The sequence below is a fragment of the Rattus rattus genome, chromosome 9 (genome assembly GCF_011064425.1).
Source record: "Rattus rattus isolate New Zealand chromosome 9, Rrattus_CSIRO_v1, whole genome shotgun sequence".
Taxonomy (NCBI): Eukaryota; Metazoa; Chordata; class Mammalia; order Rodentia; family Muridae; genus Rattus; species Rattus rattus.
Window position 1 is genome coordinate 90,243,723 of NC_046162.1, and position 70,391 is coordinate 90,314,113.

The window sequence follows — 70,391 nt, forward strand, 5'->3', positions numbered from 1 at the left end:
AATCTCTTAAAAAACCACCTCACTCTGCTGAAGAGACGAGAGAACGTCCATTACATCTCTTCATTATCATTGAAAGGAGAAAAAACAACGAATCATTGAACAGGAACCCCGGGCATCTGTTTCTCTCTAACATTTCAATCATATGAGATTTCTTTCAGTTCTTCTTTCCTAACTTGGGTTGGGGATTTAGCTCAGTGGTAGAGCGCTTGCCTAGCAAACGCAAGGCCCTGGGTTCGGTCCCCAGCTCCGAAACAAAGAAAAGGAAAAAAAAAAAAAAAAGTGAAAAACTTCTTTCCTAACTTGAGGTCTTTGAGATTTTCCTTTCCTCAGCTTGAATTATTTCCTTTGCCCCTTCCCTTTGACTAACCTCTCCGTAGTTTGAGAATGTCAACGTTACTGTCACTTTCTTGAGAGGAAGGAGCCTGCACTTCATTGCCTGCTGCCCCCTGCAGGCTACAACTTGCATTAGCAGGTTCCGCCTGTCCTGTAAGCCGGTCTGGGCCCAGCGCTTGGGAAGTAATCGAGGACACGTAATTTACGTTGAGTTTCAACAATCAATGCAGCTTCCTCATAGTTTTTTAAAGGTTAAACATAATTTTTAGACATGTGTGCACATGGGTGTGCCCACCGAGGCCTGAAAGGATGGACTCCCCACCGGAAGCTGGAATCACAGGTGCTTAGCGAGCTGACTGATGTGAGGACCGGAAATTCAAATCCTCTATGAGAGTTGCAGTGCTCTTAAGTCGGAGCCACGTTTCCAGGCTCCGACTTCCGTGTTTCAAATATAATAAGTCAGGCAAATGCTTAAGCGACTTTTCTTGTGTTCCCGAGTTAATGGCAGAACTAATTGGACCCAAGTGGCTCCTTGTTTGGCTTTCGTCTTTGCAAAGCACTGTGACAATGAAGACAGCACCATTTTTACATTACCTGAGGTTTTTATTTCTCCTTAAATGTGTACAGAAATGGATTTGTCTGAGGAAGTTCTCCTTTTTTTAAAAAAAAAAGATTTATTTTTGGATTTATATGAGTACACTGCAGCTGTCTTCAGACACACCAAAAGAGGGCATCGGATCCCTTTACAGATGGTTGTGAGCCACCATGTGGGTTGCTGGGAATTGAACTCAGGACCTCTGGAAGAGCAGTCAATGCTCTTAAGTCGGGCAGTGGTGTCACACGCCTTTAATCCCAGCACTCAGGAGGCTGAGACAGGCCAATCTCTGTGAGTTTGAGGCCAGCCTGGTCTACAGAGCGATTTCCAGCACACCCAGTGCTACACAGAGAAACCTTGTCTCGGAGAAAAAAAAGAAAAAAGAATATTTTTTAAAAAAATTTGTTTCTCGTATGATCTGATCTGCATGTGCATGCAGTGCCTATGGAGTCCAGAAGAGGGCGATAGAGCCTATGAAACTGGTGTTATCCTTCCGGAGTAGCCTTGTGGGTGCTGGGAACCAGAGTCCTCTATGAGAGAACAAGAACCTTTAAACGCTGAGCTGTTGCTCCAGCCCTTTTGGAAATCTTTTTTTTTTTTTCTTTTTCTTTTTTTCGAAGCTGGGGACCGAACCCAGGGCCTTGTGCTTGCGAGGCAAGCGCTCTACCACTGAACTAAATCCCCAACCCCAGCATTTTATTTAATTTTCTGTACCTGTTCTGGTTTGATAAGTACTTTTAACCCTAGTACCTCCTTCGGTCACCACTATTCCCTGCAAAACTAACTACACAGCCTACCACTGAAGGCTACCAACCCCTCCCATGAACTTTGAGACAGTGTCTCACCAGTTGCTGCCCTCAGACTCTTTGGCTCAAGTGGTCCTTTCTGAACCACCTGAGTGCTTGGGTCTCTTAACTGCTGAGCCATCTCTCCAGCCCAATATTGGATTCTTAAAGAAAAACCATTGACTCTGAAGAGTGAAGTCTGGGTGTTTTATCAATGTTTTAATATGAAAACTCAAATCTATATAAAATGTTCACAAGTAGGAAAATAAATGTCCAATTTACATTTCATCCAGATTCATCGGTGGTATGCTCTCTGTATATAGCTATAGAAATGTACACACACACACACACACACACACACGTATTCCATTCGTGTACATATATACATATACTGATTTTTTTTTCAGTTGAACCATTTAAAAATTGACCATGGACATCGCCACATTTTACTTCGGTCTGTGTCCCGAAGAACTGGAACATTCTGTACAAACATCATGATTGTTACAGTCTTACAACACTGCTATCTAATATACATCCAGAGCCTAGTTCCTCCAACAGCAATTATGTCTTTTACAGTGGCTTTTTTTTTTTTTTTTTTTTTTGGTTTTTTTTTTTCAGAGCTGGGGACCGAACCCAAGGCCATGCGCTTCCTTGCCAAGGGCTCTCCCACTGACCTAAATCCCCCACCCCCCTTTTTTTTTTTTTTTTTTTTTCTTCTTTTTTTTTTTCAGAGCTGGGGACCAACCCAGGGCCACTGAGCTAAATCCCCAACCCCAGTGGCTTCTTTTTTAAAATTATTTTATGTATTGGTGTGAGGGTGTCTGATCCCCTGGAACTGGAGTTACAGACAATTGTAAGCTGCCATGTGGGTGCTGGGAATTGAACCTGGTCCTCTGCAAGAGTAGCCAGGGCTCTTAACTATTGAGCCATCAATCCAGCTCCAAGGTCTGCCTCTGTCTCTCTGTCTCCCTCTCTCTCATTTTTTTTTAAATTATGTAGTGTTCTGCCTGCAAGCCAGAAGAGGGCGCCATATCCCATTACAGATGGTTGTGAGCCACCATGTGGTTGCTGGGAATTGAACTCAGGACCTCTGGACAAGCAGCCAATGCTTTCAACCACTGAGCCATCTCTCCAGCCCTTCTCCCAATTTTTTTTTTTTTTTTTTTGAAACAGAATCTCCATGTAACCCTGGCTATCTTGGAACTCACTTGGTACACCAGGCTGGCCTTGAACTCACAAAGATTAGCCTGCCTCTACTTCCCAAGTACTAGGTTTAAAGGCATGTACCATCAATGCCACCTAACACTAAGGTTTCTCTTTTTAAGTCCAGGTTCCAGTCAAGAATCCCAAACTTCATTTGTTGCCATGACTTGGTACAGGTTTTTTTTTCTTCTTCTTCTTCTTTTTTGAATGAGGGTTACATGTAGCCCAGGTTAGCTTTTCACTCTCTATGTATAATAGCAGAGCCTCTGATCTTCCTGCCTCTACTTCCCTAATGCTAAAATTATAGGTACCACCCTGGCTTTGGTCTGTCTGTCTGTGCCACCCCCTCCCCTCAGTTTATTTAAACAAATTCTTTATGTGGCTCTGGTTGTCCTGGAACTCACTATGTAGACCAGGCTGGCCTTGACCTCAAAGAGATCTTCCTGCCTCTGCCTGCTGAGTGCATGGGTCTAAAGGCATGTATCACCATGCTTGGCCAATTTCATCTTTTATAATCGTGTCATTTGAATAGCCCCAAGCTAGTTGCATAGCAACATGTAAGTAATAAATAAATGTCTGACTATTTCTTCATAGTTAAGTTTAGACTAAACTTTAACGTTTTTCCGTTTGTACAATCTGGATGCTGCGGGCACTTTTATTGCAGTGTCCACCCCTATCTGTAGTTTTGGTTTGTTGTTTGCTTACTTGCTTTTGTTTCTGTTTTTTGTTTTTAGTTTTTCTAGACAGTGTTTTTCAGTGCAACCAGCCTTGGCTGTGACTGTCTTGGATCTGTCAGTCTCTGCCTCCTGACTGCTGTTTCTTCTGTTTCGTTTTTTGTTTGTTTGTTTGTTTGTTTGTTTGTTGTTTGAGACAAGGTCTTGCTATGCAATTCAGGCTGGACTTGAACTCCCTGGGTGGTTCACGTTGGCACCGGGCTCATGGCATTCCTGCCTCTCGACTTGCAGGCATCACCATGGCTGGCTTTCGGTGCAGTTATGAGGACATCTAAGCTTGGAGAGCTGAATTCTTCTCAGTCCCAACTCCTCAAGACTGGGAAATGTTCTGGAAGGAGCCCAGGGAGTCGTAGGATAAACCACACCGTCTGAGTCTTCGCAGAGTTCACAGGCAAGGGCAGCTGCTGGCCTCAGGACTTCCTTCTGGACGACCAGGGCTGAGGTGAACACTTCTCCAGGACTTCAGGTGCTCAGTGGCCAGCCAGATCCTCCGAGATGGGTCACCTCAGGCCTCAGCCACTCTTTGCTGATGTGGCTGCAAGGGAAAGAAGAGGGCTGGGGAAGGCGGCCATGCTGGTGCTGCCCTGCTTGGGGACATGGAAGGGACAAGTGTGGTGTGACAGAGGGAGCCAGGACAACACTGGAAGCAAAAAGAAACTTTAAATGCGAATAAAACAGAAAAAAAAAAACCAATCAAAAAACAGACAACAACAACGACAACAAAAGCAGACTAATGAGATAGACAGGAGACAGAGGAAGCAGGGGCAGAGACTCGGGGATTCAGGCCCACAGAGAGCAGCTGCTCAATTGCCTTCTGGGAAAAGGACGGCAAAGACAGTTGTGGGCTGGGTTTGTTTGTTCGTTTGTTTAGTTTGGGTTTTGGAAACAGAGTCTCAGTATGTAGCTTCAGCTGTTCTGGAACTCACTAAGTAGACCAGGCTGGCCTTGAACTCACAGAGTTCTCCCTGCCTCTGCCCCCAACACTGAGATTAAAGGCATAGGCTAGCTACCATGCCAGGTTGAGACAGTTGTATTCATACTGGTGAGAGGCACCAGAGTTTCCCCCAAGGGCTGTTGGGGTCACCTGTCGGGTTTATACTCTCTCAAATACACGGCTTTTCCTTTATGCCCTGGAAACTCTGCCCTGGGTCAGAGGCTTCCGCCCTAACTCAGCACATCTCTGCTTTTCACAGGGTTGTCAACAGATGGGAACAGTCTCCTTGTGACCCATCTGGGGTGAAGAGGAGGGACAGGGGAGGGAGACAAGAGAACACTAAAAATAGCCTTCCTTCTGGGTGGGCAGGAATCCAGAATCCCAGTGTGTTCCCAGCAGGGTGTCCTCTGCTGAGGATCCCAGGCCAGTGTCTTCTTATGAGAAAAGGGACAAGGGCATGTTGGGGAACGGGTGGGGGTGGGGGGGTCTGACCAGGGGGTATAGCCAACCTCTACAGTTCTGCTAGGGCCAGACTCCTGGAGCTCATGAGGATGGCCGCATAGAGGAACTGGTGCAGAAGGGGCTTTCTGACAAAAATGTGCAATGTGTGCTTTTTTTCTGGCAGGAAGTGAGGGAGGACTCAAACAGCTGAGTCAGGCCCCTCCGGGACCACAGTGAAGAAGCCCTTTTCTGCCCTCACCCAAAAGAATCCCCACCCACCCACCCCCACTTCTCACTGAGGAGGTGGAGGGGCGACAAGGGACTGGACAGGACACCCCGCAGACTCTCCAGCCATTCCCGCTGCTCCTTTTCAGTGGGGCAGGTGAAGATGAATTTCCGCTCCGGAGTGATGACCGTGAGTCCGACCTTCCAGCGGTTCCCTCGGATGCCCTTGGGCAGGTCTTCCCATACTTCGTATCCCTGCTCATTGCTTCCCAGAAAAACCTGGCCCTGCTCAAAAGCGTCCTGCGAAGGGAAGCACGCCGTCGTCAGAGGCTGTCTTGGGGCAAAAGAGCCCTGGCAGCCTGGCCGGTTCCAAGGTCAAGCTTGGTAAAGAGATGTGTATGTTATTGCCAGATTGGGCTTTGATTTGAACTGTTAGAACCTCAGTTATATCACACACGAATCTACTGAAAATACTAACACGTAGAGTATACACCAGGCACAGGAACTCAAAGGCAGTTCGCTGCTTTGTTTTGGCTCCTGAGGATTGTGCTTAGAGTCTCAAACACAGTAGGCAAGCAAGCATTCAGCAGAGCCTAGAGTGCCCCCCCCCTCTAATTTTCACATAAGCTCTCACTAAATTACCCATGTTGGCCTTGAACTTATTCTGAAGTTCAGGGAGTCTTTGAATTTGCAATCCAACTGCTTCAGCCTCCCCAGTGGCTGGGATTACAGGCTGGTGGCCCTGGGCCCAGTTCAAGCACTTTGTTACATATTAGCAACCTTTATACTCATCATGGCCACTTCTGAGCAAGGCATTCACGCTGAGCCAATATTTTGCAGAAGGGAAATGCAGCTAAGTGCATACCCAGGCCAAGGCACGGCTCCACAAAGGCAGGACTGAGCCTAGATAGAGCCCGGGGTCCCACCAAACTGGATGAGTCCTGACCACTCCACTCGGACCTCCTGCTTACAAGGGAGTGGTCACACCCTACTTTAAGCACAGTTAGCAGCACTGGGGATTCTGAGTAAGAGTTGAGTGAGAAGCAGAAGGTTCAGGCTTTCCTGTCCTGGGTTCCACTGCCCTGGGATTCTGGGTGCTGGTCTTTCTGTATATTCTGAGATCAGCACTAGCCTGCCTGACGGGGCCCATGCTAAGGAGGAATCGAGGAAGGCTCTTACCAGGGGGTTCTTATAATACAGCAGCCTCCGCTCCTGAGGATCCAAGGCAAACCACCTTTTCTTGAAGGGTTCTCTATGCTGTAAAAGAAGGGAACTCTTAACAGATGTGACAAAGCCCAGAATAGGGGTCAGGGCCAGTTCAGAGAGAGGCCATCACACTGGTTCTCCAACCTGGCTTCTGCAATCAGACATACTAGAGCTTCTCCCTGGTGCCAGTGCCTGGGAAGGCATACCCTCCCCAGAAAATGGCCCTGTAACGGCTGGACTAAGACTGAAGTTCACAGGTCTGAGCACCGGGTCAGACTCTGGGTTGTTTGTTTATTTGCTTGTTTGTTTTGAGACCGGTCTCGCTTGTGTAGTCCTGGCTAGGCTGACAGGGATCCCCCTGCCTCTACTTCTGGCGCGCTGGAGTTGAAGGGTTATACTACCAGGAACCAGGACAGACTCACGAGACCTTAGTCCAACCCCTCTCTGCCCCCGACCTCCTCCTTCCCTCCCTCCCTCCCTCCCTCCCTCCCTCCCTCCCTGTTCTTTGCTCTACACCTCTACGTGCTGCCTAGGAGAGAAAGGGTTACTTCCCTCTTTCTTGGGCTGTGGACAAATAAGTCTCAGAAAAAGGAAGCCATGGAAGTCAGAAGTGGCTCCTGCTTGCAAAGTTGAAAGTGCTGCCCTTGGCTCGGGGGTGGCTGGGGGGCTGAGGCAAAACCAGGGACTGTGCCTGTCATCTGAGGGAAGGAGACCATCACCACCACTTGACCAATTTCTAACTTCTGAGGCTTTTTTGGGGGTGGGGGGTTGGGAATTTCTCTGTGTAGCCCTGACTGTCCTGGAAACTTGCTCTGTACACTAAGGCTGGCCTAACACTCACAGAGATCCACCTGCCTCTGCCTCCTGAGTGCTGGGATTAAAAGTGTGTGCCACCAGCATCCGGCTCCTGAGGCTTTTATTTTCATAGTGTCCTCCAACACCTTTCGGGCTCCTCTTACCACACTTCCTGAAACACATTATATAGTTGTGTTTTGGCATTGAACCCCTGACCTTATACCTGCTAGGCAAGCCCCCTCTGCCTTGAGCTTTATCTCCACACCCTGAATTTCCAGTTTGAGATGGGGCGAGGGACTGACTACATTGTGCAGACTGACTTTGACTTTGTCGGGCTAGCTTCAAACTTGCGATCCTTCTGCCTCAGCCTCCTGAGAGTCTGGGTCTGTACAACCCTTGTCTGGTTTACAGGAAAGCCCAGACTCCTTCTCTGAGGGGCAGCCCTTGTCCTCCTTATATCAGTGAGGAGGCACAGGACAGGGAAGCCAGGCTGAGTGTGAGGAGGAAGGGTTCAAGGCCATGTTTTTTTCGGACTAGCCCAAGTCTCTCTGACGCTGTCCTGGTGGACTGCTAGCACAGCAGATTCTGAACCATTTAAGAAGCCGTCTCTCTAGGGGATTCCTTTTCCTGAGGTTAGAGTCTAACGGTGATCAGAGGGAGGATCTGGTGAAGCTGACAGGATGGGACAAGAGAGGAAGAAACCCTCAGAGCAAGGCTGGGTCACACATCAGCTAACTCCTAGTCTCTACTCAGTCCATCAACAGAGAAACTCACAAACATTGATATTCTTCCCTTCCCTCCCGCCCTCTGGCCCCACCCCCACACTCCTTTAGCTGTGGTTGGAATAGAACCATATTAAGTAATACAGAAAACACTAGAATGTACCTTTGGACCAGTCTTCTCCATGAAGCCTTGTTTGAGGTAGTTCCTGGTGATGAGAGGCACGAGCTGGAGAGAGAGAGAGACGAGGCCGATCCCATTTACACACAGAGCTTAAGCTTTCAGACTGAACTTGGCCCCAAGACAAAGAGAAGTTTGGAAAGCAGAAGGGTGTATGGCTTATGGCTAATATTTGGAGTATGAACTGGATATAATACAAATATTTCAGCAAAGCCAGTCAATGAGCCCCAATATGATTTTCCTGCATGGCCCAGTTATAGTTTAAGTACTTCATTTGTCTCAGATAACAGAGCAGGCAAGACTCTTAAGAGACCCACTTGTCACGGGCACGGTGGTGCTCGCCTTTAACCACAGTGCTCAGGAGGCAGAGGCAGGCAGAGCTTTGAATTTGAAGCCAGACTGATCTACAGAGTGAGTTCCAGGACAGCTAGGGCTACGCAGAGAAACCTTATCTCAAAAAAAAAAAAAGAAAAGAAAAAAGAAAAAAAGAAGAAAAAGGAGAAGGAAGGAGGAAGAAGGAAGGAGAAGGGAGAAGAGGAGGAAGAGGAAGAAAAGGAGAAAAGAAAAAAGAAACTAAGCCATAGAGACATGGGAGAAGACTTTGCTGATGTCATGTGGTTGATATGACAGCATGAGGAGGTGGGATTCACACTCAGGGCAGATAGGCAGCAGGCCAGCTTCCCGTGTACCATGTCACTCCCCACCACGGTCACAGGTTCTGACACCAGCGGTGAAGAGAAGATAGCAGGGCAGACACACTGAGAAAACCCTGGCCTCGGTGTTAGGAGACTCCCAGAATCTCAGCACCTCTTCTGGCTCGGCCAGATGTTACCGTGGTAAGCTTCCTGTCTCTGGGAGTCCACTCCCTACTCTGTCTCCAACACTATACTCAGAGAAGCTTCCAGGGATTGGAGGTGACTCCCTATGCCTTCTTTTTTTTTTTTTTTCCTATTCTTTTTTTCGGAGCTGGGGATCTAACCCAGGGCCTTGCGCTTGCTAGGCAAGTGCTCTACCACTGAGTCAAATCCCCAACCCCTATGCCTTCTTTTTTAATTTTTTGCAACCTACTTTTTAAAAAAAATTTTAAGGATTTATTTTATGAACACATTGTCTTCAGACACACCAGAAGAGGGCATCAGATCTCATTACAGATGGTTGTGAGCCACCATGTGGTTGCTGGGAATTGAACTCAGGACCTCTGGAAGAGCAGCCAGTGCCCTTAACCACTGAGCCATCTCTCCAGTCCCTCCCTATACTTTCTTAAGCCTGGGTGCCACACCTAGATATAGGAAGGTCAAGAAGGAGAGATAGGCAGGGTTGGTAAAATATGGTTGATGAAGGAGACAAGGGAACACTGAGGACATTGGGCAAAGACCAACTTATTCCACACAGGTTACCAAACAGGAAGCCAGGCCAGATTAAATAAGGCCGAGCAACCGCTCTGTGCCCCCCCTCGCCTGGGTCAGCAGTCAGCACTCTGGACTCTTCCCTGAGCCAGCAGTAACCAGCTCTGGGTGCTGACTAAGCACCATGACCTCAGCTTTGAGCCTGACCCCTGGCCTTGCTGGAAATGTGCCTAGGGAACTTCTAAATGGGTACTGGGCCTGACTTCGTCAGTCCCATCGCAGATACTCAGCTCCCTGTAAACCCCAGGATATGAGGACATTTAGGCTCTCAATGAGGGTCTAACAGATGAGAATAAGAAACTCCAGGATCAGGCTGAGAAACCAGTCCCGTGGGTAAAATGCTTGCCATGCAAGTGTGAGGACCTGACTTTGAACCCCAAAAGAACTGAGCTTCGTCATGAGGACAGAAACCTCAGCACTAGGGAAACGCAGACCAGAGGATGCTTGAGACTCGATGGCCAGACAGCTCAGCCTAATGGGGGAGCACAGGCCAATTAGGAGAGATTGTCAGGGGTGGGGAAAAAAAAAAGAGAGAGAGATTGTCTCCAGAACATAAAGGTAGATGACATCTGAAGGATGACACATGAGGCTGGCTTCCACATACTTAGCCACATGTGTACCTGATTCTGCACATATGTGTACACACATACACATGTGCCCACACCTTTAATTGCAGCACTTGGTAGGCAGAGGCTGGCAGATCTAGGTGAGTTCCAGACCAGCCTGGCCTGCATAGTGAGTTCTAGGCCAGCCTGGGCTAACAATGAGACTGTGTCACAAACAACACCACCAAAAATCAAATCGAATCAAAACAAAACAAACCCAAATCCTCAATCACAGGGCCTCATAGCTTAGAGGGGTCCCTGAAGGAGACCTGGACCAACCACCATCTTGCTAATACGGAAGCATGCTCAGAAAGGTACCTGTAAGGGTCACACAGTTTGTCAGTGACAGAGCAACCATGAGAGCCTAGGGCTCCTGGCTTAAAATACCATCTTCTGCCCTATGTCATTCCTGTCCCCAGACAAGGTTGCAGGAAGTAGATGTCTGTCCCAGATGTCAAAAGGAAGTCCTCAGCTTACTGTTACCTTTACCACCGCAGGCAGATCACCCCTGTCAAGGGAATCCCAACATCTCCCAAAGACGGAGCATCACACATCACAGAACACAGTCACAAGGCTGTGGAAGGGTGTATTAGTCACTTAATGGGAGTAACCCCCAAACCCAACTGCCAGTTCTAAGTAATTACTTTATAGGAAGAGTAGAGATTGAATGGGTTAGAAGGAGTTTGCATGTGGCAGGTAGGCTCATTTGCATATTTTAGTGGGGGAGATCAGAAAGACGTTCAGAGTCTGAGGCCCTTGACAGCAGAAATGTTACCCTCCAGTCTTCCTAGGCTTGACTACAATAAACCTTGTCCAGCCCTGAGTGTCTTAGGGGTCAAGAGACAAGAACAGAAAAAGGGAGGGTATGGGCCACGCAGAAACCAAGACCACATTTAGCTCACCTCAGACTCTGGGAGATCAGGAAAGGCCAATTTTAGGTATTGCAGGCGGGCTGCACGGAGAGCGTTGAACCAATCCACTATCTCCTGCCAGGGAAAATTCAAAGCACACAGTGGTGAGATGGGCAGATGTGCGAGGACCCTGGCAGGCCAGAGGTAGTGGGGTCCGGCACACACGCACACACACACACACACACACACACACACACACACACACACACACACACATGCGTTCAGGAAATACACACTTCACACAATCCCATCTGAGAACATCTGGAGAGGGTGATATCAGAGCCCAGAGGACTGCCCTGAGCTAGTCGCAAGTCACAGACAGGAAGAGCTCCCAGCCACGGAAAAAGACCAGTGTGAGCTGCACAAAAAAAGCTTAGTACACTTCTTAAAGGTTGTGAGACACCCCTGGATTCCTATTGGAGACTGGCGTGGAGTGGTCCGGAGACCATCCCTTAACACGGAGACTCTCGGGCGCTGTGATGCTGTGGGGTGCTGGGACACACTTCTTTGGGTGGGGGTGGGGGCTGCATATGGAGACATTCCTCCAACAGAGATGCTGAGGGCCTGGAATGCAAGGCCAGCCACAAGTGGATGTCACAGTGAGAGAGCACATCCTTCATAATCATAGCCAACATCTCACCCGGAGAACCACATTCCCAAAGCTTCCTCAGCTCCTCCCCAATCAGACATCCTTTCTCCTTCCTTCTCCTCCCTCCCCCGGCTTTCCTGTTTCTATGTGTATGTGTGCATGCCTGCATGCATGTGTGTGCCTTTTTCTATGTGTATGTGTGCACGCCTGCATGCATGTGTGTGCCTTTTTCTATGTGTAGTGTGCACGCCTGCATGCATGTGTGTGCCTTTTTCTATGTGTATGTGTGCATGCCTGCATGCATGTGTGTGCCCCCAAGTGTGCCTGCAGAGGACAGGAGACAGCCTTGGGGATCCCTGTGTGAGCTACCATGTGAGTTTAGGGAACTGAACCAGGTCCTCTGCAAGAACAGCAAGTGCTCTTAACTGCTGAGCCGTCTCTCCAGCCTCCTCCTCTGCCTTGTTTTACAATGAGAAAGCCTTCGCCAACTGAGCTGTCTCTCTGGAGAGAGCCCTTTTTACTTTTTTGTTTGTTTGCTTTTTGTTTTTTTTGGTTTTTTGTGGTATAGTGTCATGTAGTCCAGGCTAGCCTCCTCAAACAGCTAAGTAGCAGAGATAAGCCTTGCACTCTTTTTTGTTTGTTTTCAAGACAGGGTTTCTCAGGCTGGAGAGATGGCTCAGTGGCTAAGAGCACTGACTGCTCTTCCAGAGGTCCTGAGTTCAATTCCCAGCAACCACATGGTGGCTCACAACCATCTGTAATGGGATCTGATGTCCTCTTCTAGTGTGTCTGAAAAATAAAATTAAATAATTAAATAAATACATAAATAAATAAATGTTTAAAAGACAGGGTTTCTCTGTGTAGCCTTGGCTATCTGTGGACCAGGATGGCCTCAAACTCACAGAGATCCACCTGCCTCTGCCTCCCAAGTGCTGGGACTAAAGGCATGCATCACCACTGCCGATACCACTGATGTCACCACTGCCTGGTTAGCCTTAAACACTTGATCCTCCTGCTTCTTCCTCCCATGTGTGGGGATTGCACATTTGCACTTATTTTTGATACAGGAGCTTGCCCTGTAGCCCACACTTGAACCTTGTTATCCTCCTGCCTCTACCTCCCAAGAACTGGACTTAGAGGTGTGTATTACCACATTCGTCTTACTTTTTGCTTTCTCCTTTCTCTCTCTGTCTCTCTCTCTCTCTCTCTCTCTCTCTCTCTCTCTCTCTCTCTCTGTCTCTCACACACACACACACACACACACACACACACACACACACCCCTCCAATCACTACCCACACTCCCTTCTGCCTTACCCACCCTTTGACCTTTGACTGCCCATTCATTGCATAGACTAGTTTAGATGTTGTAATAGATTCCCGGGGAGTTGTTCCTGCCCAAGTTTCTCTGAGAACTGATTCTCAATCTCACACCTTACAGTCCCCACCCTGCCTCGGCTACAGGAGCTGGACCAATAAAGAGTCAGGACTGGACTTAACAGATATGCTCCCTCCCAGGAATTTGGAATGGAGAGGCAGAAAGACTTGCTGGGAGAGCTGTGGTGCAGGGCGCCAAGGCATTGCAGTGATTGAGGAAGTCATGTGAGTACAGGCTCAACAGAGAGCAACAAGTTCCCTTCTACCCCCAAAGCCAGACAGAGCCAGACACTCAGGCCTAGTCGTACTTCTGTTCTTGGCAGGGTATGTTGACCTACAATCTCAGTGGGAGGAAGGCTAAGGCAGGGGGATTGCTCCAAGTTCAAGACCAGTTGAGCTACATAGCAAAATACAACTCCTCCCTATAAAAGAAAGAAAATTTTAAAACGAAGAACAAAAGTTCTTGGGCCTTAGGCATTAGGGAAATGGGGCCACCTCAGATAAAAAGGTAGCCAGCATGTACTTGGGTTATATTTATAGTCACAGATAAGGAAAAGAAAAAGCTTTACAGTCCCGAGCGAACAGTAGCTGCAGCCCAGAACGCTCCCACTGCATCTCGGCTCTGTGGGGGCCAGGCATGTGGTGGTACACACCTTTATTCAGCACTCGGGGCTGTTCAAGGCAAGCCTGGTCTACACAAGTTCCAGGCTAGCCAGAGCTACCTAGTAAGAACCCTTCAAAATAACAACAACGACAACAACGAAACCCCCAAGCAAACAAAACTGCTTAACATGCAAACAAAAGGTATGAGAGAGGTGGGCACTGGGGAGCAGTCCAGAGTCGCCTCCCCAGTTTGAGGGACCCTTGGGAAGTCCACTCATCCAGCTCCAGGTACCTGCTGCCCAAGGCCCTCTCACCAGCAGAATCACACTCACACAGAACATAAAATGAAGAGATCGAATTTTTAAAAAAGGGTTTTAGCAGAGTGATAGTGGCACACACCACTGATCCCAGCACCCCAGAGGCAAAAGCAGATGGATCTCTGAGTTCAGGGCCAGCCTGGTCTACAGATCGAGTTCCAGGACAGCTGGGGCTGCACAGAGAAAACCTGTTTCGATCCCTCCCACTAAAAAGCTGTTAACTGGGTGCTGTGCTGAGGAGATATCCACTGTGTGACCCGAGTAAGGAACCTGATCCGTCCCTGTCCCTTGAATGTGGGAAGAAAATGTTTTCAGGGGTGTCAAGCGTTCAGACATGAAGGATAACCGTTACCTTGAGCATGCCTGGCAAAGTTAAACGACCCCAAAGCGTCAGCCATTGCTTCCCCGTGGATGCTTATCATCTCTGTCCTGTTCCATCGCTGACCATGTGAGGACCTGAGCTAGTTCACCCTCACGTACTGCTCTAGTTCACCTTGACTGCTCTGCTCCTACCGGCTGATTCCCAGCCTTGCTATGTATCCTAATTCAGCTGCAAACCTGTGATCCTCCTGCCTCAGCCTGCCAAGTGCTGGGACTATAAAATCATAACGTTTCGCAAACATCTTTGTGTGTCCTAATCACTCAAGACTCTTACAGTTTCTAACTGAGCAGGTCTGGGGTGGCCTGAGACTAGTATTTTATTTATTTATTTATTTATTCATTCATTCATTCATTCATTCATTTATCTATTTATTTATTTGGGGGTGGACAGATAGATGGCTCAGCAGTTAAGAGCACTGGCTCTTCTTCCAGAGGACCCAGCTTTAACTCCCAGCACCCACATTTATCTGTAAGTCCAATTCCAGGGGACTCTGATACCCTATCCTGGCCTTAGTGAGCACCAGGCACGAATGTGACACACAGACACACAATGCAGGCAACACACCCCTACACATAAAATAACATGTTTTCTTAAAAGATATTTGTTTCTACATAATGTGAGTGCTTTGCCTGCGTGTATGTCTATGCACCAACTAAGTGTCCTGCACACACAGAAACCAGAAGAGGGCACTGGATGCCCTGGAACTGAAGTTTTAAACTATTGTGAACCACTGTGTCAGTGCTGGGAACTGAACCCAGGCCCTCTGCAAGGGCAACAGGGGCTGCACTGAGCCATTCCTCCAGCCTCACAAGGTCTTAGGTCAAATGGATGCTCTTGGTCCAGTGCCAGGTGTGGAAGGAAAGGTCCTGGTCCAGTCCACCTACGCTTCTTCCTAAATCAGAAGCTCCGCCCTACCCACACCTGCTATTTCTTCGTTTGTTGTTGTCTCACTCTGGAATCCGGGCTGTCCTAGAACTCAATCTGTAGACCAGGCTGGCTCAAACTCACAGAGACCCACATGCTTCTACCTCCCAAATTCTGGGGCCTGCTGTGTGCCACCATAGCCAGTGGATTTGCTGTGTTTGGCTAAGGGACCCTCTGCTAACTTTTCTCTTACTGATGAGTGTCCACTGCCCAGATATATTTCCAGTACTTGCTAGGTTCACTTATATCCCACTCTGCCTTCCTCAGATCTCTGATTCAGAGTACAAAGTGGAAATAGATAAGGCACTTGGCAGCCGAAGCAGCGCAGCGGCGGTGGCAGAGGTAGCAGCAGCAGCAACAGCGGCGGCGGCTGGACGAAGCAGCGCGGAGGCGGCAGTGACAGAGGCAGCAGCAACAGCAGCAACAGCAGCAGCAGCAGCGGCAGCAGCAGCCGCAGCAGTAGCAGCAGCGGTAGCAGCAGCAGTGGCGGCAGCAGCAGCAGCGGCAGCAGCAACAGCAGCGGCGGCGGCAGCAGCAGCGGCAGCAGCAACAGCAGCAGCAGCGGCCGCAGCAGCAGCAGCGGAGGCAGCGGCAGGCCTCCAGAGGCAGCTGAGTGCCTGCTGAAATGTGTAGCCAGGGTGGTGAACTGAGCCCATGAACTGAGCGCCATTCTGGAGGCTACAGAAGTGATTTGAGCCTTCTCACCTTTCCACTGTCATGATATACAAACAGATTTCTGGTTTGGCCCTCCTTCCTGTAGGTAATCTGCAGCCCGTGGGGATGTCCAATCTTCTCTGTCTGGAAGGTGGCATTTAAGTCCTTGATGTTGATGATAGCCTTTGGGGTTTTACCCTAGAAGAGAGAAAGGATCCTCAAGATACCGAGGGCAACGGGTGCCTTCCTGCCAAGGCCTTCAATACAAGCCCCTACTACATAACCCTGGGCTCCTCTAACAGACAACGGTACAGTTGCTCTATGGATTGCCTGTGCTGGCCATCCCCACCTGCCAGATTGGCCCCTCTGAGCTGGAAGGGGTCTAGGAAACCTTCACTTTGGACTTTTCACACGTCTTAGCCAAAGCACCTTTCCTGGGGCAAACCAACCCAACCACTCCCTGTGAAATAACCAACCAGACAGCAGCTCCCTGGGCTCTGACCCGTGGTGGAGCACTAATTAAGGCCAAGGAATCCTGATGAGAGACAGGATGATTCCAAGCCCCTGGACCAGCAGGAGCGGCACTGAACTTTTTTTAAACACAAATTTAAATCCCAAGCCTGGGGCTGGGGATTTAGCTCAGTGGCAGAGCGCTTACCTAGGAAGCGCAAGGCCCTGGGTTCGGTCCCCAGCTCCGAAAAAAAGAACCAAAAAAAAAAAAAAAAAAAAATCCCAAGCCTGGGACCCTGAGCTTGCTAAACAAGTGCTTTACCACTAAGGGAGACCTTCCACTCCCTTTTGTTATTTATTTACTTATTTATTTATTTGTTTATTTATTTATTTTTTTATAACCTGTCACTAAGCTATACCCAAGTCCTCCTATTATTCTTGTGTAATGCTTTTGTTTGTTTGTTTGTTTTTTGCTAGAAACATGTTTTTAAATTTTACCTATATTGTTACAGTTACCCATCTTGGAAGGTTGGTATATTTATATTATGTGTATGTCTGTGTCCCTGAATATATCTGTGTGTACCGTGTGTGCGGGTGCTTTCAGAAGACAGAAGGGGGCATGAGATCCCCTGGAGTTACAGGAGGTTGTGAACCACCTGATGTGGGTGCTGGAAGCCAAACTTGGGTCCCCTGAGAGAACAGCGAGTGCTCTTAGCTATTTCATCCCTTTTAATTGTTGAGCAGTAGTTAATTCTCAGTTATATTATCATTTCCTTCGTTAATTGTAGGTGGAAATTAAGTTCTATGGGTTTTCCTTTCTTTCTTTCTTTCTTTTCTTAAAGAATTGAGCTAAAATGAAGTTTGTTTTTTCTTTTTGTCTTGTTTTGTTTGGGTTTGGTTTTTTTTTTTTTTGTTGGTTTTTTTTGGTTTTTTGGTTTGTTTTTTTTTTTTTCTTTTTTTTTTTTCTGAGCTGGGGGCCGAACCCAAGGCCTTGCGCTTGCTAGGCAAGTGCTCTACCACTGAGCTAAATCCCCACCCCCCTGGAACTTGATCTGTAGACTAGGCTGGCCTCAAACCCACAGAGATCTGACTGCTTTTGCCTCCCAAGTGCTGGATTAAAGGCGTGCGCCATGATGCGTGGCTGCCCAGGTTAGTCTTCAACTCTTGGGCTGAAATCCCTCCTGCCTCAACCTCCAGAGAAATTGTGACTCCATCTAACTTAATTCTTTGCACAATCCAAAATTTTTACATAAAAATGAGTTACTTTCATAATAAAAAAATCCATTTGGGAAAAGTATTTTTAAAAGAAAAAAGAAAGAAAGGAAAAGACCTACATGGAGTCTATTCCTGCAATCTCAACAGCAGGAAAATGAGGCAGGAGAATTGTGAGTTCACAGCCAGCTGGGGCTACACAGCAGGATCCCATCTCAAAACAAATCCAAGCAAAAGTGGATGCAGGCCACTGTCACCCCCACTGCCCTTAGAAGATGGAAAGATCTCCCATGCTCATGGATTGGCAGGATTAATATAGTAAAAATGGCCATTTTACCAAAAGCGATCTACAGATTCAATGCAATCCCCATCAAAATGCCAATCCAATTCTTCAAAGAGTTAGACAGAATAATTAGCAAATTCATCTGGAATAACAAAAAACCCAGGATAGCTAAAACTATCCTCAACAATAAAAAAAAGGACTTCAGGGGAATCACTATCCCTGAACTCAAGCAGTATTACAGAGCAATAGTGATAAAAACTGCATGGTATTGGTACAGAGACAGACAGATAGACCAATGGAACAGAATTGAAGACCCAGAAATGAACCCACACACCTATGGGCACTTGATTTTTTTGACAAAGGAGCCAAAAACCCATCAATGGAAAAAAGATAGCATTTTCAGCAAATGGTGCTGGTTCAACTGGAGGTCAACATGTAGAAGAATGCAGATCAATCCATGCTTACCACCCTGTACAAAGCTTAAGTCCAAGTGGATCAAGGACCTCCACATCAAACCAGATACACTCAAACTAATAGAAAAAAAACTAGGGCAGCATCTCGAACACATGGGCACTGGAAAAAATTTCCTGAACAAAACACCAATGGCTTATGCTCTAAGATCAAGAATCGACAAATGGGATCTCATAAAACTGCAAAGCTTCTGTAAGGCAAAGGACACTGTGGTTAGGACAAAACGGCAACCAACAGATTGGGAAAAGATCTTTACCAATCCTACAACAGAGAGAGGCCTTATATCCAAAATATACAAAGAACTCAAGAAGTTAGACCGCAGGGAGACAAATAACCCTATTAAAAATGGGGTTCAGGGGCTGGGGATTTAGCTCAGCGGTAGAGCGCTTACCTAGGAAGCGCAAGGCCCTGGGTTCCGTCCCCAGCTCCGAAAAAAAAGAACCAAAAAAAAAAAAAATGGGGTTCAGAGTTAAACAAAGAATTCACAGCTGAGGAATGCCGAATGGCTGAGAAACACCTAAAGAAATGTTCAACATCTTTAGTCATAAGGGAAATGCAAATCAAAACAACCCTGAGATTTCACCTCACACCAGTGAGAATGGCTAAGATCAAAAACTCAGGTGACAGCAAATGCTGGCGAGGATGTGGAGAAAAAGGAACACTCCTCCATTGTTGGTGGGATTGCAGACTGGTACAACCATTCTGGAAATTAGTCTGGAGGTTCCTCAGAAAATTGGACATTGAACTGCCTGAGGATCCAGCTATACCTCTCTTGGGCATATACCCAAAAGATGCCCCAACATATAAAAAAGACACGTGTTCCACTATGTTCATAGCAGCCTTATTTATAATAGCCAGAAGCTGGAAAGAACCCAGATGCCCTCCAACAGAGGAATGGATACAGAAAATGTGGTACATCTACACAATGGAATATTGCTCAGCTATCAAAAACAATGACTTTATGAAATTCGTAGGCAAATGGTTGGAACTGGAAAATATCATCCTGAGTGAGCTAACCCAATCACAGAAAGACATACATGGTATGCACTCATTGATAAGTGGCTATTACCAAATGCTTGAATTACCCTAGATGCCTAGAACACATGAAACTCAAGACAGATAATCAAAATGTGAATGCTTCACTCCTTCTTTAAAAGGGGAACAAGAATACCCTTGGCAGGGAATAGAGAGGCAAAGATTAAAACAGAGACAGAAGGAACACCCATTCAGAGCCTGCCCCACATGTGGCCCATACATATACAGCCACCCAATTAGACAAGATGGATGAAGCAAAGAAGTGCAGGCAGACAGGAGCCGGATGTAGATCTCTCCTGAGAGACACAGCCAGAATACAGCAAATACAGAGGCGAATGCCAGCAGCAAACCACTGAACTGAGAACAGGACCCCCATTGAAGGAATCAGAGAAAGAACTGGAAGAGCTTGAAGGGGCTCGAGACCCCATATAAACAACAATGCCAAGCAACCAGAGCTTCCAGGGACTAAGCCACTACCTAAAGACTATACATGGACTGACCCTGGACTCTGACCTCATAGGTAGCATTGAATATTCTAGTAAGAGCACCAGTGGAAGGGGAAGTCCTGGGTCCTGCTAAGACTGAACCCCCAGTGAACTAGATTGTTGGGGGGAGGGTGGCAATGGGGGAGGATGGGGAGGGGAACACCCATAAGGAAGGGGAGGGGGGAGGGGGATGTTTGCCCGGAAAACGGGAAAGGGAATAACACTCAAAATGTAAATAAGAAATATTCAAGTTAATACTAAAAAAAAATAAAAAACAAAAAACAAAAACAAAAAAAAAAAACACAACATACTGGCTTGGCCTGGAACTAAAGATCAAATAACCTTTCTCCAGCCAAGGAGGAAAGCCCTGTCTAACCACAGGAGAGCTTTTCTCTTCCTGAGTAAAACAGAAACATTGAATGCGCAAGTTGGGAGTGTTTAAAGTGGCAGGTCCCACTTTTCTCCCCTACACTTTCCCTCAGTCCGGGACATTCCAGTTTGCCCCTCTAGAACTGTCTACTCCTCTGGGAGAGCACCAGGGACCAATCTCTCGAGACCGAGCTGCAGAGCTCAGAGCTTACCCCTCTGGTCTGCAGCTCTGATCCCTCACGTTCAACTTCGTTAACAATTTTTGGGGTGTTTTTTGTTTTTTTCTGTTCTCTAATACTGGACGGCCCCAGGGTCCGATGTGGTAACTGGCCTCCAAAGATATCCCCACCACTTCCTTCTTCCCCAGTAGTCCCCAGATGCTCTACCCAGAAGGAGGTAGAGTTACATCTCTTCCCTTTAAGTAAGTCCAGATACAGGATTTGCCTTGACCCTGTAGAATGCAGTTCCTGGCCTGGCCTTCTGAAGGCTTGGCAGTTTTGTTCTCTGATTTGTTTGTTCGGTTTTGTTTTGATTTGTTTTTAGGTTTATCTTATTTTATGTGTAGAAGTACCTTTCCTCCATGTAAGTGTGTGTATCGTGTACATGCCTGATGCATGCAGAGTTCGAAGGGGAGTGTTGAATCCCTTGAAACTTGACTTAGAGGTGGTTTTGAGCCATGATGTGGGTGCTGAGAACCACACCAGAGTCCTCTGCAAGAGCAACAAGTGCTCTTAACTGCTGAGCCACCTCTCCAGCCCTTGTTTAGACAGGGTCTTGCTGAACTCTCTGTGTAGATCAGGCTGGCCTGGAACTCATAGAGACCCACCAGCTTCTGTCTGGGGGGCCCAGAGATCAAGGAGGGTGGCACCACACCAGGAGACAATCCTTTTGCATTGAAGAGAACAGTCTCTGTGCCTTAACGAGGCTTGAGCTAGGGAAGAGCCCAATGACAGAGTGATATCATTGAGCCTGCACAGACCCTGGGCTCAATCCCTAGCATCATAAGAAGAGAATCACAGGGGGCTGGAGAGATAGCTCTGCTCTTCCAGAGGTCCTGAGTTTAATTCCCAGCACCCACATGGTGGCTCACAACCGTCTGTAATGGGATCTGATGTCTTCTTCTGGTGTGTCTGAAGACAGCTATAGTGTATTCACGTACATAAAATAAATCTAAAGGAGGAGGAGGAGGAGGAGGAGGAGGAGGAGGAGGAGGAGGAAGAGGAGGAGGGTGGGGGAGAGAAAAAGAAGGAGAACAAGAACAAGAACAAGAACAAGAAGATAGAAGAGGCAGACTCCTAACTGACTGACCACAGGGTTCTCCAGGGCACTGGGCAAGGGAAATGGAGTTTGTTTGTTTGTTTGTTTATTCTTGAGATAGGGTCTCATCATATAACCCTGGTGTCCTGGAACTCACTATGTAGACTAGGCTGGCTTCAAACTCACAGAGATCAACCTGTCTCTGCCTCTCAAGTGCTGGGATTAGTGTCACAAGCCATTTGCCTGACCTTGTTTAAATGAGTAAACTGAATATGTAAATGTACCTCAATAAAACTGCTCTTAGCCAGGCATGGTGGCACACTCCTATTATCCGAGCACTCAGGAGGCCCTCTATGAATTCAAGGCTATCCTGATTTCAGTAACAAGTTCTGGGCTAGCAAGGGCTACATAGTGAGACTCTGCCTCAATAAGAAAAAAACAAAAAAACAAAAAAACAAAAAAACAAAAGTAGAGACTAACAGTAATGAAACGAACCAAACCAAGCTGATGCTGAGTAACCAAAGTATGACTGCATGTGGACTGGATTGTCTGTAGCCAAGGGGAAGTAGAACATTTTCCTCACCAGGGCTGAAGGGAGGGCTCCTGAGGAACACAGGCGACCTGACCTCTTACCTCTTCCTTGGTGTAGTACTTCAGCAGGCCTTCCCTCGACAGAAGGACAAACCTTCTCCTCAGGAACTGGGAGTTGTCCCTTCCTCGCTTCCACAGGAAGCCTTCTCGATCACCTTAACCACCAAGGGCAAGAAAAGAGCCATGAAGTCAGCACACATAAGCTAACCTGAGGCTCAGGGGCTGAAGGTAGGAGGGGCTCCACCCTCCCCTGGGATAGCCAGTCTAATCTGGGGCCAACTTTATATGATTTCAGTCTCCATCCACCATGTAAAACCCTTCTTCCCCGCTCTTCCATGAGGTCCTGCTGCTTTCTTAGAAGAAGGCAGGTGTGGTGGGGCCTGTAGTCCCAGGATTCAGGCTGAGGAAAGGGAGCTGTTACGAGTCTGTGATGGTTTGTCTATGCTTGACCCAAGGAATGGCACTATTAGGAGGTGTGGCCCTGTTGAGTAGGTGGGTCACTGTGAGCGTGGGCTTTAAGACTCTCACCCTAGCTGCCTGGAAGTCAGTCTTCCACTAGCAGCCTTCAGATGAAGGTGTAGAACCCTCAGCTCTGCCTGCACCATGCCTGCCTGGATGCTGCCATGCTCCCACCTTGATGATAATGGACTGATCTCTGGAGCTGTAAGCCAGTCCCAATTAAATGTTGTTTTTTATAAGACTTGTACTGGTCATGGTGTCTGTTCACAGCAGTAAAACCTTAACTAAGAGTTCAATGCCAGTCTTGGCTACATAGCAAGATCTTGTCACAGAAAAACATGTTGGGGAAATGGCTCAGCTGTTAAGAGCACTTGTTTTTGCAAAGGATCCAGGTTCAGTTCTCAGCACACAGATGGTAGCTTACAACCATCCATAATCAGAGACTTTCTTCTGCCCTCTGACGGCACCAGTATTACATGTGGTGCACATGCATACATTCACAATCATACACAGAAAAATAAAGATTTTTTAGTTTAATAAAACAAAGAGGGCTGGAGAGATGGCTCAGCAGTTAAGAGCACTGGCTGCTCTTCCAGAGGTCCTGAGTTCAATTCTCAGCAACCACATGGTGGCTCACAACCATCTGTAATGGGATCCGATGCCCTCTTCTGGTGTGTCTGAAGACAGCTACAGTTCACTTATATAAATAACAAATAAATCTTTAAAAAAAATATAATAAAACAAAGAAAGACAAAGAAGAGAGGGTAGTGGAGGGGAGAAGAGAGTGGGAAAAAAGAAAGAAAGAAAAAAAAAGGTTTAGGAAGACCAAGTATCCAAAAAAAAGAAGACCAAGTATTGAAAAACAGGACTAATTCTGAACAAGGTCCTGGGCTGAGATGTGGCTCAGCTGGTAGAGTCTCTCATAGCATGTAAGAAGCGTGGGATTTAACCCCAGCACTGCATAAGGCCAGTAGTGGTGGCTATAATCCTAACATTCTGGAAGTAGCAGGAGGATCAGGAGTTCAGGTCATCCTTGGCTATACAGTGAATTCAAGGCCACCCTGAGATAGATGAGACCTTGCCTCAAAAGAATGAAGGGACTGTGTGGTGGCATACACCTTTGATCCCAGCACTCAGGAGGCAGAGACAGATGGGTCTTTATGAGTTCAGGGCCAGCCTGGGAAACATTGAGAGTTTCAAGTAAGCCAGGAATATATAGTGAGACTATGTATGTATGCATGCATGTATGTATGTATGTATGTGCATGCACGTGTGTGTGTATATAAATTATATACTCCTAGCCAATGTTGACATTGACATCAGCCAATTATAAGAGTATAAGAGTGATCCTCAAGACATCTATGAGTTGAAGAATCGTTTGTACTCCTAGAAATCCTGGAAGCTGAGGTCCTTGAAGACCTTTGTCCCCTGGGCACTGTCAGCTTGAGAATTCAAGTCAGTGGGGTGGAAACCACCCTAGATCTAGGGTTGCTGTTGTGGTGCCCTGCGTGAGTGTGGAAAAAGAAGCTGAAATCGAGCTCATGTGCCTACCAAGCCTACCTAACCTCCCACTCTTGTTATCTAAGGCTCAAGAGAACATAGACCTCACAACATTAAGATGGTAACTTTTGGGGTGCAGAGAAAAGGCTAAATGGCTGAGAACATTGGCTGCTCTCTCAGAAGATCCAGGTTCAAATCTCTGCTGTACCCACATGGCTCACAACTGTCACAACTCCAGTCCCAGGGGATCTAAGACCATGTCCTGGCCTCTAGGTGCACTGCATACATGTGGTGCATATACATGCATACATACATAATACATACATACATACATACATGCATACATACATACATACATACAAAATGGTAACTTTACCTGGGGGCGAGACAGCTTTCTCAGCCATAAACTCCTGTCTTTCATACTTAGCTCGAATCCATTGCTCCTTTAAGACCCTAAAAAGAGAACTTTTGGTCAGTCATGCCTTTGGTGTCTTCCCACAGTGACTTCCCAGACCCTGCAGCAGAGGATGGGGACAACCCAGGAGCTGCCATCTCACGACACCCAGAGGCTCTCCTCCCTAGGTTAGTTAACACTGGTGCTGGATGATTCTCTGTAGTAGGGGTGGAGCATCCGGTGCTCTACGGAATACGCAGCAGTACCTCTGGCTTCTACCTCCTCAGAGGCTTCTGCTCTCCAGATGACACACCAGGGAAATGTGTCTTCTAGTGGGCTGAGAAGCACTAGACTGTCCCTCAATGATGAAGAAAGATATCAGCTCCCTGGACACTTAGCCCCCGTCGACAACTGCCTGCTCGTGTGTGAACTTGAGTATTAAATGTCCTGAACCTGCTGATGAACTCTGGCTCACCACGCTGCATAGAGCAGACTGACTCAACTGTTTCACATCTTTTGAAATAAGGTCTACTGTCTCCCAGGCCAACCCTGAGGTGTCCAAAGTAGCTGAGATTGACTTTGAACTCATGATCTTCCTGTTTCAACCCCATACCCCCACCACTAAGTGCTGGGATTACAGATATATGCCACCATATCTGGTGTTATGTAGCACTGGGGATCAAACCCAGGACCCAGTCAAGCAAGCTCTCTAGCAACTGTGTTTCATCGCCAGTGAACATCTCTAAATCTAGGAATGGGACAGTAATAAGCCTGCCTTCCCTAGTGCTGAGGTGGGCAGATCTATGTAAAGAATCCAGCACTAGAGCCAACACAAGGTCGGGTTGTTTGTTTGTTTGACAGTCTTACTATTGTAGGCTGGCCATGAACTCACAGAAAACTGCTTGCTTCTGCCTCCCAGACAGTTAGGAAAAGGTGTGCTTCCCAACACCAGGCTCACCGTGGGTTCTTACTACTAACCTCAACCAAATGCTATTCTTGGCTGCTATGAAACCGCGCAGCTGGGAACAAACCTATTCCTACTGTTTGCTCCATCTTATCTTTTCCAGGAACGAGTTCCAAAGGTTAGCTGACTGAATGGACTGGGCACAGGAGTGACCTAGAGCTGCACATCTGGCCCAAACAGGTCACCTGGAGCTCTGGGTTGCTCTGGGCTGCATGGGACAAAGGGACCAAAAGTTAGAGACTGACGGGAAGCCCTCTCTGAGCCATGCTGGATGGTACAGAATGCACCTGCAAGTGGATTTGCTGCCGACTGCAGGTAGGAGTCAGCCTGAGAGAAAGATGACTGAACAAGAGCCATGAGAGTAGAAGATCCTGGGGTTGGGGATTTAGTTCAGTGGTAGAGTGCTTGCCTAGCAAGCACAAGGCCCTGGGTTCGGTCCCCAGCTCTGGAAAAAAAAAAAAAAAAAAAAAAAAAAAAAAAAAAAAAAAAAAGAGAGAGTAGAAGATCCTGTCATGCTTGAGCCCCTGGTGTGGCCTTTCCAGCCCCCTTCTCCTTCTCCTTGGTCATGTTTGAGCTCCTGGTATTAGGATCCTCCTCCCTCTTATTTCCTCTTTTATATAAAAAAGTACCTTTATTTATTTATTTTGTGTGCATACACATACATGCGTAACTGCTCACTCTACAGTAGTACATGAGTGGAAGTCAGAGAACAGCATGAGATCCATTTCCCTCCTTCCTTCATGCAGATCTCAGGAATGGAACTCGGGGTCTCAGGCTTAATGGCAGGTGCCTTCGCCCACCGGGCCATCTTGCAGGCCTTTGCTGGCATTGTTTTCAAGCAGGATCTCGCCATACAGCAGTCCAGACTTATCTCAATCACAAACTCCTCTGGCTTAGCCTCCCTGGCCCCCTTAATGCCAGGATTACAGGTGTGCACCATCACAGCTGGTATGGGATTGTCCTTCTTGAGGGTGACTTCACATCTGTCCTTCCGGGCATCTGATCTTCAGAGCCCACACAATCTTTGTTATCTGAGCTAGCTGAAGCTGGAATTCTGTGGCTTACAGTCAAGAGTTCTTTCATGGTTCGAGGTGAAGCTCAGAGGTAGAGGGCTGACCTGATAGGCACAGTCCCTGGTTTTCATCCCCAGTACTTCCTAAGGTATAGCCTTTCCCACAGGACAGTGACGAGAGCACTAGGCCCAACATGGAGATGGGAATCCTGGGTCATAGGACCAGTACCAGGGGACAGACTAGAGACCAAGGACTCTTGTTATGGTCCCCAAGGCAGGAAATGCGGTAATTTTAAAACTGGAGAGAAGAGGCCACCAGTCCTCAGTCAACAGGGATTAAAATGTAAAGGCATTTGTGGGAGTCATGATAACCAACGCTGGAGGGGGTCAGTGTAGAAAGGCCATGTAAGAGATGCTGTCCAGGGCTTGGAGCAAGGGCTGAGTGGTAGCAAAGGGGCAAGATAGGTTCCTTCAAGTGGTGTCCAACATAACTCTCAGGCGTGAGGGAGCTGGTATCACTCTAAAGTTGACACCGAGAAATGCATGCTGGGTCACATGGGGGATGCTTAAACCAATGACATCGTTTCATCTACATCACGTTATAAGGCATGTTGCTGTTTACACTTTAGAAGGGGCACTCGGGCTACATGCAGAGGGACATCCGAGGGGCTTGGTGCCTTGGCTGCCTTCTTTTACTGGGTAGCAGTAGAGTTGTGGCTTTTGTTTTGTTTGAGGTGAAGTCTCAGGTAGCCCGTGCTGACTTCCACCTCACTGTGAGCAGAGGCTGACCCTCTTACCTCCTGGGCATCAGGATTATGGGCATTTGCTACCATAGCTGGTTTCAGGCAGGATTCCTATGCACCCTCCATGGAAATATCAGAACCATCCCTGAAACAATCTTCCATCCAGACCACAGGAGAACTCACCTCAGACAAAGGTAAGAGGGACAGAGAAGGGCTGGGATGACCCCTCCCCAGGATCACTCACTCACAGGCAGTCGCTGGCCTGAGGGACGTAGTAGAAAGTTGGGACTCTAGCTTCAAACTTGGCTTTCACACTGAGGTTCCCATTGTGAGTCATGAACTGTAAGAAAAGAGCAAGTTGGCGTAATTGTAGAACTTGAAAATGAACTTGAAATGAAACCATGGCTTACTCAGAAGACTGTGAATGTTGGGCGTGGTGCCCGCACACAGGCCTTTAATCCTAGCACAGCCTGGTGGATCTTTGTGAGTTCAAGGCCAGCCTGCTCTACACAGTGAGTTCTGGGACAGCCAGGGCTAAGTAGAGAAACCCTGTCGATAGATAGATAGATAGATAGATAGATAGATAGATAGATAGATAGATAGCTAGCTAGCTATAGATCAATCAATCAATCAATCAATCAATGCCTGTGGTTTTTACTGGCTCTGAGGCTGGTCCAGGAGGAACTGCTTTTAAGAAGGCATCTCACCAGACATGGAAAGTTCTAGTTTGGTATAACGTGGGGTATTGATAACTATGTCTTATATAAGAACAGCCCCTTACAGTTCTCATATAACATTATATTGGGTTCTCTCAACCATTTTAACACTACTAGTCCATTTTTAAAGAGGACACCGGGGCTCAGAGAGGTTAGGTGACTTAAGGCAACACCACTGGTGAACACAAAATGAGGATCTGAAGCCAGCTATGCTGGACCACAAAAAACTCATTTTTTTCTCTCACTGATTCCACAGACAGCCACACACCCTCATACCTCTTGAAGTTTACAGGAGACTGGGGTAGCTAGAGAATGAAAATGACTGCCAGCCCCGTAGAATAACCCATGTCACCAGAGACTTAGTGGGCACTGTGTCCAGTGATAGATATGCTGATGTGCCAGTGGGTGTGACACAGCTGGGGCAGAGGCAGGAACGCCAGGTTTATAATTCGTGTGTCTGGGCACCGAGAACACTATCCTCCACCCTGGAGACCCTGGAGCTGTGTCATAGACATGTATTGCCCCTGGACCCCTGGTGATCTCACCTGCCCCAGTGAAGACATTGCAGGGGCTTAGAAGGCAAAGACCTGTGAGTGTATGGGCTAGCTGGTGGTATCTATCTTTCCCTTGCCTAGGATGTAGGACTTGAATGGATAGCCACTTTGTCTTTTCAGTGTGTTCTTCCCACAAAGAATATAGTAGGCTTCCAGTTACATCTGTGTGGATTGAATGGTAAAAAGCCCAGCCCAGATCCTGCCATAAAAGGGAAGTGCTCAGTGGAGTTACCCACTCCTTGAACCTCTCCACTCCCCAGTGTGGTGTTGACCTGCCTGCGCTCTTAAGCCTTTCTGGCCAAAATGGCTTCGCCCTCTAAGCTGAGGATTCTGACATACTAACTGGGCAGGCAAACAGAGTGGCCTAGGAAGGGGTGCAGGACCTTAGGCTATGAATCAGATGTTTCTCTTCCTCAGTTCCTGGCTCCTACCAATGACTACAATAATTATTAATTCACTTTGTGTTTGAGCTGAACCTGTTTTATTCTTACAGCAGCCAGGGATAGGGAGATGCATGTCCATGACATGGTGTAGAAACACACTCTGTAGCTAAGATTAAGACCCTAGCCCAAGGGCTGGAGCGACAGTTCAATGGTGACGAGCATTTACTGCTCTCACAGAAGACCTGGGTTCGATTCCCAGCACCACCATGGCCGCTCACTCCGATTCCAGGAGATCTGATGCCTTCCTTTGACCTCTGTGAGCTCCTGCGCATACATGGCATACATAACAAACACTTAGGGAAAACACACACACACACACACACACACACACACACACACACACACACATCTGTGTTTTCTCTCATCAATCATTTCATTTTCCTCCTCTGTGAACAGGAGGAACACACCTGCGTGCTGCCTCTTCTCCCTCACGCCCAATTCCAAGAATCTGCACACGTGTGCCAGTCTACCTCCACCATACTGTCGTCCCAGAAGTCCAGTCTCACGGATTTAACTTTGCTGATGTCTGGGAAGTTGCGATGGACGCCAGAGCAGTGGAGACAGATGAAAACCCCCAGCTTGTAAGAGGCCCAATCAGGATCTGCGGGGTGGAAGAGCAGGATCTCCGCTGAGCTGGACAAGGACTGGACTAGGGTGCAGGGACAGGCTGGGCCTGAAAGTTAGGATTCTGGGTCGGAGGCAAGTTCTGCCCACACCGGTAATCCTTTCTCTCTAGGTCCCCAACCTTGGACAACTGAGGTGACTGCATGAACCGTGCTTAGCCCACCCTTTGGCTCGACGACACCCAGGAGACCACGGAAGGGGGAACCGAGGAGAGTGGGCGAGTGAGGGAACCGCTTCCTCGGTCCTTGCGCGGCAGTGTGGGGTCGAGGAGCTCCAGGAGGCACCGCGGTGAGGACCTCAGGGTCTGAGGACGCTGGAATCGGAGATGGTGTCTAGAGCCGGGTCCTGGGTGGTAAGGTGCCCGGTGGGAGAGAGAGGGACCCAGGGCATGGACCGCATCTGATGCGGAGCGAGGACCAAGGTCCCGGGTTTCAGGAGCAGGGAGACGGAGGACCGTCGGGGCCTCCCGAAACTCTCCAGCGAGAAGGACTGGGGTCCCAAGCGAGGAGCGAGTCTGAGTCGCGCGTGAACGGGCTCCTAGGGAAGGGGACGGTGGGCCAGGGGTCAGGGCCGTGGCTGGCTGCACCTGCCCCGCACACCGCGCCCTTACCGGCTGCCCCGCAGTCGGCGCAGTGCCCGTTGCCGGTGCCCGCAGCCTGCAGCAGCTCCAGCAACCGCTTCTTGTTGCGCTCACGGTCGCCCATGGCCGGCCCAGAGGTCTCAGCGGGGCTCAGCCCCGCCACCTCTGTGGTTCCCGCTTCTGGACGCTCATGGTCCGGTGTTTCCCTGGCCGCCGGAGAAGGATTCAGATCCGCAAGCCTCCAGGCCGGCTCGACCGCGGGCCCCGCCCACGGGACAGCAGGCCCCGCCTCCAGGTCTCCGGCCACGCCCCTGGATAATATGCCCTGCCCCAAAGCAGCGCAGCCCAGATCCACCACCTGATGGGGAGGGACAGAAGTGCACCAGATCAATCCAGCCTGGCTACTTGCTAACTAGAGACCATAGTTTATTCAGTCGCTCTGTACCTCATCGCCCACATCTGAAAAAGAGGCATATTAGGCCAGTGTGGCTCTTTCCTCCAAATGGAAACATTCTGTGCTGGAGAGACAGTTCGTAATACTCGGGGAGTTTAGAAAAGTACAAGATTCATAAGATTGGGGGGAGAAGGGGTTGGGGATTTGGCTCAGTGGTAGAGTGCTTGCCTAGGAAGCGCAAGGCCCTGGGTTCGGTCCCCAGCTCCGAAAAAAAGAATTAAAAAAAAAAAAAAAAGATTGGTGGGAGAAGAGCGAGCCTTTGCTAGAGCTGCCCGCAAGGTGAGCAGGGAGACCCAGCTAAACAGCATTCATGAATAGTTATTCACACTGGGTGGGCTTTTGGGGGGGCCGCTTCTTTTGAGACACTCCTCCTCCTCCTCTTTCTCCTCTCCCTCCTCCTCCTTCTCCTCCTCTTCTTCCTTTTTTTTTTTTTTTTCCTCAGATGAAACATTTTAATCTACCAGACTGCACAGGGAGTCACAGCTCCCAGAGGCTTCTTCCAGTTCAGAGAAGTTCCAGAAATATCTAGAGTTCCTGGTCCCCTGCCTGTGAGAACAAGGGTCAGTAGGCAGAAAAAAAAAAGCGGGGGCCCTCCTGTCACTCATAGATCCAGTTCTGCGCACAGCTCCTGTAGTCCACCAGCTCCTCAGGCTGAAACCACAAACTGATCTCCTTCTCCGCGCTCTCCACAGAATCGCTGCCATGAATGATGTTCCTGCCAATTTGGATACAAAAGTCTCCTCCTATGGTCCCAGGCTTAGAGTCCGCCGGGTTGGTCTCTCCAAGCATCACCTGGCCGGTCCTTACAACATTCAGTCCCTCCCAGACCATAGCAACCACTAGTCCTGAGTGCATGTACTTCACCAGGCCAGTAAAGAAGGGACGGTCCTTCAGGTCACTGTAGTGCTCCTTGAGAAGATCCTCTGAAGCCTGCATAAATTTCAAACCAACAAGGCAGAATCCCTTCTATTCGAATCGCTTGATGATCTCTCCCACAAGCCCCCGCTGGACCCCATCAGGCTTGATGGCGATGAAGGTAAGCTCACTGTTGGCCATGGTCCCCTTCTGACACCCCGTCTTTAACTCTGGCAGCGATTGCCCGAACCGGAAATGCCACCCATGCTCTTGTAAGTAACCTTAATAAACTTAGTGGTTCTGCAAGCTAGACTTGGGTACAATTATTTGGTCTGTTGATGGTGTGCTAGCGACATGGGGTGAGCAGACATTCGTCTCTCATCTCTCCATGTACACAACAGGCATGTGTCTGTGCTTCAGGGCTCCGTGGGAACACTGAGCATGATCTAATTTGTGTTAAAGTGTTCCAGGCCTTCCATCTGTGCAGATGCCCCCTTCTCAGAACACCTTCTGTGATTCCCAGTCCCCAGATCTGGTCCCGTACCATTCCCTAAGAGTTCTATCCATCCTCCGGAGTCCTGATTGTTTCTGTGGTTCATGTCACATTACAATAACTTAGAAAACTGTGCTAATTCCAATTCCTGTGGCCTCACTAGAGTCCAGCGTCAATCTTTTATTCATGAATCATTGAAGATCCTGAGTAGCTCTGAGAAACAGCCTCTACCAGTTTTAGAAAATTGAAAGTTTCATGACTGGGTTCACCAGGAAGTAGACCAACCCAGACAGAGCTGGAGCCTGTAAAATTCCATCGCTGCGAGGGGAGCGGGGTTTGGGTGGTCTTGAACCTGTTTCATTTCATCTCTTCTCTTCCATACCCAGTGACTCACTGGAGGAGTCTAATCATTCACCTGTAACACACATGGGTTTCTATCCTGAAGTACCTGAGGCCTTCCATACTCACATTCAACACACACGCACACACACACACACACACACACACACACACACACACACACACAAATAACCTGATAATGATGGTATATGTCTAGGATTCCACAAATTTAAGACATGAATGCTGGTCCCAGCTCCGTCTCTTCTTGTTTGTGATGTGTTCCATCACCTCTCTAAATTTCCTTGCCTCTCTGATGGGAACTCATCTGGAATGCTAGCTTTCGTTTCTCTCCATTCCCGTGGTGGAGGAGGTCAAGCCATCAGACCTGGTGAAGAGAAAGAAGCACATTCCAGAAACAGCCAGCCTGTAGGGGTCATGACTATGTGTTGAGTTTGGGGTGGCTAGCCCAGGAGCATCCGTGAAGGAACCAGTAAGTGAGCCAGCTGGGGCCAGGAGGCAGGGAACTGTTTACCAAACAAACCCAGAGATGAGTCATTTCCGCTGCGCTGAATTAAAGAGAGACAGGAATAAGTCTCCCAAGAGGAGGATGGGGGAGACAACGATGTAAGGTATGCAGGCAGAGGGGAGAGGCACAAGCCAAGGTCGCCTCTCCTTTTCTCATCCTCATGGCAAAGCTGGTCTATTTGGAGCCCCGGCCTTTCTCGGTCCCCTGTAGCATCTTGACTCTTAACTCCCTGGAGCCTCATAAAGAAACAGAGCAGCACTCAGTTCTGAGAGGAGTCCCTGACTACAAGGTCCCCTTGGATTTCTCTTCCCTTCCTTACTTTTGGAGGTTTTATTTCGAAGAATAGCAAAGGTTTAAGGTGGACTTGCAGCCATCCTACAAAAGGAAAACTAACGGTATGCAGGCACCTGGGACAGGTGTCCTGCCACCTGCCTCTGTGGCGGGGTGAGGAGGTAATTGATACAGACTGAGTGCTTAGCAGACCAAGCTCCAGACATGAGCATGAGTTTCACAATGTGCCTTGGTAGGCCGCAGACATCTTCTCATTTCACAGAAGAGAGCGACAGCTAAGCCCCAGAGGAGCCATTACCCAAGGTCTTGTGGTCAAATGGAGTGTGCAGCAGGAGCTGACAGACAGATCCCTGTTACAGTGTTATTTAGTCTGTTTAATTCATGAAGCCCTCCTTCTTCTCATCCTCAGTTCGGTATGCTGTGTAATGATTATTACATTCAACACAGCCAGGCTGGAGAGGGAGCTCAGTGGTTAGAGCACTGGCTGTTCTTCTAGGAACCCAGGTTCAATTCCCAGCACCCGCATGTCAACTCACAACCATCTGGAAGTCCAGTTCTAGGGGATCTGAAGTCTTCTTCTGTCCTCTGAGGGCACTTGAAATCATGTTCTCGTAAACAGACACAGATCTACACATAGGTTAAAAAAAGCCTTAATAAGGGGTTAGGGATTTGGCTCAGTGGTAGAGCGCTTGCCTAGCAAGTGCAAGGCCCTGTTCGGTCCCCAGCTCCGAAAAAAAGAACCAAAAAAAAAAAAAAAAGCCTTAATAAAAACCCCCCCCCCCCACACACACACACACACACACACACACACACACACACACACACACAGAGTCACAGGCACAGTCACACACACATTCTCACACACTCACATACACTCTCACACACACAGTCACACATGCACTCACATTCTCACACACAGAGTCATACACACACACACACACACACACACACACACACACACACACACTCACCACCAGAGAAAACACACATCCATCACCAACCTGCTGGGTTCATCTTATAACTGAAAGTTTGTGGCCTTTATTTTCCCTACTGATTTTCAAAACATGCTCATCACCCAATGGAAACTTTGTCACCCACTCCTGAATTTTGCATGATAGACTCTTTACTCCACCTGTGTGCTCAGAAATGACAAGCCGAAGGGACATGAGAGCAAACCTTTTGTCATGGCTCCTCAAGAAGCTGACACGGAAAGATCGAGAGCTTGAGGTATGCGTGCCTGATTTACACAGTGAGTTCCAAACCAACCTGAGCAAAGACTTACCTCAAAATGAAACATAAAAGGAGGGGCTGGAGAGATGGCTCAATGGTTTAGAGCTGCCCTTGCCGAAAGCCCAGTCAGGGTTCCCAGCATCCATGTCAGGCAGCTCAGAGCAGCCCATACATGTTTAACATGTATGTATGTGCATATACATACATGACCAATTCATCTTTAAAGTTTTATATTATTTTTATGTATATGTAGAAATAAATCATTTTAAAATATTTATTTTTAAATGATGTGTATGTGTTGGTGGGTAGTTATGTGTATATGAGCACAGATGCCTATAGAGTCCAAGGGCATCGGAGGATCCCTTGGAGATAGAGTTAAAGGTAGTTGCAAGCCACTGTGTAGGTGCTGGGACCTTAATGTAGGGTCTTCTGCCAGAACTGAAAGGCTCTGCCTTAACTGCTGGGCTATCTCTCCAGCCCTTAAATAAATCTTTTCTTTTTCATCTACAAGAATTAAGAAGCACCTACAGTCCCCTCTCCTACACAATTGTCACTTTTAAGGCCACGTGCAGTTGGCTGAATGGGAGAATTGAGTCTTCTAGCGCCCTCCACCCCCAGCACCACCAGTACAGACCTCATTTCACTAGTCTTGGAAGAACAGTCAAACCCTAGCGAACCCAAATATGGTTCAGAATTTAGGATGTGGGTTCTTGGGATGAGAACTGCGGAGCTGCGCAAAGCCCATTGGGTGACTCAGCAGGTTCCTGGTGAGGTTAGAGCGGTCACAGCTGAGTCCCATGGCCTTAAATCACAGCTGCACTGTTCTAACCAGCCACATGGCCAAGAGGTCATCTCTATCCTCCCCAGATTCGGAAAACAAAAGAAGGTTGACCGTTTCTTGTATTTTCCTGGCCTCTCTGAAGGTCCCCCAGAAAACTCCATCTCCACACTTCTCCCATTCCAAAGTTGCATCTTGCTAAAATGCTGACTAGACCACCTCAGGTGAGTCCTTGAATTCCCTGACATTGAGGTCTGGTCATCAGCATCCAAGCCAAACCACAGTGCCATCTCACCACATTCGGCAAAATGTGAGGCTATCAGCCAAACTCTATTCAGTGCTTACTGGCTTCTGAACACTGAGTGCAGAAATAGCCACTTGCCCCCGGCCCTGATGTGACAGACACAGCTAAGCAGCTGTGCTGTGCTGTGGTGCTGACAGACACAGGACAAAAATAAATCTTAGCTAAAAACAAACAAACAAACACAAAACAACCCAGGCATGGTGGCCCACACCTTTAATCCCAGCACTTAGGAGGCAGAAGCAGGTGGATCTCTGTAAATTCAGGGGTAGCCTGGTCTACAGAGTAAGTTCCAGGACACCCAGGACTACACAGAGAAACCCTGTATAAAACAAAACACATATCCCCCAAAGGAAAAACAGAGAGAAAACAAAGAAGAAAAAGGTAAGATAGAAAAGTGACTTTATAATTTAGCAGAAGGACATTTGCATAGCACATATGAGGCCCTAAGTTAAATACTAGTACTGACCAAAGAAGAAGAAGAAAAAGAGGAGGAGGAGGAGGAGGAGGAGGAGGAGGAGGAGGAGGAGAAGGAGGAGGAGAGGACTAGTGACATAGCTCAGTGGTTTAAGAGCACGTACTGCTCTAGCAAAGGACTTGAATTTGTTTCCCAGCACCCACACAGCACTCTCACACTCACAACTGTAACTGCAGTTCCAGGGATCACACACCCTCTTCTGGTCTCCATAGACACCAGGCATGCATGTGGTGCTCATAATATGTGCATAGGCAAAGCACTCATACATATAAACCAAAAATGTTTTTAAAAGAAAGAAAGGGGGAAGGATGAAGGAGAAAAAGATGGAGGAGGAGAAAGAAGGAAGAAGAACAGAAGGGGGAGGAGGGGGAGGGGGAGGAGGAGGAAGAGGAGGAGAAGGAGGAGGAAGAGGGAGAGGAGGAGGAGGGGGAGGAGGAGGAGGGAGAGGAGGAAGAGAGGAGAGATTAGAAGCTATTCCAGAGGGAAGAATTCGGACCCAGAGGCTGTCTTGCCCCAGGCCATTACTGAGTGCTGAGACCAGAATTTGAGGGTGGGTTGAGGCAGCCTCTCTGGAGTGCTCAGTCCAGACAGCAGCTGCTGGGGTGATGGAGAAGCCGGGACCCTGGGACAGAATGTCCTCTGTAAACAAAACTCCCAGGGCTCCTCAGGACACAAACATTCAGTCCCTTTTGCAGATCAGTGCTCTCCAGCTGAGAAGAACACAGCAGGCCTGGAAGAAAGTCTTCCGCTGTGTTCCCAGGGACAGGCTCATAGATCCCCAGGGAACAGAGCCTGACCCCTTTGACAATGTGAAAAATTATATTTATTAGCTTTAGAATTTTCAAGAAAACTATAATTATAGGGGATTTGGAAAGCACAGTGAGAGAAAACATGGTCCCACTGATGGCCCATAGATTGCAACATGGCGCCGACTTGCACAAGTCTGTCTTATCTTTGTCACGACCCGGGGATAGACACTAGTTTTCAGCCCGATGGGTGAACAAGGCAACTCTAACCCAGAGATAGTCGCAGAGCTGAAGCTGGGGTTCGAATCCAGTTGGTGTGGCAGGTTTTCACCAGTGCATCGTCGGGTGGAGCCTGGGAACCTAACCTCCAACAAAGGCAGTGCCCCGCAGCCAAGACACTGAGCTGTGTTTAATAACCCTGTTACGTGTGAGTTGTGAGTTTCCTCCTGATCTTTCACATATAATTTGATATGGTCCAAATCATAGATTTCATATCGCTTTAGATCCTTTTAATAGTTTTAAAAAATATTCATTTATTTTTTTTTCTTTTTTTTGGAGCTGGGGACCGAACCCAGGGCCTTGCGCTTGCTAGGCAAGTGCTCTACCGCTGAGCTAAATCTCCAACCCCTATTTTTTACACCGTACACCGTAGCTCTCTTCAGACAGAAAAGATGGCGGCAGATCCCTTTACAGATGGATGTGAGCCACCATGTGGTTGCTGGGAATTGAACTCAGAACTCTTTACTGCTGAGCCATCTCTCCAGTCCCCTTTAAATTTTTATATGTATCACATGAAGATTCCTTTTATTTTGTGGGCTGGAGAGATAGCTTAATCATTACGAGCACCTACTGCTCTTACCAGTGCCCACACGGTTGTCTCACGATGGTGCACTTCAGGGAGCAAACAGCTTTAATGAAATCAGTACAGTTTGTCTTCATGTTGTATACTTTTGATGCCTTAAGAAATGTTCATGCTGGGCAGCAGTGGCATGTGCCTTTCATCCCAGCACTCAGGAAGCAGAGTTCAAGGCCAGCTTGGACCGTAGACCAAGTTCCAGGACAGCCGGTGATACACAGAGAAACCCAGTCTCAAAAAACAAAGTGAAACGTTCACATAAATAAGTCATGAATTTTTTTTGCTTAGTCTTTTTTTTTTAAAGATTTATTTATTTATTATATACAAGCACACTGTAGCCGTCTTCAGACACACCTGCAGAGAGCATCGGATCCCATTACAGATGGTTGCGAGCCACCATGTGGTTGCTGGATTTTTTTTGAACTCAGGACCTCTGGAAGAGCAGCCAGTGCTCTTTTTTTTTTCCCTGCACATCACTCCTTTATTATACTGATCTGAAAAGAGACTGAGTTGTTATGCCTAAACGAGTTCTGAACCCACAAGGTAGGGTCAGGCAGCTGGAATATGATTCAGACAGTGAAAGACAAGACCTTGGACACGATCAAGGGGCTTCACCTCTACAAAACAAGGCAAAGGGATCCAAACACAGCAAGAGGTACAAGGAGTTTTCCCCATTTGATACGGGAAATGGCTTGTTTTCTGGTGACCACATAGGACTCTTTCAGCTGCCACTAGCAACCTCCGAGTTGCTTTTGTGCTGATATATGTAAATATACTTTATCTTTGTAAAAGAAAATGTAACACATAGACTTGACAAGACTGTTCCCAACCTTCTAGGGCCAGCAGCTCCTTTAGGGTCAGAGAGAAAGTAGGGTCTTTTAATCAGCATGAGGTTACTTTCACTCTCCACTGGAATGACTATGCCCCCAGTTACCTAATTGTGGGAAGAGTGCAGGACAGGTTCCAGGGACAAAACTGGACCACAGCTTCTCCTCATTGGTCATACTACATACAGTCCCTCCCGGACTTCTTCCTAAGCAGACCTTTAGTAAACAAAGAGCTAAGAAAAACTATAATTAGTATCTCTCAACTCTCCTGGTACAGGGAGCCGTCCCTGGATGTGGACCAAGAACCTGCATGCCAGAGGTGTTATTCTGACTAGATTCTGTGAAGAGGTTGGGTGCAGGGGATAAAATACTAACAGGAGAATGGGAACCATAGGTCTCCATCTGCAGCTACAACTTAAATTGAAGATCCCAAAGATGTGGTCAGTGTGGCAGGTGCAGGGGAGGGTGCAGGAGGCAGGACCAGGCAGGGAGGGAGGGTGTGGGGCAGGAGTCCGCCTCCTCGCCTTCACTTCTTCACCTTGCCCTGAGCGGCCACAGCTCCCATGGCTTTACGCTCGGTCTCATCTCCCAGGAACTGCATGGGCTTGATGGGCTTCAAGTTCTTGTTCAGTTCATAGACAATGGGGTTGCCAGTTGGCAGGTTCAGCTCCATGATGGCCTCTTCTGACAGACCCTCCAGATGCTTGACGATGCCCCCAAGGTTGTTGTCATGGGCAGCAATCAAGACCCTTTCCCCATCCTTGACCTGGGGGACAATTTCTTCATTCCAGAAGGGCAGTGCTCTGGTAATAATATCCTTCGGGCTCTCACAGGAGGGTGGCTGGTCCTCAGTAAGGTCTGCGTACCTGCGGTCCTTGCTGATGTTGCTGTAGAAGGGATGATCAGGCTCCACTGGAGGCGGCAGAACATCGTAAGATCGTCTCCAGATCTTTACCCGTGCCTCACCACGCTTAGCAGCAGTTTCTGCTTTGTTGAGACCTGTTAGACCCCCATAGTGTCGATCATTGAAGCGCCGGGTCCTGACCACTGGCAACCACATCTGGTCAATGGCATCCAGGACTGTCCAGAGGGTCCGGATTGCTCTCTTCTGCACAGAGGTGAAGCAGATGTCAAACTCATAGCCAGCATCTGGCAATGCCTGCCCGCCGCGCTTCGCCTCCTCGTGGCCCGCTGGGCTCAGGTCGGCGCCGTACCAGTCGCCAAAGCGGTTCTCCAGGTTCCAGGCGCCCTCCCTATGCCGGATCAGCACCAACTTGTAGGCAGCCATGACGACGGGCAGAGCCAGTCAGTGCTCTTAACCACTGAGCCATCTCTCCAGCCTCGCTTAGTCTTTTTTTAAAGTTACATTTACTTGTTGATGTGTTCGCACACATGCTTGTGTGCTGTGTCGCATGTGTGGAGGTAAGAGAGTGCCTTGAGTCAAGTCTGCCACATGGGTTCTGAGGACTAACATTGGTTGTCATAGTTGACAGCAGTTGCCTTTACCTGCTGAGCCATCTTGCCAACCTCGTTGGGTTTTTCTCTTTTTAGACCTGGGGTTAGGTCATTTGACATCTTCATTCTTTTGATTGCGCAGTGTTGGGCCTTGAATCCAGGGGCTCTTGTATGTTAGACCAGAGCTACACATACCCTAGCCAGGGTCTTACCATTAATTAGGTCAGGATGCCCTTGACCTCAATCCTCCTACCCCAGCCTCCTGAGGACTATGGTTATAGATGTACACCACCGTATCTGACTATGGAGGACTGATTTAAAAAAAAAAGAATCTCTACAAACAAAATTAATTTGTTCCAAGGACCTTTACCTGGAAAAAGAAACAGGGAAATGAGAAACAGCTGATTTCCGGGAGGAAGATGACCACTTTCATTTTGAACACCCTGGTTCTGACTTGCAGTGAACCATGAGTACTAGGGTGTCTCTTTCCTTGCCACCTCCAGTTTGTGGTCAAAGTACAGTTCTGAATGGAGGCTCTGACGAGGACATTTCCTCTCAAAGCTGTTAATCATTAGCTCTGAAGAACAGATGACGCTTTGATGGGAAAACCATCACATCCACGGAGTGTACATTGCACATGTGTTCTCTTCACTTGGTGTCCCAAGTCCTGTGAGGTAGCTACCGCAGTCTCCAACTTATAAATGAGGAACCTGAGGCTCGGTGGGGAAACTCCCTGCTTTGGCAGTTAGCAAGAACCAAGTTGTGTTTTCTTGAACTGTACCATCTCTCAAAGGCACCAGGAGGATTCCTAAGTGTTTATTTCAGGCATGAGTGCCATAGAGATGCTGAAATGAACCATGGGAAATCTATTCTCTCACACTTCAGGAGTCCAGACACCTGTGACCAGAGTGTCAGTGGGGTTGGTTCCTTCTGAGGACACCGCAGGAAATGGGTTTCATGCTTCTCTCTGACCTTCAGGTCATACATACAGATGTGTCACTCCTCCGTCACTAGGCATTCACATGGACATCTCATGAGGACAGCAGTCATGTTAGAATGACTTCTTTTTTTTTTCATTTGGGGAGATAGGGTTTCTGTGTGTGGCCCTGACTGTCCTGGAACTAGCTCTGAGGACCAGGTTGGCCTCAAACTCACAGAGATCCTCCTGCCTCTGCCTCCCAAGTGCTGGAATTAAAGGTGTATGCCACCACCGCTTGGCGGCATTTAATTTTTTAATTAAAAAAAAAAAAGGCTGGTGAGATGGTCATATCCAGTCAATTGTCCTAGGCCATCATGCATGCACACGCACATGTGCACAACCCCATCACAAATAAATGGATTTGAAAATGTAAAACTTCAAGGTAAATGCTGGAGAGATGGCTCAGTAGTTCAAGGGCCGCACTGCTCTTGCAGAGGACCGGAGTTTTATTCCCAGCATCCATATCAGGTGACTTACAGCCAGCTGTAACTCTAACTTCAAGGGTCCTCTGACCTCCTTGGGCACCTGCACTTTTGGTCACTCCTCACCCTACCCAACACACACAAAACATTCATAAGTTTAAAAGAATTTTTAAAAATAAATCTTTTTTTTTTTGAAGCTTCCAATCCAGGAAGAAATGACTACCTCTTCACTCCAGAAGTTGCTACTTCCTGAGGTGTGACAGTTTAGTTAGATCCTTCAAAACAGATAATACTGATCTTAACTCCTGGTGCTTCAGTAGGCAAGCTTATTTGGAAACAAGGTCAACGTTGAGGCTGACATCGTATTAGTATCCCTTGCCTAGCACACCCGAGACTCTGGATTCAAGTCCTAGCTGTCACACTGTACAGTCAAAAGAATACAACTGTCAAGTGACCTGGGACACAGCCCCACCCACTGTCTTAGGTGGCTGAGATGAGAGGAGACCTTGAGCCTAGAAGTTCAAGGGCACCCTGGGCAACATAGTAAGATCCTATCTCAAAAACACCTCTTTCTCCCAAAATGAGATCATACTGGACTGGAGTGGTGGCCATTCCAAAGTGGCTGCTGTCCTTGTGAGATGTCCGTGTGAATGCCTAGTGACAGGGGAGTGACACATCTGTATGTGGAGGAGGGTAGTCACCTGAACGTCAGAGAGAAGCATGCAACCCATTTCCTGCGGTGCCCTCAGAAGGAACCACTGACACTCTGGCTGTAGGTTTCTAGACTCCTGAAGTGTGAGGGAATAAATTTCCCACGGTTCATTTCAGCAGCTCTGTGGCACTCACACATAAAACAATTCTTTATAAAATGTTGTGTTTTAAACAATTTCAGGGGCTGGAGAGATGGCTCAGTGGTTAAGAGCACTGACTGTTCTTCCAGAGGTCATGAGTTCAATCCCAGCAACCACATGGTGGCTCACAACCATCTGTAATGGGATCTGATGCCCTCTTCTGTTGTGTCTGAAAACAGCTACAGTGTACTCATATAAATTAAATAAATAAAAAAAAATTGGAAGATTTTACACATAAAGTTGTCTTTATTTTTTGTTAGAGCCTTAAATTCTGGAGAAATCATTAAGAATTTTAGAATTTCCATGGGGTTCCCTATCTATCCCTAGTTCAGTTTTTTTTTTTTTTTTGAGCTGGGGAGCCAACCCAGGGCCTTGCACTTGCTAAAGGGCTCCCACTGAGCTAAATCCCAAAACCCCTTTTTTTTTTTCTTAAAGACTTGTTTATATTTATATGAGTACAGTTCAGCTTTTTCAGACACACACCAGAAAAGCGCCGGATCCTGTTCCAGGTGGTTGTGAGCCACCATGTGGTCCCTGGGAATTGAACTCCAGGACCTCTGAAGAGTAGTCAGTGCCTCAACCACTGAGCCATCTCTCCAGTCCCACCCAAGGGCTCTCTCTCTCTCTCTCTCTCTCTCTTTTCTTTTTTTTTTTTTTTTTTAGAGTTGAGAACCGAACCCAGGGCCTTGCGCTGTGCTCTACCACTGAGCTAAATCCCCAACCCCCACACCAGGCTCTCTTAAGAATAACTTTTATTTTAGACTTATAGATTTGTGTATATGAGTGTTTTGCCTACAAATATGTCTGGATAGCAGGTATGTGCCTGGTGCCTGTGGAGGTCCGAAGAGGTTATTGGACATCCTGCAACTGGAATTATAGATGGTTGTGAGCTGCCATGTGGATGCTATGAACCAAAGCCAGATCCTCTGCAAGAGCAACCAGTACTCTTAACGGTTGAGCCTGAGAATAAGCTTGGTTGCTGATCCCTTTGGAGACAGGGTCTCATTATGTAGTCTAGGATGGACTCAAACTCACAGCAGTTCTCCTCAGCCTCCTAAGTGCGGGCATAGTAGGTTAGCTACTATGTCTGATAACCACAAGCCCATTAAACCCCTTTCTACTCTTCTTCCTTCTCCAAGGTTTCATTCCTCACACTTTTCAAGTTGCCTTGGCAAGATAATCTGATGGCATTCCTCTTATGCTCTTTCTAACAGTTACCTAGTAACATCCAGGTAAACCTGGCTTGCTCTAAAAGGGACGGTTAGCCCTCTCTGACTCTCTGACGCTTCTTTCTCTGACTTCCTTTCTTCCTCTCTCCTCTTCTACCTCCCCTTCCTCAACCTGTTCTGGGCCAGCCCCCACCCCCTCTCTCCTCTGTCCCCTCTTTATCCGCTTCTACTGCCTTCTGAACTCCCTCTTGCTATCCACCCAAATAAACTCGATTGTATACTAGACCTGTCATCTGGCTGGTACCGAGGAGGTGGGGGATGCCTCAGCATGGGCCCGCTGAGGTACCCCTCCCACCCCACCATACCGCACTCCATAAAATACATTCTTTGTTTTATAAAACACATCATAGTCACCTTCCGATTCCTCTTTCTTGTCCTCAGGCTCTTCTCCAGTGCAGCTTCACATTGGCTGCAAATAATCAATTTTTTTTCCCTAGAAAGTCCCTCCAATCTAACTTTGCAACTAAAAAAACAAGCGACCTGCCCGACTTTTTCAACTGACCCATTCCGCATTCCAAGGATCAAATGTGGCTTCAGACTCACACCCCTCCATTCTTTTCAAACAGCCAAAAGTGCCCAGCGTCAAAGACGGTGGCCGCTTTATCCGGTGCATCTCTCCTAGTTTCTCTTCTCAACTCAGCACAGGGTGACATACCGGTATACCGCCTCCCCACTCTCTGTTCAAGGCGGTCTCTGTGTGTCTGGGAACCCAGAGAAGTCTAGCTCCAAAACAGGACTAAATCTACTCTATCTTTTCCATCTCGGAGATATCGCCGGGCCATAATATTCTCGGGAGACCATCAGCGGTCAATTCCTAGGAACTCAGTGGGCGTTTCCTAAGACAGTCTCTTTTGCCGGAACCCTTCTGCCCAGCCCGGGCCGAGCACTTTTTGTTGGAACACACAAAACCGGAAGTTGGTGGAGGAAGAAAGGCGTGAGAGAGCCTGGCGATGGCTTGGAGGACTAACCTTGCTTGCCTCATCAAGGCCGGAGGTAGGGTTCCTGAGCACGAGGTTGATTGCTTGCCAGTCATTATCCTGTAATCTGGAGTGTTTCTCCTTTGTCCCGTGTCCCGTTCTCCCGCGTGGAGCTGTAGCAGAACTGAGGAGTGTTCCTGTCCCCCGCCCCCCAGCCCGAGCCCATGCGCTTTTGTGGCCCAGATCCCGCGCGCGCCTCTGTCTGAGCCCGGCTGCGGGCAGGGTATTCAGATATTAAGTAGCTTGCTTACCCTCTGGCCTCATCATATTCCTGTGGCGGTGCTGAAAATGATTTTACACTGTTTTATAAAGTTATCCATTGCGTAGTGTAGGCTTTGCCTGCAAAAACACAGCCTTGTTAGCAATTTTGAGAACCATGCAGAACAAAATAAACCGTTTCTACCACCACCCCAACCCCTCCCCCACCTGTCCCTCACAGTCAAAGCTCCATATTGCCCAAGCTAGCCTGGAATTCACTATGTAGCTAAATCCTGATCTTCTGCTTCCACCTCCTAAGTGCTAGGATTACAAGTGAAGACCACCACTCCTGACCAGCTATAACACTTATTATAAAGTTTAATTTTCTGTAATTCCATCAGATGATAAACTAGTAAAAATGGGAGTGGAAATAAATCTTAAAGAGACCTTATCAAAAAATCCTCTTAATATAAATGCCATAAATAGCAGACATTTGAAATAATTTTAATTAAAATTAAGTGGTGCTAGGTATAGAATCCATGGCCTTGCTAGAAACTAAGCCCTACCTACTGGCCCTTAACATTTTTGATTGTTTTTATTTTTTCCAGTCAGTCTCATTGCCTGGAACACAGTACTAGAACAGGCTGGCCCTGAACTCAGAGATCTGCCACTTTTTGCCTCCCAAATGCTCGGACTAAAGGTGGACTCAACTATCCCTGGAAAACCACAATTTCTTTATTTTAATTTAATTTTTTGGAGATGAGGTCTCAGGTAGTCCAGACTGCTGTCAAACTTATAGAATCTGAATCTTGTTTGGCGTCTGACTCTCCTGCTTCTGCCTTTCAGGTGCTGAGATTGTAGATATGGAGTTACAATGCCAGGCAACCACAACGTCTCCCTTGAGACAGGGCCTCTGTGTAGCACGGGTATCTTGGCGCAGGTGAATTACTGTGAATTTAAGGTCATCCTGGTCCTCACACTGAATTTGAGGCCTGTTTGGACTATCTAGTGACATCCTATCTCCAAAAAGAAAACAACAAAACCACACACAAACCCAAACCTACTAATGTTCAAGACCAAAACAAACAAACAACCCCTCAGAGTAGATGACTTTATTATTGTAAAACTACTCTTTTTTTTTTTTTTTTGTAAAACTACTCTTTATGCTTTGTTTTTCAATACAGAGTTTCGCTGTGCAGTCCTGGTTGTTCTGGAACTTGCTCTGTAGTCCAGGCTGCCCTTGAACTCAGAAATCCTCCTGCTTCTGCCTCCCCAGTGCTGGGATTAAAGGTGTATGCCACTATGACCAGCTCTACTGTCCTTTTAAAGACAATTCTCCGTGATCATATGGTTTGCGTGCAAGTCTGTATAACTGCACAAGCATGGGGATTAACTGTCACACAGAGGAGAATGTGCTAACTTAAATTTCCCTCGTAGGGAGGACGAGATGGTTTCCACTCCCAGAGTACTCATCCGTGTCTCCAGTCCTACATAATACCTGTTCTCGGAGAAAGTCCACGGCGCCTGAGAAACTTGCTGCCAGTATTGCTGCTTGTGATACAAATGGAAAGGAGCCTGGGACTGCACTGGGCAGGCTCTACTCCCCAGAGCAGCAGGCCTCTATCTTACACGTGTTGAATACAGCTTCTGATAAAGAACTGGAGGCTTTCAGATTGCTTCGGGGAAGAAAGTCCGTCAATATTGTGGAACACAGAAAGAAGTTTGGGCCATTTCAGAGTTTGGAGAGTTTGATAGGCGTGCCCTTGATCCAGTATAAAACTGCTGTTGAAGTTTGTAACTCCATTCTTTGTCCAGAGAACAGACAGAGAAAAAAGTCGCAGGAAAAGTGGCTGCCGAGAAAGTTCATCAAACCAGGTGTAGAGAAGGAGAGACTTAAGGTACACCCTCCCCTGACCAGCTACCCTTCGAGAACTTACTCTGGAAAGCACCCTTCCCAGTAGTGGGTGAGAGATGAGATTTTTGTTTTATTTCTCTCTCTCTCTCTCTCTCTCTCTCTCTCTCTCTCTCTCTCTCTCTCTCACACACACACACACACACACACACACACACACACACACTCATAATCAGAGAGGAAAACCTTCAAGAGTCAGTTCCTATGCTGTGTGGGTTCTTGGCAAGCTTGGTTGCAAATGCTCTAACCCTCTCATTCATCTGACCAGCCCAAAATGTTTAGGTTTAGTTAGGAATCTAGATATACTCATATTGATAGATATACTCATATTGATGGGTGATCTATTGCACAGAATGAAATGTACTGATAATTGCCAGGCGACTGGAGGGAAAGCTGTGAGGAAGAACTTGGAAAGTTTGCTGAAAAACTCAATTTGGAAGAGAGAAATTAGACTGGCGGGAAGGAGATGGCAGCCTTGGTGGCATGCACCTTTACCTGCTGAGTTTTTCATTTATTAAAATTTTGGTTTTTTTCTGTGCAGCCCTGGCTGTCATGGAACTTGCTTTGTAGACCAGGCTGGCCTTGAACTTAGAAACCCACCTGTCTCTGCCTCCTGAGTGCTGGGATCAATGGAGTGGGCCACCATCACCTGGTTCCTGCTGAGCTTTTTTTTTTTTTTTTTGTTAAAGCCCCCTATTTTTATTATTTTCCACTATTTTTTGACACACCAGAAGCAGGGATCTTTGCAGATTTGTGAGCCACCATGTTGCTGTAATTGAAAACATCAAGAGCAGTCAGGTGCTTTAAAAAGCAGCCATCTCTCCAGCCCCTGCTGAGAAAACTGGTTTTTATTTTATTTTTTGAGGCAGGTCTTTGCTTTATGTTGCAATAAAACATCATGACCAAAAGCAACTTGGGGAGAAAAGGGTTTATTTTAAAGGTCATAGTCAATCAAGGCTGCAAAAAGGAGAACACACACACACACACACAGACAGAACTGGGTGGTTGTGGCACATAGGAGACCCAGGACAGACTACACAGAGAACCCATCTCAACCCCTCTCCCCCTCCCCCAGGCTTGCTTTTAAAATACTTGTTGAAAGGGAGTGAGAACAGAACATAGTTTTTTGTTTTTCCCTCAAGACAGGGCTACCACACCCAGTTGTAAACAAACTTTGGTCACCTAAACTTATTAGGCGTTCTCAGTCTGTAGGTTTTACAGTTGTAAGATATTTACACTGTAATCAACTGAGCTCTTCTCCTTTAGGCCGTCAATAGTATCGTATCTATTGTGTTTGGTACTCGAAGAATTGCATGGGCTCACCTTGACCGGAAACCAACTGTGCTGGACTGGCAGCAGGCCGAGTGCTGGAAACTAACTAACAAAACATACCCATCGTCCTTTTATCTGGAAGAGGTGAGGCAGGGGTCGGTCTCTGCTCCTTGTTTGCTGTCTTCTTCATTCCTACTTGGTTCCTGGTACAGTTCAGTCTGACAGTTCCAAAAGGGATGTAATAAATAGTGAAGCTGGGTTTTTGGGGTTCAGGGCACCTTTTACTCCTAGTATAGCTTTATTATATTTGCTTAAAGAATATAGGAACCTTGTCTTTAAATTTGATCTTTTAAGTCTTTCAAGATGTGAAATGGGCAGGAATTGCTATTTTGGTGAGTGCATGGTGACAGGAGACTTTGGCCAGCCCCTTGCCACCAGCAGAGATTCCAGGCTAATGCCAACCCTCAGGTCTACCTTGGGTTAAATTGTTAGAAGTTTTGAGTTGCCGAGTCTTGAAGTCAGTAGACTTTTAGAGTCTAAGAAGTATTTATGGTTATTTCAGAATTGTGAGAAATGGGACAAACATGAAGCATAATCATTCTGATTTTTTTTTCTTTTTTAAAGATTTCTTCAGTCGTTTCAAAGATCCCTAAAGCAGATCTCTACATTTTAGAAAAATCAGGACTTTCCATTCAGAACACATCTCTGCTTCCTATACTGTTACACTTTCTTATCACGGAAGCCATGCTGTACGCCCTACTCAACAAAACTTTTGCAAAAGATGGCCAGCATCGGGTGCTGAGCATAAATCGAAATGCTGTGGGCAAGCACTTTGACCTGATGATCGGCGACACGAGGACTAGTGGGAGGGAGCTAGTGAAGCAGTTCCTCTCTGAGTCTGTGCTGAAGGAGCAGCCTCGGGTGTTCTTCCCCAGGGAGCTTGCAGTGCAGTACAGACAGAAGATTGGGAAGAGCTCACACCGGATTGAGGAGCTGTACGATTCGTTATTACAAGCTGTTGCTTTTTATGAGTTAGTTTTTGGCAGTGGCTCAGAGCTCAAATGTTAATGCACTCACTCTAGTGTTACACTAATTTATTAAAGCAACTGTTCTCATCTTCCATGTTAGTGGAGAAGAAAACATTTTGAATATATTTTCCATGTTTATAAAATCTGATTTTTGGCTTGAAAAAAATGAGCCAAGAACAAATCAATAAATATTTTGTGAGATTCTGTGCCTTCTTTGTTTAAGTTCTAAATAGTAAGGAGTCACACACACAGCCAAGTTACCTCCATTTAAAAGCAAGTACCATGCTGGAGAGATGGCTTGGTCACTAATCTTACTTGGCTGCTTTTCTAGAGAGCCCCAGTTTGGATCTCAGCCCCCACTGCAGGTGCTCACCGTTGCCTGCCTATAATGTCAGTTCCAAGGGATGTGGCATTCTTCTTTGTTCTCCTGCACAGACACACCCAGGAAACACATACACATAGAAAAATAAAAGGTAACCATTTAAAAAATAAATTTAAGAGCTGGGTGGTGGTGGTGCATTCCTTTAATCCTAGCATGCTAGGAGGTAGAGGCAGGCAGATCTGAGTTCAGGGCCAGCCAGGCCAGGTCTACACATTTTGGGATAGCTATCCAGGGCCACACAGAGAAAAACTGAAACAAAATCAAAAACAAACCCCAGTAAGAGGAAGAACTAGCTGAATTGATAGTTATACCTGTAATCTGTACACTCAGAACACAGAAGCAGTAGGATTGTGTGAGGTTAGCTTGGGAATATAGTGACATTTTTGTCTCCAAACTCCTGCCTCCCCCAAAAAGAAAAAAATTTGATAGACAGGTTGGGGTTGTAGCTTGGTGGTAAACTGCTTGTCTAGGTTTGACACTTAGAAATGGGGGAAAATGCTCTATCAAACTAAAAAAACAACAACAAACCCCCTCACTAGGTCATGCTAAAGAGTAGTTTTGAGAACTTGAACAGTTTTATGATTTACTTTACATTGGTTGATCAGTTGTTGAGAATGATCATAAAACACCTGAATAGCAGCTAAACACCCACAGTAGCCACCCAGCAGAGAAACACAGATACAGACACTTAAAAGCTTCAGGAGCTGGAAAGATGCTTCAGCAGTTAAAAGTACTTGCTGCCCTTGTAGGGGTCTTGGGTACAGTTCCCAGCCTCAACAAGGCAAGCAGCTCATAACCATTCTTAGCTCCAGTTACAGCGTAGCCAATGGCCCCTTCTGACCTCAAGGATACTGCAAGCCTGTGGTTCACATACATGCAGAAAAACAACCATACACATAAAAACATAAAATCTTTAAAAAGAAAAACCTTGTCACAAAAAACATAAATAATTACCACACTAAGCATTTAGCTTTAACTTTTAATTAGATTGGTTTACTAATTAATACAAGAAAAGGCGGGTTGAGCAAGAGGTAAGAACACATCTTCATATACATTTGTAAGCAGGTGTGCACCCATATTTTAAAAAAGTACAAAACTAGGATCCTTACCTTTTGAATTAAAAATACAATTCATCAGAAAATGTACCTGAATATTATGTTATACAAACATTTACATTTTGAAGGAATTTTAAACAAACCTGATTATCTGTAAAATAATATTAAGTAAAATGTGTATTTTAAAATCTTGCTACTAAAGTAAAAAACAGGTACTTAAACAATATTAAAAGATGACTTGCTCTGTGTGTAGCATATGCCTGTCGTCCCAAGTACTTAAGAAGCTTGAGATAGGGATTATGAAATTCTGGAAGGAGTTTGGGGGTAGCCTAAGCAATATACCAGATCCTGCCTCAAAAACAGGGTGAGGGTCCTAGCTCTGTCGTTAAGCATGCTCAGAGAATGCACAAGGTCTTGGGTTTGCTATGTACCACTGCAAATAATTACTAAAACATAACGCCTGTGTATACACTAAGACAGGACATTTGCCTACAATACAAAGTTTAATCCTCAGCACCAAAAAAATAAAAAGCCATACTTAAATGGAAACAACTGTTAGGTAGAAACCCCATGGTAGAATCCTTTATTATTTCTTCAACCATCAACAAGTTGTCCAAAATAGATAAACTAATGTCATTACTTTATGAAATAAAATATAATAATATAAAAGTACCAGAAAATGTACAAATGATTTGAGTTGGCAAAATGCTCATGACTGTAACCACGCAGGGTGATAAGGTTTGTGAATGCTAGGATTCAGAACGCTTTACTCTGCCAACACCAATGACTCAATGATTAAATGGTAAAACATTCTGGAAGAAGGCACAAGGAATCAAGGCAATGCTTTCCACAGCGGAGGCATAATTTGCTTCCTGCGACAGTTTAAAAATACCCTGTACGGAACTCTGTTTTACATTGTGTAACTTTAGAGACTACCTATTTACAGTGGCACAGCTCTGATGCTGGTCAGTAGAGGGAGATTATAGGATAAAGGAAATGACAAGCGAGCTCAGCACTGAAACAGCTCTAGAAATCTATTAGTGAAAATTACCTTCTACAAACAGTTCACACATACAGAAAGTAGACAATAAAGCAAAAATAACCCAAAACATCCAAGAGAGATACCACAATCATATATACAGTTTATAACTCAAGAATTTTGATTTTAAATACTTGAACCACAAAAATACAAAAGTCTTTTAAAATTTACATTAAGAGAAATAAGCGTTTAAAGTCACCATACTCTAAAGTGTGTCATCAGGACCACACAATCTGTACAAGACTAATGACGGGACACATCAAGGGAAGTCAGCTGCCAAAGGAGTTATGGTTTCCTCAGGAATATCTAGATGAATTCCTTCAAAATAGTGCAGAAACCTGTCAAAAATCACAAAAATAATTTAACCTTAGTATTTCCACTCCCACAAACATTTATTAATCTTAACATAAGTACCTAAAATAGTCCTTTTTTAAAAAACACACTATACCTTCTTTTATTTTTCTCTTGTTCTTTTAGCTTTTCTGTCCGACAAATGTTTCGAAGAGTTGGCAGGTAGTCAATTATACTAGCTTGTTTATTACCCAGGGTCAGGAAAGAACGAGTAGAAAACACACTTTTAATGACTGCCATCCTCTTGTCAGCATTGCTACAAAGTAAGAGTGAGTACCTGTTATTTTGTATGTAAAATGTAACAACCCCAAATACAGCCAGTGTTCCTGCTTCTGGTCTAGATCAGACAACACTTCTAATTTCCTGTCAGCAGATCACTCATATGTACCCAGACTGGCCTAGAAGTCTACCTATCTCAGCCTAACTTCAACCTCAGTCTCCTGAGTGCTGGGGTTAGTCGTGCACTGCCATGCTCAGCTTCATATTGAAAATGTTTGTTTAGTACTTTTGTTTTGTAGCTTGGGCTGGCATCAAACTCTTGATCTCTGTGCCTCTACTCCCAGCGCTATGATTACCCAGAGCCTGGTGTCATAGTGAAATATCTAAGTGGTTACCTTTTACCTGCCTGCATCTCTGTTGCCTAAAGGCTCCCAAATTTCTTCTATTTTTTTCCCCCTGGGACAGTCTTTCTGTGTAGCCCTGGCTGTCCTATTATTCGTTTTTTGTAGACCAGGCTGTCCTCCAACAAAGAGGTCCGCCTGTCTCTGCCTGAGTGCTGGGATTGAAGGGGTGTGCACCACACTCAGCTCAGGTTTCCCAATTTTCATTCAAATTAGTTTAACAATCTGCTTAATTTGCACGAGAAACTATATCAACACTAAGTGTTTTCCTGTGATCAATGGCCCAGCATTTGAAAATTAGTAAGAAGAGTGAGTCACTGCCACTGATTACTGAGAAATAGAAGGTAACCATAAGACTTACTACAGATTAGCTGCCGACTGGCGGAAGCATACATCGAGGCTCCTTTGTGAAACACAGAAAGTGAGTTCAGTGGTTGGGTCTCTTCCTAATTGCTTGCATGAATTCAAGGACTCCAGTGCTTTTGAAATGGTAGAAGAACATTTAGTAAAGCTGATTGCTTCTGCAGTTGCTTTTAATTCTTCAGAGCTCCGAGGAGACCACCCATCTCTGTTCTCAAGACTAAACTCATCACAAAGTCCGCTTTTAACCTTTCCGTTTGTCCAGTGGAAGGAACTTTTACCCAATTCATTCTGTTCCCCTGGATCTGTAAACAGGGCATCTACGAAGGACATGTTCTCCATGAACTCACTGAGAGAGTTTAAACAGTGGGAAACGAGCACGCAGCACTTCTTCTCTGCTAGTGTCTTAGGAGGCTGAGGTAGAGAGTGAGGCTTGAAACCTTTGTTCTGTGTCTTTATCTCTGGGTTGCTGCCTCTGTCTCTGCTTGTGTTGTCTTCTTCAGATGAGGAAGCTGCAGGAGATAAGCTAGGTAGTTCACCAGAAAAGTCTAGGCTAGTGTCAAACAGGTCACTGTCATCAAGGGTCACCATCTTTTTCTGTTTCCTTTTCTGTGATTTTCTCAATGGCTGGTCTTCTGACTGCTTCCTGTTAAGGAGCTTCATGCTTGCTGGTGCACTGGCCTGTGTAGTCACTGGGAAGCCATAAGCACCTCTTACTTCTGGAATCATGTTAACTGGCAGTGGCAGGATGAACTCAAGATTACTATGTAACAGATCTACATTTTGCATGTGGAATTCAGTGAGAAGCTGAATTAGTTTCTGCCACTCTTCCTTGGTTGTGATCTTGTGCTGAAAAGCAATTGAGTAAAGAACGCCTTCAGAGCACCTACTTCAGACATCCTCCCACCCTGATACACACAGGCTCCTCCTTAGGCATCTTTTACATAGGTGACATGGTTTGTTTTGTTTTGTTTTTGGAGGGGTGCCTCAAGATACATGAGGAGATCAGAGAACAACTTGTAGAGTCAGTTCTCTCCTACCGCCATGTGGGCCCAGGGATCACACTGAAGTGGAACAAGATTTGACTGCAAGCACCTTTACTACTGAGCCATCACCCTGCTGCCTATTCTATCTTGAAATTATCAAATGGCTATTCTTTGTCATTTTATTAGATTTTATTTAACCCAGCAAAACACTACTAACTGGGCTGGGTAGGTCAGTGGCAAAACATTTGCTAATATGCACTAAGCTCCTTGGATCAAACCCCAGGGCTGGGGCGGGGGATTTAGCTCAGTGGTAGAGCGCTTACCTGGGAAGGGAAAGGCCCTGGGTTCGGTCCCCAGCCCCGAAAAAAAAAAGAACTAAAAAAAAAAAAAAAAAAAAAAAAAAACCCCAGGGCTGGGGGGAAAAACAAACAAATGAAAGAAAGGAAGAGGGACAGGTAGGAGGGACGAAAACATTCTAAGTCTAAAACTAGATTTAGACTCACAAACTAACGTTCTTTACTTAGCACACACTCCAATTCAATAGTAGGTCGCCTATTTTTTATTTTTCTAGACAGGATTTCTCCATTACCCCTACCTCTTCTTGGAACCAGGCTGGAAGTAGAGACGCACCTGCCTCTGCCTCCCTAGTGCTGGGCCCAGAGGTGCGTCCCACCACGCCCGGCTCAATTTAACCTGAGTCCCATCCTGTGTTTTTAAAGCTGTGCCTAGGTGCCATTTGTCAACTCATGTCTAAAGTCTAGAAAATGTTAAATGAATTTTAACCTGAGCTAAGATTCAAAACGCAGGGTAAATACTAAAGGACAAAACAGGAATTCAACATTCCACACAGAAAATACCTTTAACGATGAAAGTAAGTCTTGGGATGGGCAGGCAATGTTCTTGAGTCCAAACAAAGCCTCTGCACAGCCGGTGTCACATCTGGGGAGGGCCACACGGTTCCTTTTGGTGTTTTTAGAGTTAATGTTCACATCAGATTCATGTTCAGAACAAACCAGTGTATTTCTGCTATTTTCTCCTAAAAGAGCAATGAAGACCAATTGTGTGTGAATGTATCTGAAATGACCTGTATAGAAGAAAGCACAGGCACCAGCCTTATGACTCTGGCTCCATTTTGTTCTCCACAATGTGGTCACCTCAACACAAACACAATGTAATAATTCATTTGAAAAATACCTAAGTGACATGATTCAAGCCTATCTTTTATTGATATTTTATCATTTGCTACTTTCCCAAGGGCAATTTTATTATTTCCCTGAGACAGGATCTCATGTGGCCCAGATTGGCCTCACATTTGCAATGTAAGCAAGGGTAACCTTGAACTTCTTTGTGTATTTGGTGGTTAGAGGGAACTTCTGCTGATACTCCTAGGGCATGGAACCTTGCTGCCATCATACCCATATACCAGGATGCTCTCAGCGCCACCTCCCACCCCGTCTTACTTACTGTATTAATTTTTTGAGATTTGCTAAAGTTGACAGCTTAGAGTAAATAAAAATTATGGTTAGTTCTAGTATTTGTTTATTTATTTATTTACACTGACTTCAGGTATACCAGAAGAGGGCATCAGATCCCATTACAGATGGTTGTAAGCCACCATGTGGTTGCTGGGAATTGAACTCAGGACCTCTGGAAGAGCACTTAGTGTTCTAATAGGCTAAGCCATCTCTGCAGCCTTGGCTAGTTCTATTTTAAAAAATAATATTTAAGGGCTGGAGAGATATCTCAGCAGTTAAAAGGACTGGCTGCTCTCCTAAAGGACCCAAGTTCAATTCCCAGCAATCACATAGCAGCTCATTATTTTAAAATAATGTTTAAATTTTGAACTAATCGAAGAGAAAGATGACAGGATTAGTTTTGTTTTGTTTTGTTTTGTTTTTTTCCCAGAGCTGAGGACCGAACCCAGGGCCTTGCGCTTCATAGGCAAGCGCTCTACCACTGAGCTAAATCCCCAACCCCGACAGGATTAGTTTTATAGAACTTCATTTTCCTCTTTTTCCACTTTCCTTTCTTGTTTGTTGCCCTTGGGTTTGTGTGATCACGTGAGCAGAATCTTTCCCTACAGAAGTGTGTCTATGGAATAGGCAACAAAAACTAGCAAACTGCCCAAGGAACAAGCATGGCTAACTCATGAGAACACAGCATCTAGAATGGAGAAAGTAATCACTAATTGCTCATGTATAACCAGGTTACAGCAGCGACTGACGGGCAAAGTAAAAACATTCATGTGAGAAAAATATTTCTGAAACCAAGTTCTTAGAAAATTAGAATTAGAAACTATTAAATATGCTACAAAGAAATGTAAGTTGGGTGTGGTTACACATGCCTGAACTGCATGGGATCCTGTCTTAAAAACAAACATAGGAGCCATAAAATGACTTGACAGGTAAAGGTGCTTGCTGCTAGGCTGACAATCAGAGGTCAGGCCCTGGGACCCACAGTGTAGAAGAGAACAGACTCCTACAGTTAGTTATCTTCTGATCTCCACACCACAAATAAATAAATGCAAACATGTGATTTAAAAAATAAAAGCAAAACAAGCCTGGTGGTGATGGTGCATGCCTTTATTCCCATCACAGAGACAGATGGATCTTTGTGAGTTCAAGGCCAGCTAGGGCTACATAGAGAAAACTTGTCTCAAAAAAAAACAAAAAACAAAAAAACAAACAAACAAACAAAAAACAAAAAAACACCACCACCAACAACAACAACAAAAAAACAAAAACCAACCAAACACAAAGCCAAACCAAAAAAACTGGAAAACAGCAAGAGAAATTAAGGAAGACACAGATATACTACTCTCATAGACAAACAAACCAACAGCCCCCAGGACCTTATACTTAAATACAATCACTGAAGAGGAATGAGCTTCAGCTATACTGTCACAGAGATCACTGACAGTAGTCCTGTAGTCCAGGCTGCACTCAATGTAGCAAGAATGACTTTTCCCTCTAACTCCTCCCGCCTCCTCTCAGGATCACAGGAGTCCATCACCACACCTGCCATAGGTGTGTTTTATAAGGAAAAGAAGGAAGGTAACAACAATTCTAAATATGTCCACAGTGTATAAGTGTATAAGCAATAGTTTGGAGTGTGTGTTTCTATCTATCTATCTATCTATCTATCTATCTATCTATCTATCTATCTATCTATCTATCTATCTATCATCTGCCCGCCTATCTACCTGTGTTGTACACTGGTATTTTGCCTACATGCATTCTGTGTGAGGGTGTCAGATGCTATGGACCTGAAGACACTGACTGTTGTGAGCTGCCTTGTGGTGTTGGGAATTGAACCCGGGTCCTTTGGAAATAGTCAGTGAGTGCTCTAAACCACTGAGCCCTCTCTCCAGCCCCGTTTGCTGTTTTTGAGATGTTTATACAATCTAGGCTATCCAAACTTCAAGATGGTCCCATGCAGTCCAGGCTATCTTAAACTCGCTATGAAACTAAGAATGATCTTCAACTCTTGATCTTCTAGCCTCTATGTCCCAAGTACTGTCAGAACTCATTTCAGAAGCCACTGGGAGCTTGAGAAGCATGGTAGAAAATCTAAGGATTGTTCTATAGGGTAGTGGTGGTGCAAACCTTTAATCCCAGAGGCAGAGGCAAAAAGATCTCTGAGTTGTGGCCTACAAAGTTAGTTCTAGTACAGATAGGGCTGCAGAGAGAAACCCTGCCTCGATAAACCAAATGCCAAAAATGAAACCAACCAACCAGATAGATAGATGTATGTGTATTATAAAAATCAGTATAGCTGGACAATTTATAATTTTAGGAATATTTTTGATAGAGTATATATATTTAAGAATATGGTCCCAAAATTAAAAAGTTTCACATGGGGGTTGGGGATTTAGCTCAGTGGTAGAGTGCTTGCCTAGCAAGCACAAGGCCCTGGGTTCGGACCCCAGCTCTGAAAAAAAGAAAAGAAAAAAAAAAAAAGTTTCACATGACTACTTACGACAATGTGATAATGATCTTTCTTCTAAAATTCCACCTCCACTTCTTATCCAAAACTGTAAGTAAAGGATACTTTTTCTGATGTCACAAGCATTTGCAGTCAACAAGGTAACAAAGTCTTTAAAGTCAGTTCTGAAGTTCTCAACTAAACAGATCACTTGTAGATAGCTCGCAACGTTTAGCTTAAAAATAGAAAAACAAGGCAAGATTTGGGGGAGAGAAATACATGGTTAATTACATAAATTGTAGAAAATATAGCAATCAACCTGAATAACAATGAAGAATTTTGCTAATAATCCATAGCATATGAAAAGTCTTTGAAAATAAAATGTCTCTAAAAAGTACAAGAGCATATACCACCAAATTAAAAGCATTTATATATTCTTTTTGAGCTTACTGTATATAGTCCAGGACAACAATAACAGCAAAATGTGTGTTTATGTGTTTAAAAGAGAATCTTATACAACCCAGGCTGGCCTTGAACATGAACCTATGATTCTCCTGCCTCCGCCTTCCAAATGCTAGGTTTATATGCATGTCCCCTGTACCTATTTGTGTGTGTGTGTTGTTGCTGTTGTTGTTTTAAATAGATTCTAGCTCTATAGTCAGGCTGACTCAGGATCCTCCTTGCCTCTGCCTCTTAGATGCTGATATGACAGTGTATACCACATTCATCCTTGCAGGGAAACTCACACAAAATTCTCCAATTTGAACACTATAGGAATTTTATAGAGCTGGATTAAGTAATGGTACACTTGACAGGCTTTTTTTTTTTTAAATTTTGAGACAGAGCCTCTCTCTACATAACCCTGAGAGAAACTTACTCTGTAGACTAAGACTTGCCTAAGACTTGTGGCTGACAGACACAATGTTTTATAGCTATTAAAATTATAAATATCATAGCAATATTGAAACATTTTTCTAATTCTAAAATCAAAATAGAAAACCATCGAGTTCATAGAAGCGTATGTGCTTACAAATAAAAGAGGGACAATGTAAATATCTGATGGATCAGAACTTATTGGATAGTAACCTGCTTTCATTTTATCACAATTCCAGTACTGGCTTTTGTTTTCTTTTGTGTTGTTTTTTTGAGACAGGGTTTCTCTGTACGTCCCTGGCTGTCCTGGAACTCACTCTGTAGACCAGGTTGACCTCAAACTCCTTCTGCCAGAGTGCGGGGATTAAGTGCGTACGCTACCTTTCTTGAGGCAAAGTCTTGCTATGAAGTCAGGCTGGCTACTCAACCTTATCTAGCCTTAAATTGGCAACCCATCTTTCTCAGTCTCCCAAGTACTGAGATAATAAACCATTCAAATCACATGTAGGTTTATGTGCGTATGTGTGTGAATGCACGTTATGTATATGTGTGTATATCTGCGTGGTTTAAGCATGTGTGTATGCATGTGGTGCACAGGTTTCATCACAGGTGCACATGCAATCAGTGCAATATTCAAGAGTGACAAAAAATATAGAAATATCCAACTTAAGTAATATATTTATTGTTTATATAAAAATACTTAAAACTGGGTTGATAGGGCATATCCTTAATCCTACCAAAAATATACAAAACCAACAACAACAACAACAATGAACCCCTACAATTACCTCTGTAGTCAATAGTAATAGTGATTACTTCCTGTCTATAATCTCTCTATAAACAGCTAGAATTGCCCACTATCAGCACCTCTATGTAGTGCCCCAGAGAGCTCAGGATGGCCAGTTAGAGACCCTAAATCAAAAACCAAAATCAACAACCAAATTTGAAAACAATGAATACTGTCCCCTGAGCAAGTGAACCTTAGAAGACTCAGTACTACCAAATGTCAGTTGTTCCAAAATTGATCTATAAATTCAATGCAATTCCAACAAAACACCAGAATAAACTGTAAAGATGGATAATCTCTGTAAATTAGTGGAGAAATAAGAAATACCTGTAACAATCAAAATGGTTGTGTAAAACAGCAGGCAAAGACCTGGTACAGTTACAATAACCAAATCAGCACCATATTATCACATAGATATTAAGAACAAAGTGAAGTCTGGAAAACAAAAACCAATCAACCAACCAAAAACAACCCTGCAAAGCAGTGGTCCTTAAGAAAAAGGTACTCTATGGGCCAGTGTGGGCACAGCAGGCAAATGCGGTCACCCGCAAGCTTGATGGCTTGCTTTTGATGCCAAGGTCTCATACAGTGGAAAACAGAAGTGACTCCTGCAAGCTACCCTCTGACCTCTGCATATGCACCATGGGCGCACACACAATAAATAAATGTAACACAAAATGTGAAAAGGCACTTTGAAGCTGGGTGTGGTGGTGTCCACCTTTAATCCCAGCACTCAGGTGGTATAAGCAGGTGAAATTTGTGGGTTCAAGGCCATCCTGGTTTACATTGTGGGTTCCACATCAGCTGGGGCTACAAAGACAGACTCCATCTCAAACAAAACAAAAATAAGGTACCTTTAAACAATTAGACATCTATAAAGAAAACAAACCATGTCTTATAGAGTTTGCTTCTTTAGAGGTTTTTGACCTAAGTAAAAACAAAAACAAACAAAGAGCTATTGTCAAAGATCCATGGGAAGAATCTTTATAAGCTTAAATGGGATATAGAACCACAAACTATGAAAGAAAACTTAGTATTATAGTTGACTTCATTAAAATTAAAAACATTTACATTACCTTCCATGAACTGGAAGAAATCATTTATAAAATCCAAATCAAATGCAAACATACCCAGAATACTTTTTAAAACTGCTCCAACTCAGTAAAGCAAATAACTAATTAAGCAATTGAACTAATTAAACAATGAACAGAACATCTGAACACAAGCTGGGAGTCCATACTGTTCTGTTACAGTGTTTGCCTGGCAGGCACAAATCCCAGCATCCATTCCTCACATCTCCACTGAACATTTCCCAAAAAGTTTAACCAATATTTCAATGAGAAGACAGAGATATAAAAGGGCCTTTGAAAAGATAATACAATGTGCATGTAGTTCATACCATTAATTCTAGCATTGGTAAAGTATAGGTAGAAGGACTGCAGCTTTGGGGACAGCCTGGGCTACACGACAGGTGTATACTACTCCTGAAAGCTGTTCTTTGACTTTCACACGTGTTAGGTCACATATGCACCCATATAAACATATATACACAGAGAATAAATTAGCCTTTGTCTCCCAAGTGCTGATATTAAAGGTGTGCACGACAATGCCTAGTTAAAGTAAGAGGAGGAGAGTGCTGTAGAAGATGGTTAAGAGGTTAAGAACTCGGGGTTGGGGATTTAGCTCAGTAGTAGAGCGCTGGCCTAGCAAACGCAAGGCCCTGGGTTCGGTCCCCAGCTCTGAAAAAAAGAAAAAGGAAAAAAAAAAAAAAAAGAGGTTAAGAACTCTTGTTTTTCTAGCAGAGGACCAGGATAGGGTCCCAAGACCCTCAGAGTGGTCCCCTACCTCCTGTAACTCCAGGCCTCAGGGATACAATATTCTCACTAATCTCCACAGGCAGCAAACAAACATGTGCCAATGTTGAGCAAATACTCAGATACCTAGAAATAAATCTTTAAAAACAAAACTAATGCCACAAATGCAAACAAGGTTAACACTATAAACTTGGAAGTTTCAAGTGCACCCCTGATTTTAGGACAATCCCAGGGTCCTGTTGCCATGGAGAACATGGACATAGACCTGTCACAAGGAGAGAGTCTTCCAGTCAGATAAGGATTATGATTACATTGGCCTCTCAGCACTCAGACAAGTGCGAGGTTGAACTCCAATAAAAATTCATCTTAATAAAGTATTACTTAAAAATAGAATGAAGCCGGGTGTGACAGTGAAAGCCTTTAATGCCAGCTCTCAGAGGCAGATGTCTCTGAGTTTGAGGGCAGCCTGGTCTACAGGTGAGGTCCAGGAATCCAGGGCAATGTCGCACAACCCTGTCTCAAAAAACAAAAACAAACAAACAAACAAACAATATAGAATGAGCTGGGCTTGGTAGTACACACTTTCAAATCTCAGAACTTTTGAGGCACAGGAGGGTAGGCTCTGTACACTCAAGGCCAACCAAATGTATAAAGATAGTTGCAGGCCAGCCAATGCTACATGGTGAGACAGTCTCAAAGGAAAACACCCAAAACCCAAACCAAAAAGTAATATTAGGGTACACAGAAAACTTAGTATCTGAAAAATAACCTCATTTAAAGCACAATAGTAAATCATCACAAGTTTCCTAAACTCAGAAGCTTTAACTTTCCCTTTAAAATACACATGTTAAGGGGCTGGAGAGGTGGCCTAGTGATTAAGTGCTCTTCCAGAGAACCCAGGTTCAAATCTTAGCACCCAAATGGCAGCTCACAACTCTGTGTTATTCCAGTTCTGGGGGACCCAGGGCCCTCACACAGACATACATGTAAGCAAAACACCAATGTACATAAAATAAAAATAAATCAATCATTAAAAAACCCCACATTTTAAAATTATAAATCTAATTTAAAAGATATCTTTTTTTTTTTTCTTTTCTTTTTTTTGGAGCTGGGGACCGAACCCAGGGCCTTGCGCTTGCCAAGCGCTCTACCACTGAGCTAAATCCCCAACCCCAAAAGATATCTTTTACAGAATTATAATACATATAATCTGTAATCATGAAAATTCAAAACTTACCAGGGAAGGAATATTGAAGTTGATTTCTTCAAAACAGCCATCAAACACTAAACTAAATGTGGGATCTGTAAGAAAACAACGTTTTAAAAAAACACGAGACCACGAACTTTCCCCAGTCACACTCTTCTATGACAACATCTAGAGTAAATATTTAGCGGATATTTACAACAGGAGTTGTAGAGATGGCTCTGTGTTTACAGTGCACTTTGCTTCTGTAGGAGGCTAGAGTTTAGTTTCCTGCACCCCTATCAAACAGCTCACGATTGCATGGAATTACAGCTCTAGAACTGACCCTTCCGACCTTCAGGGACCAGGAGCTGAGCCTGGCTCTTCTGCAAGAGCAAAAAGCCAGCTCTCCAGGTGTTTTGACTATTCTCTTGGTAATTATTGTTATTTTTTACTGTGACTAGGTAACGAGTGTTCTAAGTATGTATGTATAGGAAAAAAGGTATATATACAGTATGGTACTATGAACTGTATATAGCAACCACTGACCATTGGGGCATCTTGGAAGTATTCCTCATAGATAAAAGGAAACAATAGTGTCATGTAAATTATAACCCCTTATGGAACCTTCTCTTTTGATCACAGTAAGAAGGACATTTTAATGAAGCTATCACCCAACCCATGATTATTAAGATTTCCATAGTTTTAAGTAGTTGCAGGGCTGAGGATGTAGCTCATCTGTAAGGAACATGCCTAGCTGGCATCAAAACCAAGAAAGACGACATGGTGGGTAACATCCAGCAGAAATGAACTTTCCAAATACCATACAGCAGGCTTAGCCTTCTGAATAGTTGCAAAGTTTACTTTTTTGTTTTTAAGACAAGATCTACCTATGTAGTAGCACTCAATCCTCCTACATGAGCCTCTGGAGAGATGGGATTATAGGCATTTGTCTATAATCCACATCCAGTCTAATATATTTCCTTCTTATAGGAGTAATCAGATGGATTAATAGGTAGAGTTGTTTGCTGCCAAGTCTGACTACCTGAGTTCAATCCCCAGGACCCACTTGATAGAAGGAGAAACCAATCACCAGAAGTTGTCCTCTGATCTCCACATACGCTCTGTTGCACAGGTTTTATGGCATATATGTGTAGATACAGATAATAAATAATAAAAACATTTCTAAAAAATTATAGGCCAAGTATGTTGGCTGACATAATCCCAGCAGAACGAGCAAAGAATATTGAAGAGTTCTAGACCATCTCAAATAACAATAAAAAACCATATGGATTTTTAATGTGAAACACCCAATTCTCATACCCAAGAAGGCAGATAGATATAATTCTGTGACATTGATGAAGACTTGTAACTAAACATGCAACAAATCTCCTTGAAGTTTTATCATGGGATGGAGAAGTGCTAAATTCAATTAAGGATCTGCAGGAGGTGGCTCATCCCTGAAAATGTAGGACGAGGAAGGATATCTCTCTGAGTTTAAAGCTAGCCTGGCTAGAGAATAAGACTAGAAGAAAGACAGACAAACAGACATGCTCTGGTTGCCTAAATATGACAAAGAAACAAGAAAAAGACTTGTTTTGTTTTGAAGATAGGAATTCTCTGTGCAGTCCTGCTGTCCTGGAACTCACTACCAGATTACCTAAAATTCACCTCCCTCTGCCTGCCTCCCTCCACCACCACTGCTCGGCTGATAGATACCTTTATGTTGTTAATTTAGGTCTTTTAAATGTCTAACACTGGACACAGTGATCCAAAGTAGTATACATTTTAAATAGCTATCGCTATTCTCATATACACTCAATTTTATAACTACTAACAAAGGCTGCAAGTAAATACAAATGTGAATAATCCTTACTTGAAAAAAACTAGCGTCCACAGAGCATGGTGGTGCACACCTTTAATCTCAACACTTAGAAGGCAGGGGCAGGTGGATCTTTGTGAGTTGAAAGCCAGTCTGGTCTACAAAGCAAGTTCCAGGACAGCCAGGGCTATTACACAGAGAACCCCTGTCTTGAAAAACAAAACAAACAGATTAAGCTAGCTTCCAAGGGCGGGAGAGAGCTCAATGGTTAAGAGTTCTTATTGCTCTACAGAGGACCTCAGTTTGGTTCTCAGCACCCACATAACTCCAGGTCTAGGGATCTGATGCTCTCTTCTGTACATGCACATGGTACAGACAGACAAATCACTCATATACACATAGTAAAAATAAATCTAGGGGCTAGAAACATAGCTCAATGGTTAAGAACACAGGCTGCTTCCTCATTTTAGACAAAGAATTTTCAACTGTATTGTTTTGGGAGGTGTGGTACTGAGGGTCATATCCAGAGCCTAGCATGTGCTAGGCGAGTGTCCTGTCACTGGGCTCAATGCCTGTGTGTTTCTATTGCTTACAATGCAGGGTCTTGACACAATATCCAGCTAGCTTTAAAGATCTCAGCTTCCTGCCTCTGCTTCTTAAGTGTAATTAGCTCAGATTGAGAGGCTAAGAGAGGATTTGGCTATGTAGCACTGGCTGGCCTGTAATTCATACATCCAGCCTCAAATCTGTGAGCATCCTCCTGCCTCTGCCTTGTGAGTACTGAAATTACAGACATATGCCACCATACTAGGGTTTTTTTTTTTTTTAAGGTGGAGGTTAAATTTATTTATTTTGTGTTTGAGTGTTTTTCCTACAAGTATGTCTATGTCCCATGTGAGTGCCTGGTGCCTGAAAACAGAAGAGAACATTGGATCCCTTAGAATTTGAGTTACAGATAATTGTATGCTGCCATGTGGGTGCTGGAAACTGGACCCAGGTTCTCTGCAGGAACAAGTGCTCTTAACCACTAAGCCATCATTCCAGTACCCCCATTTTAAAATGTTACTTATCATCATGGTGTTCTGTGTGCATGATGTCTTTGTGTGGGCACACAAGCATTGAGAAGTAACAGGTCAAGCCCAGAGAACTGGCTCTCTCCATCTACCTCTATGAACATTCAAGCATCAAACTCAGGTCCACAGGTTTGTCTGTCAGGCTTTACCGCTGAGCCATCTCTCCAGTCTGCACCTAGCTCTACTCACCTCATGTTTGAAGTCAGTAGCTCTCCCAAAATATTTCAACAAAACCAAACTGACTGAAATTATTTTTACATACCACTTGTAGTGAGAATTACTGGTCGTTTAGTTGTTGCCATGAATGTTTTGACTGCATTCAAAAATCCAGCATCTTCATCAAAAATGACATCAACCTGCAAACCATTTATTAGAACATTAATATAGTAAGAGCAACAAAGATATACACAGTAAATATAATATGTCAAAGCCAACATAGATTTTTGTTGTTGGTGGTGGGGTTTATTTGTTTGTTGAGACAGGGTTTCTCTGTGGCCTTGAACACAGAGATCTGCCTGTCTCTGTCCTCTGATTGCATAGATTAAAGATGTTCACCACTACTGCCTGGAGAGAAGTTTGTCTTATTCCATAAAGGAACCTTTAAGATCGTACACATTAAAACTAGATCAAATCACACTCCCTTCTCCTCCTCCTCCTCTCCCTCCTCCTCTTCCTTCACCCTCCTTTGTCCTCCCCTCCCCAGTAAATATCTCCTGTGGAGGGGGGGAATCAAATCACAAATAACTGGGTAGGTATGAGTTACAATACTTTCTATAGTCAATAATCAGTATCCTTGAGCTATGTTAATCAACTTAAAATTATTCTAGACAGGGATAGAGAAAAAGCTTAGTGGTTAAGAGCATTGGTTGCTTGTTGCTCTTCCTAAGGACCTGAGTTTGATTCCCAGCATAAACATGGTAGCTCATAACCATCTGTAACTCCAGTTCCAGGGGATTTAATATCTTCCTCTGGCCTCCAAGGGTAGTATACACACATGGTGTACAGACATACAGGCAGGCATAACATTCACATACATAAAATAATACAGAGAAAATGCTTTTTAATTACCATTCTGATATGTAGTCTTGGATTTCTTAGCTATCTTAAAACTTCTTATTAGAACACACAGTAAGCTTTAAAATATGTTTCTGCTATGACACCTCACGAATGCACATATGCTGCAGGCCTACCTCCTCAAAGAGAATGAGTGATGTTGCGTTCTTTCTGTTGGATTCTTCAGCTCCAAAATCTTTAATATTTGAATTATTTGCATTTGTTGATTTAGTCTGAATAATTTGCCTCTGTTCCAAAGAAGAATTTTTGACTCCTGCATAAATACAATGTTAATATTTTAGGTAACGCTCACTTTTTTTGCTTTAATTAGACAAGGTCGCACTGTGTATATCAGGCTGTTCTTGAATTCATAGAGAATCACCTGCCTCCGCCTCGGGAGTGCTGGAATTAGGGGTGTGCACTACCAGCCCTGGCCAAACTGACTTTAATAAAACACTCGATACACCCACACACTGAACTCCCATAATAAACTTTACTCCAGGGTGATGCTTCTCTATGTAGGACCACAGGCAGAGGAACCCACTGAACACATCCCGGCTTTATCCACCCAGGCTAACTCCCTTTGTTAACTTCCGCTTTACCTTTATCATTTCCCGGGCGTGCTCCCACGTCTTCATTATTGTTGGATTTGGAGGACACTTTAAAGTAATTTGCCAAAGTTTTAGGGAGAAGTGCTCGCTTCTGCCCACCTGTCTTTGGCGACAGTGGAGGAAGCTTCCTTGGTGACGTGACAACTTTCCCAGGGGAGTTTAACTTTTCTATGAAAAACAAACTGCATTTAACATTCTAAAATTATCCTGATGGCCGAAATTACCTACAGTTTATTTCCACTCTTACATGATAAAAAGCAAGGGCAGACTTTTTTTTCATTCTTATATACAAATGCTCAATACAGATATTAGTATATTGTTCTATTTATTCTAAGAGAATGACAGGACAAGGGAGCTAGTTGGAAAACATGATCTTTTCCAAAGATACATACTTTTCTTTGATTGGCTGCAAAAGTCTTTCTAAGGTACTCAGATAGGACTCAATCTTTTGATACTCTGTGAGGTGTGGAGCCTCAGATCCATGGGAAAATGGCACCCACATCCCCCAGGCTCAGAGTGATGGCAAAGCCTTCTTGTCCATGTGTAGATGTTGATAATGTGTGCAGAAAAAAGTTTGTCATAGCCTCCTCGTCCCCATATTTACAGTCTGAAGACTGATTCTACTTAGAAGAGTGAAACCTGCCTCCTTATTCAGCTGTATACCATAAACCTTGCTTCCTTATTAATCTGTATGTAATGACCCCACCTCTGTTGGCAGCAATAACCCTGCCTCTCTATTCAACTGTATTTAATAAACTTGCTGAGCTTCTGAGGTGTTTGGGTTTGGTGTCCATCAAGAGCCCAATCTACCTGATCCCAACTTTTCTCTATGTCTGTATTTTGAATTTTTCCTCGTTCCCTCGCCTCCCTGGTCAGTTCCATTCCTGGAGCCAGGCCAGACCTAGCAATCCTCTCTACCTCTGCCTTCTAAGAGGGGTATGCTCCAAATGTCCAGCATAAACACATACCTTTGAAATAACACTCACAATTCCTCCAGTTATTATTTTTGCTATAGCTGCTTGAAATCAGAAGATACTGGAGGAAAACTGTTAACGGCACACCGTGGGCTCTACAGTCCATCACTGTTACATGCGAACGGTGTGCACTAACAAAGTCAGAACACAAGGGAGGATCTCTACTCTCCACAGCATGAGGACTCTTGTCCTTGTCTCAGTCCTGACGCCCTTAAGTAAGAGGAGAACAGTGTCTTTCGTAGTTGTCACCCTACTCACACAACCCCGTAACAGAGCCTTGTTCATTCGTTTGCTCTATATCCATGGATCATATCCTATCACTTACATATTGGAGATGGTCAGCAAACAGAATGACAATTTTGAGTTTAAAATAGTTATTCTCACTATAATTTTATTTACAAAACACCAGGCCATTCTGAGGCTGGAAAGAAGCCTCAGAGTTAAGAACACTTGTTTCTTTTGCAAAAGACCTGGGTTCAATTCCCAGCACCATATGGCTCACAACTACAGAACTCGCATTCCAGGGGAGCCAATATCTTGTGGGAACTAGGCACAAGCATGATACTCACATGCAGGCAAAACCCTCACATAAAATAAAAAATTTTAAAATAAGACATTTAAATAACAGATGTAAAATCTTAGTTAAAACATTTGTTTATAATGAATAAACAACAGAAATACTACTTTGTTCTTAGTTTTCTGGTTTTGACAGAGAGAAAGCATTACTAATTTTGGAAATTATACACTACTGTTTTGATATCTAAGTCCCCTTACATAGGGTCTCATGAAACCCAAACCGGCCTTGAACTGGATACATAGCCACAGATAGCCTTGAGCTGCTGTGCTGGAATTAGAGCGACAGTGTACTCATATACATAAAATCAATAAATCTTAAAAAAAAAAAAAAAAAAAAAAAGGCCACAGACCAAGTGAGACAGTTCCCTGCCAGCCCAAGAGGGGACTATATAAACATTAGAGGAAAATGATGTGATTCCGCTTCTAGGCAAAATAAAAGGATCTGAGGCTGGAGGTAATTCTCCATCAAAAACAATGACAATAAAAAAAAAATTTGACATCCTGTATGAAATATTTTTGAGCTTTTGGCTGTTGCCCAACAAAGGACAATCCTTGAGGGGCAAGACACGGACAGCTAACCTTGAAGACTGCCCAGCTTATTGCCTTGACAGAATTCCCAAGCTGCAGTGGGAAAGGAAACAAGTCTAAATTTTCCTATGAAGACTACAGCAGGGAACGAGGGAATCAGTGCAGACAGAGGTCATTTGAGAGAACACACATATTGAGACAGCTATGCAGAGTGCTCTGAACTCTGCAGAGCCCCTCCTCTGCCAGGTCTGAAATTAAGTACAAGAGGAATGAGGCATGGGAAACAAATCCTGGGACACACGGAATCTAGGGATGGCAAATTCATCCCTTTTTATTCGATTTTTGTTTTGTTTTGTTTTAGTGACAGGCTCTCAGTACGTAGCCCTGGATGGCCTAGAATTCACTATTTAAAACAAGCTGGCCTCATAGCAGTCCACATGCCTCCAAGTGCTAGAATTAAAAGCCTGTGCCACCTTGCCTGACTGAATTGATTCTTTGGACTAGAGAGACCAACAAACATCATCATTGATGAGAGACTAGCAAGGGTGTTCAGGTGCAGTACTACAGAGAAGAGCAGAATCATCCCAAGTCTAAATGCTGCTGCGACAGTGGCTAATATAGCACATCTGAAACAACCAAATTCAGAACAAAGGTCCAGTTAAAGCAGACAGAAATACCTAGCATCTAACAAGATAAACTGTACAAAGTCTGACAGGCAAGTGACAGTATCAGGCATTCAGGCAGAGATGGCTCAGTGCTCAGGAGAACTTACAGCTTTCCTAGGGGACCCACGAGCATCCGTTCCCAGCACCCACATCAGGCAGCTCAGCTGCCTGTACCTCCAATTCCAGGGATCAAATACCTTCTGACATTTGCAAGCTCTAAATGCAAATGGTGCACAGAAACTCACATGGAAGGATGGACAGACGGACGGACACACACACAGACACACAGACACACAGACACACACCACCTAAATAAACAAGAATATAATCCCTAAGGAAAATGGGGCACGTGATAACTGGAAACACAGAGGATAAAAAAAGGCCCACGCGAATCTTCTGGAAATGAAAACTATGGTAGACAGTACCAAGAGCATCTTAGACACTGCAGAGCACATCCATAACTTGAATAAATAACAATTAATGTTCAAACTGAACAAAGAAAGTGACTAAGAAACAGATGAGCCAGTAAGCAGAGACGCGTCTTCTATTAAACATAGACGACATCTGGCTGCACAGTAACAGCGAAGATGTAAAGAGTTTCACCATGAGTGAGCCAGAATGAAAATCACTTGAACTCATCCATCAATTACTTGAGGAGGGTCAGGTATTCCTTCATGATGTCATAGGAAGAACAAGCCTACCTACTCCAGCATTCTAGTCATACAACAGAACCTGAACCGTAGAGTCCACCACCAGTAGCTTATAAGAAATGCAGGGGCTGCGGCTGGAGAGATAGCTCAGTGGTTAAGAGCACTGGCTGCTCTTCCAGAGGTCCTGAGTTCAATTCCCAGCAACCACATGGTGGCTCACAACCATCTGTAATGAGATCCGATGTCCTCTTCTGGTGTGTCTGAGGACAGCTACAGTAGACTTATATAAATAAAAATTAATTTTAAAAAATTATATAAAAAAAGAAGTACAGTGAAGGAAAATATGGCAACTGATGTCATAAGAATACATAAGAGGGGGCTGGAGAAATAGCTCAGCAGTTCAGAGCACTGGCTGCTCTTATAGGGCTCCGGAGTTCAATTCCCAGTAACCAAAACTACAGCTTACAACCATCTGTAATGGGATCCAATGCCCTCTCCTGGTGTGTCT

At 45.2% G+C, this 70,391-nt stretch overlaps 4 protein-coding genes, 1 non-coding gene and 1 pseudogene across 6 annotated transcripts in view; 1 reads left to right on the top strand and 5 right to left on the bottom strand.

Moving 5' to 3' along the window:
• Nucleotides 1-2,852: 2,852 nt before the first annotated feature.
• Nucleotides 2,853-30,276, bottom strand: Adap2 (ArfGAP with dual PH domains 2). The gene is made up of 11 exons (XM_032914020.1): nucleotides 30,091-30,276; nucleotides 29,327-29,457; nucleotides 27,392-27,483; nucleotides 24,407-24,483; nucleotides 22,114-22,226; nucleotides 15,970-16,116; nucleotides 11,065-11,148; nucleotides 8,137-8,199; nucleotides 6,430-6,507; nucleotides 5,322-5,550; nucleotides 2,853-4,185 (listed from the first exon to the last, which is right to left on the bottom strand). Exons 1-11 carry the CDS (start codon nucleotides 30,182-30,184, stop codon nucleotides 4,163-4,165), a joined length of 1,131 nt encoding a protein of 376 aa, XP_032769911.1. The 5' UTR covers nucleotides 30,185-30,276; the 3' UTR covers nucleotides 2,853-4,162.
• An 820-nt stretch (nucleotides 30,277-31,096) lies between these two features.
• LOC116909291 lies at nucleotides 31,097-31,578 on the bottom strand (annotated as a pseudogene).
• Nucleotides 31,579-35,332: 3,754 nt separating this feature from the next.
• LOC116910687 lies at nucleotides 35,333-35,479 on the bottom strand. The gene has a single exon (XR_004389216.1). It is a non-coding gene; the product is annotated as a small nucleolar RNA SNORA43 (small nucleolar RNA).
• Nucleotides 35,480-38,533: 3,054 nt separating this feature from the next.
• Nucleotides 38,534-39,978, bottom strand: LOC116909544 (phosphoglycerate mutase 1-like). Its single transcript, XM_032913159.1, has one exon. The coding sequence runs from the start codon at nucleotides 39,520-39,522 to the stop codon at nucleotides 38,761-38,763; it is 762 nt and encodes a 253-aa protein (XP_032769050.1). The 5' UTR covers nucleotides 39,523-39,978; the 3' UTR covers nucleotides 38,534-38,760.
• A 4,101-nt stretch (nucleotides 39,979-44,079) lies between these two features.
• On the top strand, nucleotides 44,080-48,761 carry Tefm (transcription elongation factor, mitochondrial). The gene is made up of 4 exons (XM_032913681.1): nucleotides 44,080-44,163; nucleotides 45,783-46,243; nucleotides 47,524-47,673; nucleotides 48,154-48,761. The coding sequence occupies exons 1-4, from the start codon at nucleotides 44,121-44,123 to the stop codon at nucleotides 48,595-48,597; spliced, it is 1,098 nt and encodes a 365-aa protein (XP_032769572.1). The 5' UTR covers nucleotides 44,080-44,120; the 3' UTR covers nucleotides 48,598-48,761.
• Nucleotides 48,762-49,904: 1,143 nt separating this feature from the next.
• Atad5 (ATPase family AAA domain containing 5) overlaps nucleotides 49,905-70,391 on the bottom strand; it is a 47,524-nt gene continuing 27,037 nt past the window's right edge. For both annotated transcript variants that reach the window (XM_032912603.1, XM_032912602.1), the window contains 9 exons: nucleotides 66,482-66,658; nucleotides 66,017-66,153; nucleotides 65,089-65,182; nucleotides 61,986-62,050; nucleotides 57,329-57,509; nucleotides 54,208-54,386; nucleotides 52,366-53,213; nucleotides 51,482-51,640; nucleotides 49,905-51,371 (listed from right to left, as the gene is read on the bottom strand). In XM_032912603.1, the coding sequence (XP_032768494.1) occupies nucleotides 51,293-51,371; nucleotides 51,482-51,640; nucleotides 52,366-53,213; nucleotides 54,208-54,386; nucleotides 57,329-57,509; nucleotides 61,986-62,050; nucleotides 65,089-65,182; nucleotides 66,017-66,153; nucleotides 66,482-66,658 (1,919 nt within the window). In that variant the 3' untranslated portion in view covers nucleotides 49,905-51,292. The remainder of the gene's footprint in view (nucleotides 51,372-51,481; nucleotides 51,641-52,365; nucleotides 53,214-54,207; nucleotides 54,387-57,328; nucleotides 57,510-61,985; nucleotides 62,051-65,088; nucleotides 65,183-66,016; nucleotides 66,154-66,481; nucleotides 66,659-70,391) is intronic.

Bases quoted from the DNA above. Each gene is read 5' to 3' on its own strand.
- Adap2 (XM_032914020.1), bottom strand. From the start codon at position 30,184: ATGGGCGACCGTGAGCGCAACAAGAAGCGGTTGCTGGAGCTGCTGCAG. The intron at 29,458-30,090 runs GTAAGGGCGCGG...TCCACCCCGCAG, and splicing joins CGCCGACTGCGGGGCAGCCG to ATCCTGATTGGGCCTCTTAC. The intron at 11,149-15,969 runs GTGAGAAGGCTC...TTTCCCTGGCAG, and splicing joins TATATCATGACAGTGGAAAG to GAGATAGTGGATTGGTTCAA.
- LOC116909544 (XM_032913159.1), bottom strand. From the start codon at position 39,522: ATGGCTGCCTACAAGTTGGTGCTGATCCGGCATAGGGAGGGCGCCTGG.
- Tefm (XM_032913681.1), top strand. From the start codon at position 44,121: ATGGCTTGGAGGACTAACCTTGCTTGCCTCATCAAGGCCGGAG. The intron at 46,244-47,523 runs GTACACCCTCCC...CTTCTCCTTTAG, and splicing joins TAGAGAAGGAGAGACTTAAG to GCCGTCAATAGTATCGTATC. The intron at 47,674-48,153 runs GTGAGGCAGGGG...TCTTTTTTAAAG, and splicing joins CGTCCTTTTATCTGGAAGAG to ATTTCTTCAGTCGTTTCAAA.